This window comes from Triticum urartu, chromosome 7A (genome assembly GCF_056163025.1).
Source record: "Triticum urartu cultivar PI428250 chromosome 7A, HENAU_Tu73, whole genome shotgun sequence".
Lineage (NCBI taxonomy): Eukaryota > Viridiplantae > Streptophyta > Magnoliopsida > Poales > Poaceae > Triticum > Triticum urartu.
Genome location: NC_141879.1, coordinates 622140740 through 622212535, shown reverse-complemented (window position 1 = coordinate 622212535; position 71796 = coordinate 622140740). Strand labels below are relative to the sequence as shown.

Below are 71796 nucleotides of genomic sequence, written 5' to 3'. Positions count from 1 at the left end.
GGACTCACTTATCTTTCAAGTCTTCCGCTGTTATCGTTATTAGATGGCCTTAAGCCATATTTATTGTAATAAGTTTTCTTTTGAGACATTCGATGTAATAAGTATGTGATTGCTACTCTATTATAAATCCTTTAAGTACTGTGCGTGTCAGCATTACTGATCCAGGGATGATACTGAAGCACAGAGATCAGACTGTTTGAGATTGGTCGCTACACTTATTTTTTAAAATTCGTGTTTTTTTTCAAATCAGTGTACCTTTTCCAAAGCCATGTACTTTCTTCAAGTTTGCGTATTTTTTTAGATTCACATACTATTTCCAAATCTGCATAGTACTTTTGTAAAGAATTATGAATTTAAATAAGTACCCGAAATAGAATAAAAGTACCCGTATTTGAAAAAAATATGCGAACTTTAAAAATGTACACGGTTTTGTATAAAAGTATGTGAATTTTAAAAAAGTATGCGAACTAGAATAAAAGTACGTGAATTTGAAAAAAATATGCGAACTAGACAAATGTACGCGGTTTTGTAGAAAAATACGTGAATTTCCAAAAAGTACGTAAACATGAAACGATTACACGAATATTGAAAAATACGTAAACTTGGAAAAGGTACATGGTTTTTTAGAAGTACATGCATTTTTAAAAAGTTCATGGATTTGAAACAACACAAGGATTTTAAAATTTATGCGCACTTGAAACAATCTCACAAACTAAAAAAGTAAACAAATTTCAAACAGGTTTACAGATTTTAAAAGGCGATTTTGAATAAAGCACATGGATTTGGAAGAGTAAACAGATGTGAAAAATGTGCGCAAATTTCAAAAATAAAGTTCACGATAAAAAACTACGTGAATTTGAGACAGCACCGATCAAAACCGGGGTGAGTCAGCACCAAAACCGGTCAAAACCAAGACCAGGGACGAATCTTGTCCGGTTTCAATAGTTTAGGGACCAAATTTAGACTCGGCTAAGAGTTAAGGGACGAAAAATATAATTTTCTCTAGTAGAAATGGGGTTTTCTGCCTTACGAAGGAGCACACCCATTTGGTAAGCTCATGCTAAATGCTTCATTAGGCTAAGCGCGTTGGGAATGCTAATCCAAACATCCTATTTTTTATTAGCATGAAGTAGATCGGTCCTAACTCATGTAATCGTGTTGGACAAACAGTATGTATGTCGGTTAAATTACTTCATGCCGCCTAAGTTCTCTTGAGCAAATTAGATTTTGTAGCAACTCGAGTAAACTAGTTGAGATGCACATCTCGGTGTGTGTGCACCTGCGTTGCTTTTTTTCTATCAATTTTTTTAGGGGAGCTTGTTTTTCCTATCAAGTTCAGCTGAAGTGAGAAAATCATTACAATTTACATGGGCCTTTATAGGCCTTGTGGTGCCACCTACGCCGTCCCCCACACAGAGAGAGAGAGAGGCCAAATCCTATTCGGCGCCTTAAGCGCCGAGGCGCATACCCCCCTTGTACGCTTTGGTTTCATAACGGGCCGGCCTATCCCACGTCCGCCTGTTTTTTTTTCTGTTTCTATAGACTGCAAAAAGAACGTGCACAATGCAGGATTTGAACCCGAGACGTCCGTCTTAAAGTACGACGTCATGACCAGCCGACTAATCGATCTTGCGTGTTATCATAGAGGGTTGTTTTCCTTTTCTCCTTCTTCTTCTTTCTTCGTATTTTTCTCTCTTTTCCTTTTTTTCTTTCTTTTTCCAAATCCGTGAAAATAATTGCGAAAGAAATTCGTAAACTTTTTTTTCTTGAAAGTTGATGAACTTTTTTCAAATTCGTGAACTTTTTTCTTGAAAGTTGATGAATTTTTTTCAAAATTGATGAACTTTTTTCAAATTCATGAACTTTTTTCTTGAAAGTTGATGAATTTTTTTCAAAATCGATGAACTTTTTTCAAATTCGTGAACTTTTTTCTTCAAAGTTGATGAACTTTTTTCAAAATCGATGAACTTTTTCAAATTCGTGAACTTTTTTCTTCAAAGTTGATGAACTTTTTTCAAAATCGATGAACTTTTTCAAATCCGTTAATTTTTTTCTTGAAAGTAGATGAACTTTTTTCAAATCAATGAACTTTTTTCCAAAATCGCTAAACTTTATTCAAAATTTATGAACTGTTTTCAAATTCAATTAATTTTTTACAAATTTTTGTGAATTTTTGTCAAAACCGATGAACATTTTTTTAATTCGTGAACTTTTTTTAAAGTTTGATGCTTTTTTTGAAAATCAGTGAACTTTTTAGAATCCGTGAGCATTTTATTTTTAAATTATGTTTTCTGAGATTCCGAATTTATTTCTTGAAATTTAACCACGAAATGATCGAGCTTTTTTCGCTTTAGCAAACAGAATGATCGAGAAGGGGAAGCGCGCATCGTTCGCGAGCGTCAGCACGTTCTTGGGTCGGCCGACATAGCCAGGGCGCGCGGGCACTGGTTTCCTCGACTGGCGCATAAGGCGCCAGCGAGGAGCTCTCGAGAGAGAGAGAATTAGATGGAAACTCAAACAATGGGCTGGAAACTCACAGGTTGTACTAGGCTGGACTTTTAGCCCATGATTTGCTGGCATGTACGGAAATAACCCCATGCTCCGAGGGCTTTCCAAGGACCGTCTCCATACATAGTGAAGGTATGTTAGTTAAAGATGAAAGATAAGGAGGTTGTATGTTCGTGGAAATACAGCTCTTAGAGTGTTTCTCTACATAGTGTAATTAATACTTTGATGTGATGTGGTGTGGCTTATTCTCCATACATAGTGAAAGTACGTTAATTAATGCTTTGTTTCTCTTTGAAGTTGTATGTTTGTGGAAATACATCTCTTAAAGTATGTTTCTCTCATTCTCTTTTCTCTACAACTTGGCCACAATATCAGGATGTGCATGTGATCCTTGAATTAATTTAACACAACACCACTTGAAAACAACACCTAAGAAAAAAATTCATCGGGATGCTTGACTCTAAAACATTATCACCACCTAGGATGACGAGTTAAGAGCCAATGCACTGGCCTAACGCAGACCACCAACTACCATTTAAGAATAGTGTAAAAACTTAAAGGTAGTAAAGATAAGAAAAATGCTGCAAGTAAATGGGCAATCAAAGCGTCCAATATATATACCACTGCCCCATCTCCACTTGAGAAGGAAACAAAATCCATCATCTCATTCATTCATATGGCCAACACAAACATTTAATTTTAGTGTTTTGGTACATCAAATATGTAGATGGAAGTCTAAGTAAGTTTAGCATAGAATGATTGAAAACACAAAGTTATGTTGAGAAGGCGTATAGATTAGAGGCATCGGGACGGAAATGACATCTTTATTAAGCATATAATTTTTGCACAATACAATCCCTCATACCATCTTCACCAACTCATGTGCCATCTAAAATTTGATGGCTCAGAAAGAGTCATTTGTAGTAGGGTTCATCAATGCACCTTGCACGATGTGGTCGACATGTAGGAACCTTATCCCCTCTGCATGGCACCCATCTAGACATCCTAGAACTAGCATGTGTAGCTAGTCTTCTGCATGGCACCATATAAGAAATGATATTGAAGGACAATTGCTCATCAGATACGTGAAGCCGTACAAAATTGAAGTACATATGCAAGAAATGGGTGACACCATAGCAAAAATGAGCTCTTCCACTTGACGATCCCAACCATCTAGGAAGCCCGTGCTAATTAAGGTGCTTCATTATGCTGAGCGTGTCTATCAGGGGATGGACTTCGTTCTGCTTATGGTCATCTTGTGGCTGAAATTAAGGAGTTGATGAGAGAGAGGGTGTTTATTTCCCAAAAGTTAACTAGAGAGGGGGTGTCTATTAGAATGTACCATAGTTGTGTGGATCCACCTTGGACCACCATGTATTGAGGATCTTTTGCCTCTCAACTGTAACTCTAAATATGGAATAAAACTCTTTTTCCCTCGTAAAAAAGAGCGTGTCGGAGAATACTGATCCAAAGATCCTATTCATCTGCTAGCAGTAAGCAGATCACTCTTGACTCATGTGAAAGTGCATTATATCGACTAGAGGGGGTGAATAGGCAGTTTTTATGAAATTCTTCACTGAGGAATTTGTCGATGAGGAAATTCCTTTGCGAAGAACTACTAGCAGCGGAATAAGTACTCAAAGGTAAACATAACAGAATACAAGCAGAGTCATCATGATGAAATGAAGACAGGCACAGAGTACAGGAAGCATAATCACAGGATAACACAGGATGAAGACAAACAGACTGAAGAAATTGAACTGGGGAAATTGAGAAAGTCTTTGGTCAAAGTTCAAACATAGATATGAACAAACACACAGCACAATTATGAGGAAGTGGAAGAGTTGAGGAAATAAAACCAGTAAGCTCGGTGAAGACAATGATTTGGTAGACCAGTTCCAACTGCTGTCTCAGTTGTACGTCTGGTTGGAGCGGCTGAGTATTTAAACTCGAGGACACACAGTCCCGGACACCCAGTCAAGGAGACTTAGTCCAAGACACCCAGTCCTCATCGTATTATCCTTGAACTAAGGTCACACAGACCTTGTCTAATCACTCGTGGTAAGTCTTCAGGCGACTTCCAAACCTTCACAAACTTGGTCACTCGGCCATCCACTATTCCTCTTGGATGCTCCAGACCATGACGCCTAACCGTCTGGAAGAAGCACAGTCTTCAAAGGTAACAAGCATCGGATCCACTCAGGATCAATTCTTTAGAGATGCTCAATCACTTGGGGTTTGTAGGTGTTTGGGTTTTTGGTTTTTAGTTTTTCCTCACTTGATGATTTTCGCTCAAAGTCCTCGGAGGATGGGTTGCTCTCAAATGACAAGTGTCAGTTTCTCTTGGAGCAGCCAACCAGCTAGTGGTTGTAGGGGGCGGCTATTTATAGCCTAGGGAACAGCCCGACATGATAAGAATAAATGCCCTTCAATGATATGACCGTTAGGTGGATAGATATTTTGGGACAACTGGCGCATAGCACAGCAACGGTCGGAATTTTGAGTAGCAAAATCCTCAGGGCTATCATGTTCCTCACTGTGTAGGCAATCCGCATTGGCGAATTCCTAACTCCTCAGTCAGGACAAATTCCTCAGAGACCAGAAGAACTTCGTCTCTATCATTGAAGAAATTGACTGAACTGTATGAGATTTCCAATGGCTTCACTCGAAGGGATTGGTAGGTGTAGGATTTGAGTTGAGCATCACATGGAAATTTTTCCTTAGTATTTTCTCGACCCCCTTTAATAGTACGGTGTTTCCTATGACTCAAGAAAAAGAAAAAGAAAAATATGAAAAGAAAAGTCTTCAAGATTCACATTTCTCGCATGAATATCAAGTCTTCACGGACACACCAATTTCTTCGCTTTCAAAGTCTTCATGAAAGTCTTCAGAAATACCAAAATCTTCAGTCAAAGATATTCATTTTTAGGGGTCGACTTTTCCTGTAAATATCAAACTCCTCATAGACTTATAGACCTGTGTACACTCACACACGCATTAGTCCCTTAACCTATAAGTCTTCAATACACCAAAATCACTAAGAGGCACTAGATGCACTTACAATCTCCCCCTTTTTGGTGATTGATGACAATATAGGTTAAGTTTTCAACGGGGATAAACATATGAAGTGTAAATACTGATATTGAGGAATTTGATTGCAAGATATAGAAGAACTCCCCCTGAAGATGTGCATAGTGAGGAATTTGCTTTTGAAGCAATGCACACTTGAAGAGTTGAATCATGGAGATCTCCCCCTATATCTTGTAATTCATACACGCATTTAACATATAATATGAAGAATTTGAAATGCATGATGAAATATGGTGCCTGATGAAATTCAGCATGTGTGCAATAATATTAACAAGGAATAAGCATGCAGAATAGTGCATCAAGAGTATCAGAGCACAGTGCATCAAAAGTATCAGAGCACCATCAGGTTTAAGATTACAACTCGATCTAATAAAGTTTCAGAAGAACGAGAGTTGTAACTTAGCAAAAAAATGCCCATATAGTAGACCCGCTTGAAGACTAACTCATATTTCTCCCCCTTTGTCATCGAATGACCAAAAGGATCGAAAATGAGGACTAATGCCCCTGAAGATAATCATGTTGATGAAGGAGCGCCAGCGTTGTTGGGGTCGTTTGTTGATGTAGGGCCTGCCGCAGTGTCGTCCAAATCTTCATGTTCATCAGTGTCGCGCGATGAAGAATATGAGCTCGCTGATGAAGCTATGTACCTAGGGTAGGGGCACGGACCTGTCCAAAGAGCCCTACCCAAGGACATCCCTAGAAGAAGTCACCTTTCAATCGACTTGAAGGTATCCCACTCGACGGGTTCAAGACACTCGACCAAGAAGCTATCACTCGACCATGAAGCCAACCACTCGACTGCCAGGAGACCTAAAGTCACTCCGCAGGCAAACGGTCGGCTATTAAGTAGTCTTTATGGTCATTATAGCACTTTATTAGGGGCGTTACCAGTAACGCCCAACCTTAAATGTACCTTAAACCCTGCATCACTGAGGGCAGGAGAGGGCCGGCGAACTCTATATAAGCCACCCCCTCCTCAGTATGAAGGGTTCGCACCCCTGTTACTCATACACACATAATCCAATCGACCGCCTCCGGGCACCGAGACGTAGGGCTGTTACTTCCTCCGAGAAGGGCCTGAACTCATAATTCTCGCGTGTTTACAACTTCCTAATAGCTGAGATCTAGCCTCTCCATACACACCCCCTACATCACTGTCAGAGTTAGAACCACGACAGTTGGCGCCCATCGTGGGGCAGGAATCTTAGCGCCTGATTGGAGAAGTTGCGATTTTTCCGATCCCTTTGATCATGGTTTCGTGCGGAGTTTTGGTGGAGGGCCGCGAGATCCGCCTCGGCACGCTCACGTTCATCGCCGACGACTCCGCCTGGCTTCAGGAGGCACCACTCGACATCGACGCGCTCCCCGTCCGCGGTGCGACGCATTTCCGCGCATGCGTTCATGGCGTCCTCCTGCGGCAGCCGTCGACCCAGTATCGGTCGGCCCCCGTGTCGTCTCCCCGCTCTGTCTCCCACCGGCGCAAGCGCTCCGGTCGGTCGAGACTTCAGAGGTGGGTGAGGCATGTCGTGGCTCGCCAGTCGGCCGCCCCACAAGTCGCGGCAATCGAGCCCGACGAATCCCTCTACGGCCTGTTCGACCTGTCGACTGGCTCCGCGGAGACCGCATCCGAGTGCGACAGCAGCGACCCAGCGGCTGAGGTTCTGGCGGTCGATGGAACGCACAGTCCTCCCGGTTTCCCTCGCGCTGATGGAGGCGCGGGTGGGGGCGACCCGTCGCATCCCCACGATGAGTATCTCCCCGAACCTCTCACGTCATTACAGCGAGAGGAGCTTCGCCGCCGGAACATGGACGCACTCCACACTCCTATCGTCGGAGAGACCCCCGAGGCCCGAGCCTTGGAGGACGCGCGCTTGGCTAACTTGGCCGAGCGCACTCGACTGGAGAATCTCCAGCGAGCACTCGACGAGCAAGCGCGTCAGCGGGCTCCCGAGTCTAGTCGACGTCAGCTCTTCCCGCCAACGCAGGTATACCGAACCCCAGTTCAGAATTTGGCCGCCGCGGCCCGTATAGCAGAATCGATTCAGCCCTCCCAGTCGGAGGCTGGCAGGGGCTTGTTGCAGATCAGAGCATTGCTCCGGGCGGCGGGAAACCAGAATTCCGCTGTTTCTCAGTCACGGAATAGGATCCACAGTCGATCTGTTGCAACAGATACAGTCCAGTCAGCTCACAGCCCGAGATCGCCCCCGAGGCGTGAGGGACGTGGTGACCGGCATGATCAGTACAGAAGGAATGAGCAGTATGATCACCGATCCGATCATGATGATTGACGTCGAGTGCCAACCCCTCCCCCGAGGAGTGGGTCATATGCGCCTCGACATCGAGATGACAGGCGCCCTCATAGTGTTGGGCAGAGGATTCCAGTCGACCCCAGGGACCCAGGCTTTGACGCGAGATCTATCCTCGTTCAAGGTTTGGTTGACAGGAACAGAGCTCATCGGGAAGGCCACAACAGAGATGTGCCTGCCAGCAGCAGAGAACGTGTTTCGGGGCCAGAGTGTTTCAGTCGAGCCATCAGGGCCGCAGTGATTCCTCCCAACTTTCGGTTGGCGACCGGAGTCAGCAAGTTCACCGGCGAGTCTAAGCCTGACACTTGGCTCGAAGACTACCAAGTGGCTGTCCAGATTGGTGGCGGCAATGATGAGGTGGCTATGAAGCATTTGCCTCTCCTGTTAGAGGGCTCGACCAGAGCGTGGCTGAATCAGTTAGCACCCAGTAGCATCTACACTTAGGAGGATCTCTCTCGAGTGTTTGTCACGACCTTTGAAGGAACATGCAAGCGACTAGCAGGCCTTACAGAATTGCGGTCTTGCATGCAGAAACCGAGTGAAACTCTGAGGGATTACATCCAGAGGTGGATCACTTTGCATCACACAGTTGAGAACGTACCGGATCACCAAGCAGTTTGTGCCTTTAAAGAAGGCATCAAGAACAGAGAGTTGAACCTGAAGTTCGGTCGGACCGGAGAAATGTCCCTAAATCGGATGATGGAAATTGCCACCAAATACGCTAACGAAGAAGATGAAGATCAACTCTGGAGTGGCAAGCAGAAAGCAGTCGCCCAGGAAACCGGAGGCAATTCCAGTCGGAAGCAGAAGCGGAAGGCCGAGCCAGCCGCCCCTGGGGAGGCCCTGGCCGTAACCCAGGGAAATTTCAAGGGAAAACCCAAAGGCCCCTGGAAGCCCAAGAAAGTCAAGGATCAAGATGGAAATGATGTTTTGGATCTGCCATGTCACATCCACACCAAGAAAGATGAAGAGGGTAATTTTATTTACCCAAAGCATACCACTCGACAGTGTCGGCTCCTGATCCAGCAGTTTCAGGGCAAACAGCCCAAAGATAAGGAAAAAGAGTCGGACAGAGTTGAGGACAAGGAAGATAGCGACGATGGATACCCCCAAATCAATTCCACCCTGATGATTTTTGCTGATGTCGAAAGCAAAAGTCGACTGAAAGTCGTTAACCGTGAGGTGAATATGGTTGCTCCGGCGACACCCAGTTATCTGAAGTGGTCTCAGACTGCCATCACATTCGACCAGTCCAATCACCCTACGCACATTGCCACCCCTGGGAGGCAAGCTTTGGTGGTCGACCCAGTTGTCGAAGGCACTCGACTGACCAAAGTCCTGATGGATGGTGGCAGTGGCCTGAACATATTGTATGCTGAAACATTGAAAGGGATGGGCATTCCGATGTCCAGGCTCAGCGCCAGCAACATGAGCTTCCATGGAGTCATTCCTGGAAAGAAAGCCGAGTCACTCGGCCAGATTGCTCTCGACGTGGTTTTCGGTGATTCAAAGAATTACCGCAAGGAAAAGTTGACATTCGAGGTTGTGGATTTCCAAAGTGCTTATCATGCCATTTTGGGCAAGCCAGCTTACGCATGCTTCATGGCTCGACCATGTTATGTGTACCTCAAATTGAAGATGCCTGGTCCCAAAGGTGTGATCACTGTTACAGGCAATCGAAAGAAGGCAGAAGAGTGTTTTCAGAAAGGCTCAAAGATTGCTGACGCTCAGATGGCAGTTGTTGAGCTGCAAGAGTACCAGAAGACTGCTGATCCGAGTGAATTGCTACGAGCCAAGAAGCCTGCTTCAGAATCTGCTTTTCAGTCGTCCGGTGAAACAAAGCCAGCCCACATTCACCCGACCGACCCCGATGCTGCCCCGACTCACATCTCAACGACGCTCGACTCCAAATAGGAAGAAGCGCTCATCCAGTTCCTCCGTGAGAACTGGGACATCTTCGCATGGAAGCCTTCTGACATGCCTGGAGTTCCCAGGGGGCTGGCTGAGCACCGTCTACGAGTCGACCCGAAGTTCAAGCCTGTGAAAGAACATCTTCGACGGTCCACCGTCCAGAAGAGGAAAGCTATTGGCGAGGAGGTGGCTCGGCTCTTAGCAGCGGAGTTCATCCGAGAGATTTACCACTCCGAGTGGCTCGCCAATGTTGTCATGGTCCCCAAGAAGGACAAGTCACTTCGCATGTGCATTGACTTTAAACATATCAATCGGGCCTGCCCGAAAGATCATTTCCCCCTCCCCCGCATCGACTAGGTAGTCGACTCGACCGCGGGGTGTGAGCGTTTGTATTTTCTAGATGCTTATTCAGGGTACCATCAGATCCGTCTGTATGGACCCAACGAGATCAAAACGGCTTTCATCACCCCATTCGGGTGCTTCTGTTACATCACCATGCCCTTCGGCCTCAAGAATGCTGGAGCCATGTTCATGAGGATGATTCAGAAGTGTTTGCTCACTCAGATCAGTCGGAACGTAGAAGCATACATGGATGATATTGTGGTTAAGTCACGGAAAGGTTCCGACCTACTGACTGACCTCGCCGAAACCTTTGCTAACCTCAGGAGATATGATATCAAACTCAATCCATCAAAGTGCACATTCGGAGTTCTAGGTGGAAAGTTACTCGGTTTCCTCGTTTCCGAACGAGGAATCGACGCCAATCCCGAGAAAGTTGGCACCATACTCCGGATGAAGCGCCCTGTGCGTGTACACGATGTCCAGAAGCTTACAGGTTGCTTGGCCGCTCTAAGTCGATTCATTTCTCGTCTCGGTGAAAAGGCGTTGCCTCTTTACCGACTGATGAAGAAGTCTGACAAGTTCGAGTGGACTCCAGAAGCTGATGCAGCATTCGCAGAGCTCAAAGCTCTGCTCTCCACCCAGCTGGTGCTTGCTGCCCCAATCAGTAAAGAGCCTCTGCTGCTTTACATTGCGGCCACGGGACAAGTTGTCAGTACAGTACTTACGGTCGAGCGGGAAGAAGAAGGAAAGGCCTTCAGAGTTCAGCGCCCAGTATATTACGTGTCTGAAGTTTTGACTCCTTCGAAGCAAAGATATCCCCATTACCAGAAGCTTGTATATGGGATTTTCATGACCACGAAGAAGGTTGCACACTACTTCTCTGACCATTCCATTACAGTCGTCAGCGACGCTCCACTGTCAGAGATTTTGTGCAACAGAGATGCAACTGGTCGAGTGGCGAAGTGGGCGATTGAAATCCTTCCCCTAGATATCAAGTTTGAAGCAAAGAAGGCTATCAAGTCCCAAGCAATTGCAGATTTCGTCGCCGAGTGGATTGAACAGCAGCTTCGACCCAAGTTCACTCGGAGCACTGGACCATGTTCTTCGATGGATCTAAGATGCTGAATGGTTCTGGTGCTGGGGTAGTGTTGGTCTCCCCCTGAGGAGATAAGCTCAGATATGTTCTCTAGATTCACTTCGATTCCTCCAATAATGAAGCAGAATATGAAGCACTCTTGTATGGATTGCGCATGGCCATTTCACTCGGCGTCCGGCGCCTCATGGTCTACGGCGACTCAGATTTGGTGGTTAATCAGGTGATGAAGGAGTGGGACGTCAGAAGCCCAGCTATGACTGGCTACTGCAACGCAGTAAGAAAGCTAGAAAAGAAATTCGAGGGGTTAGAGCTTCATCACATCCCCCGACTGAAAAATCAAGCAGCTGATGATCTGGCAAAGATAGGCTCCAAGAGAGAAGCCATTCCCAGCAATGTGTTTTTGGAGCACATCCGCTCGCCGTCAGTCCAGGAGGATCCTTTCACAGAAGAAGCCCCGCAACCGAAAAGTGCCACAGATCTGACTGAAGTCGAAATTCCTGCTGTGGTCGACCTAGTCATGGAGGTCTTGGCTATCACTCCCGACTGGACGATACCATACATCACGTATATCTTGAGGAAAGAACTTCCAGAGGACGAAGAAGAGGCTCGACAGATCGTCCGTCGATCTAAAGCTTTCACAGTCATAAAAGGACAGTTGTATAGAGAAAGCGCGACTAGAATCGGTCAGAAGTGCATAACGCCAGAAGAAGGTCAGATGATCCTTGATGATATCCACTCGGGGACCTGTGGTCACCATGCGTCCTCTCGGACCATTGTGGCCAAAGCATACCGAGCGGGTTTTTTCTGGCCCAGGGCAAACGAAATGGCGAAAGAGATAGTCGACAAGTGTGAAGGCTGCCAGTTCTACTCCAACATGTCGCACAAGCCGGCATCAGCTCTGAGGACCATTCCACTCGTCTGGCCCTTCGCTGTTTGGGGACTGGACATGGTTGGTCCACTGAGAACAGGCAGGAGCGGATTCACACATGTGCTTGTGGCAGTCGACAAGTTTACCAAATGGATTGAAGCCAAGCCTATCAAAAATCTTGATGCTAGCACTTCTATCAGTTTCGTCAGAGAGTTGATATTTAGATACGGGGTCCCGCATAGCATCATCACGGACAATGGGTCAAACTTCGATTCAGACAAGTTCAGAGCTTTTTGCGCCTCTCAAGGCACACGAGTCGACTATACGTCGGTCGCGCATCCCCAGTCGAACGGACAAGCTGAAAGAGCAAATGGTCTAATTCTCAAAGGGCTGAAGCCTCGACTGATGCGTGATCTCAAGCACGCAGCAGGCGGTTGGGTCGACGAGCTTCCGTCAGTTCTGTGGGGACTGAGGACCACCCCGAACCGGTCGACTGGAAGAACGCCATTCTTTCTGGTTTACGGAGCCAAGGCCGTCCTGCCGAGCGATCTACTTCACAACGCCCCCAGAGTCGAGCTTTATAACAAAGACGAAGCAGAGCAAGCCCGGCAAGACGCAGTTGACCTCCTAGAGGAGGAGAGGGAAATGGCTATGATCAGATCGACCATCTATTAGCAAGACTTGCGTCGATTCCATGCCAGAAATGTGAAGAGCCGGGCCTTCCAAGAAGGAGATTTGGTCCTCCGAGTGGATCAGCAGAAACCACACAAACTTGCTCCTACTTGGGAAGGCCCCTTCATCGTCACCAGAGTCCTCCACAATGGAGCATATCATATCTACAACGTCGGTCGCCGGATCGACGAGCCACGAGCTTGGAATGCGGAACTGCTCCGCCCATTTTACACTTGAACGAGATGTAACAAGGAAAAATTTCCTGCAGTACATTTTTATCAAAGACAAGAGTGTTCCAATAACTGTTGTCACTTTTGTTTGCATACGAAATCCCCCAGTGGGTGACTTAGCTGCGAATCCATTTCGCCTAAGTGTTTAAAAATCCTACCGAGTGGCGAGCAAACCTCCCACTCGGGGGCTTAGCTGCAGCCCAGTGCTCGCCTAAGTTTGAAAAAATCCTACCGAGTGGAGAGCAATCCTCCCACTCGGGGGCTTAGCTGCAGTCCAGTACTCGCCTAAGTTCTCCCACCTAGAGACTTAGCTGCAGTTAGGCACTCGCCTAAGTTTGAAAAAATCCTACCAAGTGGAGAGCAATCCTCCCACTCGGGGGCTTAGCTGCAGTCCAGTACTCGCCTAAGTTCTCCCACCTAGAGACTTAGCTGCAGTCAGGCACTCGCCTAAGTTTGAAAAAATCCTACTGAGTGGAGAGCAATCCTCCCACTCGGGGGCTTAGCTGCAGTCCAGTACTCGCCTAAGTTCTCCCACCTAGAGACTTAGCTGCAGTCAAGCACTCGCCTAAGTTTGAAAAAATCCTACCGAGTGAAAGCAAACCTCCCACTCGGGGGCTTAGCTGCAGCCTAGTGCTCGCCTAAGTTTGAAAAATCCTACCGAGTGAGAGCAAACCTCCCACTCGGGGGCTTAGCTGCAGTCCAGCACTCGCCTAAGTGTTTGAAAATCCTACCGAGTGAGAGCAAACCTCCCACTCGGGGGCTTAGCTGCAGTCCAGTACTCGCCTAAGTTCTCCCACTTAGAGACTTAGCTGCAGTCAGGCACTCGCCTAAGTTTGAAAAAATCCTACCGAGTGGAGAGCAATTCTCCCACTCGGGGGCTTAGCTGCAGTCCAGTACTCGCCTAAGTTCTCCCACCTAGAGACTTAGCTGCAGTCAGGCACTCGCCTAACTTTGAAAAAATCCTACCGAGTGAGAGCAAACCTCCCACTCGGGGGCTTAGCTGCAGCCCAGTGCTCACCTAAGTTTGAAAAATCCTACCGAGTGAGAGCAAACCTCCCACTCGGAGGCTTAGCTGCAGCCCAGCGCTCGCCTAAGTGTTTAAAAATCCTACCGAGTGGGAGCAAACCTCCCAATCGGGGGCTTAGCTGCAGCCCAGCGCTCGCCTAAATGTTTAAAAACCCTATCGAGTGAGAGCAAACCTCCCACTCGGGGACTTAGCTGTGGCCCAGTGCTCGCCTAAGTACAGGACACAACCCAATCCGCAAGGACGATGAGGCGCAAGTCGACTGCTACCTTCTCCTTCGGAGTTGCGCCGCAAATACAAGGTTATTCCGAGTGAAGATCGAATTCCACTCGACGGATCAAACCGTGAAGATATTCAAAGAGAAATCAAGTTCAGATAAAGCTTAAAAGGTCCCAGACCTCAGACCAAAGTACTCGAGCCCTCGGCTCGACGGAGTTTAATGGTTACAAATCCACTCGGCATTCCGAGGCAAATTTAAAGTGAAGCATAAAAGTTTTTTCATTCCTCAGGAGGAGGACTGGAAGGGGCGACGAACTCGTCCAAGTCGATCCCGTCTGCAATACGAGTGGCGGCAGCAAGGAAAGTCTCCATGAAGTCTTGAAAGTTGTGCTTCCTGGTATTGGCAACTTGGATGGCGGCCAGCTTTTCTTCTCGCGCTTCCTTGCAATGGACGCAGACCAGAGACAGAGCGACATCAGCACCACATCTAGCAGAAGATTTCTTCCATTCCGCCACTCGACCTGGGACTTCATTAAGTCGAGCCATCAGGGACTCGAGGTCGTTCTGAAGCGTCGTCCCAGGCCAGAGTGATGTGTCGATCCACGACATCGCAACCTTCAGTCGAGCAAGATAGTCAACCACGCTAGCAATACGAGACTCCAGACGGAGCACGTTCATTGCAGCCTCGTCCTTCACAAGGGAGTTAGCAGGGTCCAAGCCTGGCTCCACTCGACTGGTCTCCTCTTCAAAGTTCTGACAGAATTCTGCAAACACGATTCAAGAATAAGACAATGACCCTACACAGACTTGGTAACTGCAAGACAGTCGGGGCAGAGTAATTACCTTCGAGCACGACGAACAGCTTCTTGGCAAGTCCACCGAGATAAGCCTCCAGATCGTTCCTCTTCCCCGCCAGCTCACCTGCCTTGTCGTGCAGAGCCACGTTGTCGTTCTTCAGTCGGCTGACCTCTTGATTGGCTACCTCTAGAGCAGCTTTCAGTCTGGAGTTCTCCTGCTCAAGAGCTCCGACCGAGGCCATTCTCTCTTCAGCAAGCCTCGTTTTGTCCAAGACCTCCTTCTGTGCCTCTGCAAGATCTTGATCCTTCTTCTTCAGAGCTTCCTCCAGTTTATCTGCGGCACGTCGAGTGAAATCAACATCAAGAATGGACAAGAAAGAAAAGCCACTCGTCAAGAATGGAGAACCTCACCAGCCATACCTTTTGCTTCTTCTTGCGCCTTCTTCAAATTCTCCTGAGCAAGCTTCAAGTTAAGGTTGAGCTGGAGCTGCTGATTCTCCAACTCAGTATAGCGAGCTACAAGTTTGCAGGATTTCTGTAAAAAGAAAAATCAGTCGACAGACGTCCAAAATAAGTTGCTTCCGAGTAACTAAGAGACAATGATGACGTTTCTAAGACTACAGCCGAATCAAGAACATTCGACAGTAGTCTCGGGGACTACACCCAGTGGGTGCACTCAGCGTGCCCCCACTGTAAAAAACAAAAAGTCGAATGCCCGCAGTCGACCGGATACAGTCCCATTCGACATGGCCTGACCAGACCGAGTGAAGAAATATAGCTACAGCAACACAATATAAAGACTACAGTCGACTGCCAGCAGTCCATCGTAGTCTCGGGGACTACACCCAGTGGGTGCACTTAGCGTGCCCCCACTCGTCCAAGAATTGGCAGACACACCCAGTGGGTGTACAGATACAAAGATCTTCGGAAAAGAGATTCTTCAAACAGCATATCATAACAGATCAAGTGTTGGGTCGACTGACCTGGACGTTGCTCTGAAGAGCCGAGCTCGCGTCATAAGCTGCTTGGCCGGCCTCCCGAGCCACCTTCACTTGCTCCATCATGATCCTCGCCTGGCGTATAGCCTCTTTTGCGGCAGCCGCTTGGTCCTCAGGGATAGGGTACGCGGCAAAAAGCGAAGGCGGATCCGCAGTCGACGTCGAAGGCCACACACTTGTCAGAGGAATGGCGAAAGTCACAGAAGCCCGAGCGGTATCACCACCATCCCGAGCTACGGCCTCAGACGCTGGAGCAGATTGGGGGGTCTTGTCAGCCGACGCCCTCTTGTTCCTCCTCACTCTCAGCGGTTCATTGTCGTCGTCATCCGGGAGGTCGATAACATGAGGAGGGGCTACAAGGAAAACATTCAATTGACCAGAGTTGCAATAAATGTTTAGTCGACTCAAAGCGGAACGTCAGTGATCGTACCAGGGTTGGAGGTAACATCATCCTCCATCTCTTGGTCGTCGTCCTTGGCGGAGATCTCAGAAGTAGCAGCACTGCAAGTCTCGAAAGTCAGTCAGTTGGCTCAATGAATCGACCAAGGATCTGTCCACGGTCGACAAAGGAAAACAAGTTTTATTATTACCCAGAAATGGTGGGGACGGCCATCTTCATCTTGGGCAGAGCCTTGGGCGGTTTGGACGGCATCGCGCGTGGGTGCTTGGGAGCCTTTCCAGTCGGCGTAGGAGAAGAGGTCCGAGGGCGTTTCGACGACTGCCCAACAGGAGCAGTCGCCCTACCACGCTCCCGCGCTGGGTCGTGTGTGAGCTTGGATCGCCCCTCCGGGCGGGGGGGTTCAACCTCCTCCTCCTCCTCTTCGCTGGAGTCGACGTCGTCGCCTCCCTCTCCTTCACCGTCGGACTCCCACTCGCCTTGATCGTCTCCGCTCTCACCTCCGCTCGCCTCCCCTTCCTCAGTTGGCCCCTGTGCCCCGTTGGGCGTCGAGTACATCTCGGTAGTCGCCTGGAAAACAGCAGACAAGACGAAAGTCAATCGACCTACTCAAAGGAGACCAATGAAGAAAACAAGATCTCAGTCAGGAGCATAAAGACATACCTGGTCCATGTCATACGAGTTGTCGAGTGGAATTACCCTCCTGGCTCCTCGGGGGTTGTCTTTGTTCCCCGTGATGCTCGACAGCCACCCCTCCAGCATCTCGTCAGTAACCTCCTCCGGGTGGACCCGAGTGGTGTCGTCGAGACCCGAGTACAGCCACATCGGGTGGTCACGAGCCTGGAGCGGTTGGATGCGCCTCCGGAGGAAGACCTCCAGCAAGTCCATACCAGTCACGCCCTCACGGACAAGCTCAACCACTCGACCAGCCAGTACTTTGACTTGGGCCTTTTCCTCCGGCGTCACTTTCTGAGAAGCAGGTTTTTCAGCTCGGTCGATAGAGAAAGGGGGAAGTCCGGTCGACTGCTCTGGGGTCGTCTGGTCTTGACAGTAAAACCAGGTCGCCTGCCAACCGCGGACCGACTCTGGGAAAATGATAGATGGAAAACAACTCTTTCCCCTCGTCTGGATCGCCAGGCCCCCGCACAGCTGAATCACCTGCGTCCTTTCGTCACTCGACTTGGCCTTCTTGACCGATTGAGAACGGCAGGTAAAGATGTGCTTGAAGAGTCCCCAATGGGGGCGGCAACCCAAGAAACCCTCACACATGGAAATGAAAGCAGCAAGATATACGATGGAGTTGGGAGTGAAGTGGTGGAGCTGCGCTCCGAAGAAGTTCAGAAAGCTCCGGAAAAAAGGATGGGGCGGCAGAGAAAACCCTCGGTCGATATGGGTGGCTAGGAGCACACACTCACCGTCGCGAGGCTGAGGTTCGATCTCTCTCCCCGGGAGACGCGCAGCTTCGTGGGGAATGACTCCCCCCTCGACGATGTCGTCGAGGTCTTCTTGCCAGATCACCGACGGCATCCAGTCGCCCTGGATCCAGCCGCGGGGTAGAGCAGACCTTGAGGAAGATCCGCCCCGAGCAGATCTCTTCCCTTTCCCCTGCGCCGCCGCCTTCTTCGCGCGCTCCAGAGCGGATGTCTTGTCTTTCGCCATCGTCGCCGGCAAATCTCGCACGGGTCTGCGGCGCTAGGGTGAGAGCGGAGGTGGCGGAGGAGCTTGCAAAGAGAGAGAGGAAGAAGAGAGCACACTGTTTGGAAACCCCGAGCCGGCTACTTATAAGAGGCCGCTCCCGAGTGGCTGACTGGTAGGCCCAGGCAATCCAGTCAAATCCCGTAGCGGACACGCGCGCAGTACGTGGCGAAAAAGGTGGCACAGAAATCGAGGAGCTTCCGCTTTATCGCTTCCGATTACTGCGGCCGCTCCCATCCCGCGCGCTTCCCGAAATCCGAATCCCACGGCATCCGCGGGCTGCAAAACAACTTGTCAAAACAGAAGACCCCGCTCGCGCCGACACTCGGTATGTCACAAGTAAAGAATTCACTCGACGAAAGGTCTGGAATGGATCAAGGCGACTGGAAGAGGTTGATGACATCATCCGTGACGATTGACCCAAGACGAGGCACTCATGTAGCCCAAAGAACCAGTCGGAAGGATCTCCAACTCTTTCCCCACTCGAACCTCGATCCATTCGGGGGCTAATGATGAAGCTATGTACCTAGGGTAGGGGCACGGACCTGTCCAAAGAGCCCTACCCAAGGACATCCCTAGAAGAAGTCACCTTTCAATCGACTTGAAGGTATCCCACTCGACGGGTTCAAGACACTCGACCAAGAAGCTATCACTCGACCATGAAGCCAACCACTCGACTGCCAGGAGACCTAAAGTCACTCCGCAGGCAAACTGTCGGCTATTAAGTAGTCTTTATGGTCATTATAGCACTTTATTAGGGGCATTATCAGTAACGCCCAACCTTAAATGTACCTTAAACCCTGCATCACTGAGGGCAGGAGAGGGCCGGCGAACTCTATATAAGCCACCCCCTCCTCAGTATGAAGGGTTCGCACCCCTGTTACTCATACACACATAATCCAATCGACCGCCTCCGGGCACCGAGACGTAGGGCTGTTACTTCCTCCGAGAAGGACCTGAACTCGTAATCCTCACGTGTTTACAACTTCCCAATAGCTGAGCTCTAGCCTCTCCATACACACACCCCTACATCACTGTCAGAGTTAGAACCACGACACTCGCCACCAGAGAAGGAACCTTGACCTTCTTGAATTTCTTCGATGGAGGTGCAGACCAGTCAAAATCTTCATTAAGACCCATGTTCTTCAGATCTTCTTCACCATACAGATGTGACGGGATTGCCCAGGTGCGACCGAAGACTTGATGGAGGTAGTAGTGGTTTTTATTCACTGCATTGTGTGTGGCAGTCATGTTGTGAAGAAGTGAACCAAACTGACTCTTAAACCATTTGTGATTTCGATCCACCTTCTGGTGAAGACTAAGCAGAAGTTCACGGTTAGTCATTACACGCGGTGCAGTGGCTTGAGGAGTGGACTTAGTTGCATTGGCAGAGTCATGTGTGGCAGAGTCATCATTGGTGGAATAAGATGCAGCTTTGCGAAACTGACCATCCAATGGACGAATGCCTTCATCAATTACAGCTGGTGCCTTACCCTTTCCATCAACTGAGGAATATGTCTGCTTGAGGACTTCAACTGGGGGCAAGTAGCTGAGATGATTCTGGAAATCAGCTTTGTAGTTGAGTGAAGACCTTGTCCTGAGGAATCTCATGATCCAAGGTGCATAAGGCTCCAGCTCAAACGGAGACAGTGCAACATTGGCCATAGTCCTCATGAAGAAATCATGATAATTGACAGGAATGCCATGAACGATGTTGAATACCAGATTCTTCATGATGCCAACAATTTTTTCATCAGATGAGTCGTGGCCTTTGATAGGACTGATTGTCCTCGTAAGAATACGATAGACAGTTCAGGGCACGTACATCAATTCCTTCACGAGGAATTTGGTTCTTGGTGCTTGACCTGGCTTCAAAGGTTTCATCAGCACCTGCATGTAATGATGTGTGAGCTCAGGTTCACTGTAGATGCAGCGAGCTTCTTCAAGGGGAGGACTGAGTGGTAGAGCACGAAGCAATTCAGAGGCTGGTGCAGTGTAGTGAGTGTTTTCAGACATCCAGTCCAGCACCCATGAATTCACATCTTCAGCATCTCCGGTGATGTGCAGCGTTGCATAGAATTGAAGAATCAGTTCCTCATTCCAATCACAGATGTTAGAGCAAAAGTTGAGCAGCCCAGCATCGTGAAGAACACCGAGGACTGGTGCGAAGCACGACAGAGATTCCATATCCACGTGAGGAATATGCTCATGGTAGAAAATCTTCTCCTTGTTGAACAGCACTGAGGAATAAAAATTTGCTTGACTGGCAGTCCAGAAACGCCTCTTCCTAATGCGAGCAGAGTCATATGGGTTGTAATCTTCGAAGAATATGTGCTCGCCGAAGAAATCATCAGCCTTGAACTTTTGCTTGCGTGAGAATGGATCCTTTGGCTTCGGCAGAGGAGTGTCAGTGAGTTGCATCACGACTTCAGGAATCTCAATCGCAGGTTCTTCAGGCTGAGGAATTTTTGGTTCCTCCTCAGTGGCAGTCTGTGTAGTTGGTTGTGCAGCAGCAGCAGTTTCATCAGCGCTAGTGGCTGGAATTTTCTCATGGACAGATGCAGTGGGATGAGTTTCTTCAGAGCCCATGTGAACAGTTTGTGTGGGGGACTGAGGAATTTGCTGTAGAGGAGTGAACATTGGAGAGTTTGGATGCTGACTTTTCCAGAATTCATCACTGATGACGGGTGTGGAGCAGCCAATGTCCACATCATCATCTTGCATTTCTTCAACGCCAGCCTCTTCAGCTGTGAACTGAGGCATAGGCGAGGAGATGATAGGTGTTGAAGGGATATCATCCACTTCAATTTCTTCATCGATTGGTTCATACGAAGCAGCAGAAGGAGTTTCTTCATCAGATCCGTTGGGGATCACATATTCTTCATCAAAAGAAACAAGGTCCTTTGATGGCCTGGTTGAGATGGGAACAGCATCAATCGGATGTGCAAATGAACTTGTCATAGGCTTCATTTTCTTCGGAGCTGAAGAATCTGAAGCAGCTGATGCTTTCCTTTTCTTCACTGCAGCACGCTCTATAGCCTTGGTCTTCTTCACATCCGATGCAGATGGAAGGATTGGAGTTGAAGTTGGTGCAGGAGCAGCTGAGGAATCTGGTTGATTTTCTTTAGGCACAACTGATGCAGTTGCCCTGAGTTCTTCAGTTTCTTCAGGCACACCACTAGTGGGTGCCCTGGCAATTTCTTCAGCGGCTGGAATGCAGTCATCAGCCCTGGAACTCACATTATCTTCAGCAGCCTGATTGTCATTAGCGGTGCTGGCATTTTCTTCAGTAGGCTGAGCAAATGCTTCAGCCTGAGGAATTTCCTGTTGCGTTGGGGCTGCAACATTGGAAGTGAAGTTATCCGCAAGTTTCACAAAACGAACCTTGGCTCCAAGCCAATCAGCACGATATGCTTCAAAGTCATCACCGAGTTTCTTAATCTCAGTCTGAGTAGTGACAAGTTCTTCAGTTATCATAGAGACAACATTTTTCTTTAGATAGCGCTCTTTCTTCTACTGCGCTTTCTTGATCTGCCTGGCCTTCTCAAATTTCCACTTTTCTTCTTGAATGAAGTGGGTCAGCATGTGACTTTGGCCAGGAGTCAGCTTGAAGTCAGGCAAGGGAGTGTTGGGGTCCTTATGCCAATCATCAATGTAGTCGAGGATCAACTTGGGATCCAAAAGCAGTGGCACCTCTGATCCTTTGGCTCTAGCGGCCCTGACTTGCCTGTCTCTGATGATTTCTGCCAGTTCATCATCATCAGCTTCGTCTTCATCAGACGGCACTTGAAAAGCGACTTGCTTCTTTTGAGGACTTGGGCGTGGACCTCGTCTAGCAGTGGTCTTTGTCTTCAGTAGTCAGGGGCCAACTGAGGAACTTGGTGCGGCTGAGGAACTAGCTGAGACACCTGAGGCAATGGAGATGCCGGCAGTCCTTTGGCACGAAGCGAGATGTACAGGTGCTGAGGATTTGGTCGGAACAGCTGAAGACTTTGGCGGAGGAGCTGAGGACTTTGGAGGAATAGGAGCAGCATGAGGAATTGGCCGTGAGGGCTTTGATGATTCTGGCCGTGAGGGCATTGCTGAGGAAGCACTTGGCTTGCGCGCAGGCTTCTTTGACATAGCCTTCTTTGGCTTGACAGCAAAGGCCTCAGCAGAGGCAGCAGCAGTGGCAGAGTCTTCATTAAATTTCCTCACTGCTTCTTTGGCTTGCTTAGCGAACTTGCCTTGGCGCTTGGCCCATTCATCAAGATAGTCCTCACCACGCTTGAGGCTGGTGGGATCTGCTATTTGGCCAGGTGCCAGTGGTGCTCTTGGGCATGGAGGATTGAGTACGAATTTCTCCATATACTTAGGAGTGACATATCTGTACTCCCTCCATTCTCTTGCCCATCTCCTCTCTATTTTCTGAATGCGCACTTTGCGCTCATTCTAGATTTCCTCGGTAGGTGTGTAGTACCCAGCATATATGTCATCAGGGATCTCAAACACTGTATTTACCTCAGGCCTCTTTCCTCCCTTCGTGGCCTTTTACCATCAGCCATTTTCTTCAGTTGAGGAATTTGAACAATCGAATTCTCTGAAGAAGTATGCAACTTTTCTTCGAGGAACGCTGCAAATGAGTTAAGTTGATGAGAACCTAGTGATTCAGCAGCTGACATGTGTACCTGTGAACAGAGTATAGTTGTGAGGAATTTGGAGAGGTCATATGCGTTCTTAGAAGGTTTTTCAAAATGAGCAGGTTTGAGGAATTTGACCAGATGAGTCTTGAAGATTTTCACTAAGTGTTCTTTGTCTTAGGTTCCAGAGTTGTATAGATCGAAGATCCACACAATTGAGGAATCTTGAAGAAAAATGATGCTTAGAGAAACGAATCAAGAACAGATGACTTGTGAGGTGTTTAGTGTGTGAAGATATGAAGAAAAACACCTTTGAAGATTTTGTAGATAATCATTCGAATCAACGAGGGCAGTAAAAGTAACTTTTATTTACCCTGAATGAAGAACACGACGAACTGGAGTGAGGAGATGTGAAGTTCGTCTGTGCAGATCTTCCACGCCCTAACTTGGCGGAGGAAGACGGCTACGGCGGCGGCGGAGTGAAGATGTCCGCGGTCGGCGCGAGTACGTCGGCGACGAGGTCGAGGCAGTGAAGCTCTTCCTCACCGGCGGCGATGAAGTAGCGGCGACGCTAGGGTTTGAGAAGCTCGAGCTGGAGAGAGAGGTCGAGCGGAGTAAAAGAAGTGAGGAAGGGAAGGAGGGGTATTTATAGCCACGGTGAAAAACTGCTTGCCCGAAGAAATTGGACGAACGTGCCCCTGACCCTTCTCATTCGCATGACATGTGTCACCCACGTAGTGAGAGGTGGAGATCGTGTTAGATCGTGGGTGAGTGGATAAGTGTATCGAGGGATGCGGAACGGTTTGAGCGGCAAAACCGAAAATTTCGATAAGATAGGTTTTAAAGTTCCGTTCGCAATTTCTTCAGCTGACAAGGACACAGTGAAGATTTTGAACGAGTTTCAAATAGAACGCACATGAAGAATTTGTGAACAGATTGGGTTGAGTATAGCATAGAGGGGAAGGGTCCGATCACATTCACTTAGCAGAAAACCAACTTGAAGAAATAGCAATAAGTGAATGCTGTAGAGGACATAAACTCATATATATATATATATATATATATATATATATATATATATATATATATATATAGGTAAAACTGTGTCTACCATAACTTGCCACAGAACTAGTTAAGTGTCCCTAAACTTTTAACGGTTCAAAAGTTATCAAAAAAATATGAAATAAATATGGGAGCATCTCTCTAATGTAATAAGATGATCCAACGGAGGGATTGTCAAAATATGCATCTATGTGTCCTCGGCAAAAATAATAAGCATTTCAGCTCACTGCGACATAAATATATACTGAACTATTTGTTTTTTTGTCCAGGACACATACAGTCGTATTTTTTAATCCCTCCATTGGATCATGTTATATTATAGGTGTGTTGGTTCAGTATTTTTTTCAGAATTTTTGAGAACTTTTGCACCGTTGAAACCCTTAACTAGTTCTATGACAAGCACTTGTAGAAAATCCTATTCCTATATATATATATATATCCAATGAAGAAAAACGACGTAACCAGTGAAGACTATGCAAAGTTGAAGAATATGAATAATTTGAGAATTTCAACTTTTGGTGGTGGTATGACCCACCGTATAAGAATGATGATTTCAGACACCGCGTACAATTATCGTAGGGTTCTGAGAATCAAATTCTTCGTTAATTTCTTCACACTAAGAGTGTTATTCTTCATTGATTGAAGAAAAACGTTTCTTCATGTGTTGCACATCTAAGTCATCAATTTTACATAAGTGTTAGGATGAGTGTCATTTTCAAAGAACATTCGAAGATTCTAGGATATTTAGCTCACACCGCAACTTGCTAAATCTCTTCTCATCCAAGGGCATTGTGAAGATATCGGCTAGCTGTTCTTCAGTCTTCACATGCTCAATAGAAATGTCGCCCTTCAACACATAATCACGAAGAAAATGATGACGAATCTGAATGTGCTTTGTCTTCGAGTGCTGAACTGGGTTGTGTGCAATCTTGATGGCAATCTTGACGCCGTAGTCCTTGAGAGTTTGCTTCATCCATAGCAATTGGGCACAGCAAGAACCAACGGCAATGTACTCAGCTTCAGCAGTAGATAGTGATACGCAGTTCTGTTTCTTCGAGGACCAACAGACCAAAGATCGTCCGAGGAAATGACATGTACCAGATGTTGACTTGCGATCCACACGATCACCAGCATAGTCAGAGTCAGAATATCCAACAAGATCAAAAGTCGAGCCCTTGGGGTACCATAATCCAAGTGTTGGTGTGTGAGCTAGATATCGAAGAATATGCTTCACAGCCTTATGGTGTGATTCCTTCGGTGCAGCTTGAAATTGGGCACACATGCAAACACTAAGCATTATATCTGACCTAGATGCACATAAGTATAATAAGGAACCTATCATGGAGCGGTGTACCTTATGATCGAAGTCAATACTATTTTCATCAGTGCACAGATGGCCATTTGTGGGCATAGGAATTTTGACGCCTTTGCAATCTTGCATGCCGAATTTCCTCAATACATCCTTGAGGTATTTCTCCTGAGATATGAATATGCCATTGTGTTGTTGACGAATTTGAAGACCTAAGAAGAATTTCAACTCTCCCATCCTAGACATTTGATATTCTTCACTCATCATATAGACAAATTCATCACTATAACGTTGGTCAGTACAGCCAAAGATAATATCATCAACATATACTTGGCACGCAAACAATTCACCATCATAAGATTTAGTGAAAAGAGTAGGGTCGAGTGAACCGGGTTTGAAGCCTTTCTTCATGAAGAGTTCCTTCAAAGTATCATACCAAGCCCGTGGGGCCTGCTTGAGGCCATAGAGGGCCTTGTTGAGTCTGAAGACTTTGTCAGGATTCTTTGGATCTTCAAAACCTGGGGGTTGAGCAACATACACTTCTTCCTCAAGCTTACCATCGAGGAATGCACTTTTCACATCCATTTGATATAGAGTGATATCATGATGGTTAGCATAAGCAAGTAATATGCGAATAGCCTCAAGTCTAGCAACAGGTGCAAAAGTTTGATCAAAATCAATTCCTTCAACCTGTGTGTAGCCTTGAGCTACAAGTCGTGCCTTATTTCTCACCACAAGGCCATTTTCATCTTGCTTGTTGCGGTAGATCCACTTTGTGCCGATGATATTGTACTTGCGAGGATCTGGATGTTTGACCAGTTCCCAGACATTGTTAAGCTCGAGCTGATGTAATTCTTCTTGCATGGCCTGAATCCACTCAGGCTCCAGAAATGCTTCATCTACCTTAGTGGGCTCTGTAATAGAGACAAAAGCATACTGCCCACAAAAGTTAGACAAATGTGAAGCTTTTGAGCGTGTGAGAGGACCTGACGCTTTGATGTCATTGATGATCTTTTCAACTTGCACTTCTTTTGCAATGCGAGGATGAGCTGGTTGTCGTTGAAGAATTTGATCAGTGTTTTCTTCGGCACCATTTTCTTTAGCATTTTCTTCAGGTGCATTAGCTCGACGTTCTTCATGTTCTAGAATGAATTCTTCAGCAGATTCTTCAGTAGGAATGACATCCTCAGTAGCCTTGAACTTGATAGTTTCCTCAGGTGCTGGTTCGTCTATCATAGTAGGTAGGTGCTCTCTTTGCGAGCCATTAGTTTCATCGAACCGCACATCTACAGTTTCAACAACTTTGTGAAGAACGTTGTTGAAGACACTGTAGGTGTGCGAGTCCTTTTCGTAACCAAGCATAAAACCTTCATGTGCTTTCGGTGCAAATTTTGAGTTGTGATGAGGATCTCTAATCCAACATTTAGCACCGAAGACTTTGAAATAACTTACATTGGGTTTCTTATCAGTGAGGAGTTCATAGGCAGTCTTTTTGAAGAATTTGTGAAGATATACTCTGTTGATGATGTGGCATGCAGTATCAATTGCCTCAGTCCAGAAATGACGAGGCGTTTTGTATTCATCAAGCATAGTGCGAGCCATCTCAGCAAGAGTCCTGTTCTTGCGCTCCACGACGCCATTCTGCTGAGGAGTGTAAGGAGCAGATAACTCATGAGTGATACCAAGTTCATCAAGATAGTCATCGAGACCAAAATTCTTGAACTCAGTGCCATTGTCACTTCTGATGTGCTTGATCTTCACACCAAAGTTGGTTGAAGCCCTCGAGGAAAATTGTTTGAAGACTTCCTGCACTTCATGTTTGTAAGTAACAAGGTGTACCCATGTGTAACGAGAATAATCATCAACAATAACGAAGCCATATTGAGATGCTTCATTTAAGATAGCAGAATAATGATTAGGACCAAAGAGATCCATGTGAAGCAATTCAAATGGGCGAGTGGTGGTCATGATAGTCTTCGCTGGATGCTTGGCCTTGGTCATCTTCCCAGCTTCACAGGCTCCGCATAGGTGATCCTTGAGGAATTTGACATTCTCGATGCCAATGACATGCTTCTTCTTCGCAAGCGTGTGCAAATTCCTCATGCCTGCATGACCAAGTCGTCGATGCCAGAGCCAACCTTCTGAAGTTTTTGCAAGTAAGCACATGGCTGGTTGTGGTCTTGTAGAGAAATCAACAATATATAGGTCTCCTCTTCTAAAGCCTTCGAAGACTTTGAAATTGTCAGCTTCCATAACCACAACACAACAGTACTTGCCAAAGACAACAACCATATCAAGATCACAAAGCATTGAGACAGACATAAGGTTGTATCCTAAGGACTCAACAAGCATGACTTTGTCCATGTGTCGATCCTTTGTAATCGCAACCTTACCTAGACCCAATACCTGACTTTTGCCTTTGTCAGCAAAGATTATATGCTTCAGATGCGACGGAGATAATGGAGCATCCATCAATAGATTATTGTCACCAGTCATGTGGTTTGTACATCCACTATCAAGGACCCACTCAGTGGCTTTGGGTTGATCATCCTGCAGATGAATTAGTGCAGCTTACAAACTCATATACTTCATCAGTGAAGAATATGACATCAATTCATCAGATCAATTTCATCAAGTAAAAGAACTGATAAAGCAATATGAGGACATGAGAAAAGAAAGTTCATTTCTTCATGATTAGCCTGCGTCCTATCAGGCATGCTCAGGTCTCCAGCAAATTCTTCAGACGATTACGTGCGTCTGGAGACCTGACCCTGCAGAAGAGATTAGTTCTTTTTCTTCACCACCCACATCTGAAGGGGTGGCAAAGAGTTCATCATTCTGCGAGCTCCATACGAGAAGGATGGCATGGAAGCCAATCCATTTCGTTTCACATAAGATGGGTTAGAGTAAGCATATGAGTAAGCAGAGAAATTCTTCAAGGACTTATGGACATAATGATTTGAAGAATAATGCACATATCCATAATCCTTAGATCTTCCCTGCGAAACAGACAGGTTAGCATGATGATGTTCATATGAGGACTTTGATCCATATGAGGAATTTGATCTGGGGTTCCTATTCTTCACAGGTGGCGTCATGATGACATTCACCTGAAGATTTTCAAGGCATCTTTTGGGAACCCAGATTTTCTGCATAGGGGAGCCGTTCCTGCAGTTAGTGCCAACATATCTAGCAAATACTTCACCATTCTGATTTTTGAATAGCTTATAGTTGGAGTCAATTGACTCATCATCAGAATGAGGAGATTCACATGCAAATCCAGATAAGTTAGATGGATCAACTGGAGGTCCCTTTGCAGCAACCCATGTAGTTTTGGGGTACTGCTCAGGCTTCCAATATGTACCATCAGCATTGAGTTTCCTCTCAAAGGCGATACCCTCTTTCCTAGGGTTCCTGTTGAGGATCTACTTTTTAAGCACATCACAAAGAGCCTGATGCCCTTTGAGGCTTTTGTACATGTCTGTCGTGTACAATTCCTTCAGCCCTGCATTGTCAGTGATACTAGCAATGTCCTCATATGAGGAATTAGTGATGGCAGAGGCATGTGAAGAATTTGAAACATTAGCAGCATTTGAACATTCAGATAAAGAATTAGCAGATTCACGTTCAATGCACTTCAAGCATGGAGGAACAAATTCTTCCTGAGATGCGCTGATTTGTTGAGCAAGTAATGAATCGCGCTCCTTCTGAAGAAATTCATAAGAAATCTTCTCATGATCCGATAAGAGAGTGTTATGATGACTTTGAAGTTTGTCAAGCTTGGACTGAAGTCTTTGAAGATTTTCAGTCAAAGTTTCAGTGCGATTCATTTCTTCACCCAACATATCATCACTTTTATTTAGCATGTTTTGAACCTTTTCTAAAGCCCTTTGTTGTTTTATAGCAATCTTAGCAAGTTTAGAATAGCTGGGCTTAAGGTTTTCATCAGATTCATTCTCACTTGATTCAGAGGAGGTATATTTGAGTACCTTGGCACCCTTTGCCATGAAGCAATAGGTGGGAGCATAGTCATCATCGCCTTCATCAGCCTTGTTGGTGAGGTCATTTTCTTCAGTGTTGAAGATAGACTTGTTGACGAATGCAGTAGCCAGAGCTAGGCTCGCCACTCCGGATTCAGACTCCTCAGATGACTCCTCTTCCTCATTTTCTTCAGATTCAGCCTCAAAGTCCATTTCCTTGCCAATGAATGCCCTGGCATTCTTGGAGTTGCTCTTCTTGTGATATGAAGGCTTTGAGGATTTTGTGGATTTTTTCTTTTTCTTTGCATCATCAGAACTGTAATCCTTGTATTTCTTCTTTTTTGATTCCTTTTCCCACTTAGGACAATCTTGAATGAAATGTCCAGGTTTTTTGCACTTGTGATAGAGCCTCTTCTTGTAGTCACTGGATGAGGAATCATTGCTCCTTGAGGATCTTCCAAGGCGACCACGTCTTGAGAACTTTTGGAACTTCTTCACGAGCAGAGCCAGATCATGGCTCAGTTCTTCAGGATCACCAAGGCTGCTACCAGAGTCTTTATCTTCGGACTCAGATACTGCCTTGGCCTTCAGTGCACGTGTTCTGCCATAGCTTGAACCATAGAGATCTCTCTTTTCAGCAAGTTGGAACTCATGAGTATTTAGCCTCTCGAGAATATCAGCGGGATCAAGTGACTTGTAATCAACACGTTCTTGTATCATCAATGCCAGAGTGTCAAATGAGGAATCAAGTGATCTCAGCAATTTCTTCACCACCTCATGGTCGGTGATGTCAGTGGCACCAAGTGCTTGAAGCTCATTTGAGATGTCAGTGAGGCGATCGAAGGTTTGTTGAACATTTTCATTGTCGAGTCTTTTGAAGTGGTTGAAGAGATTGCGAAGAACATCAACTCGAGAGTCACACTGAGTTGAGACTCCTTCATTCACTTTGGACAACATGTCCCAGATAAGCTTCACTGTTTCCAAAGCACTCACTCTTCCATACTGTCCTTTGCTCAGATGGCCATATACGATATTCTTCGCTTGAGAGTCGAGTTGCTTGAATCTCTTCACATCGGCAGCATTCAGAGAAGGTGTGACTGAGGAACACCATTTTCCACAACATACCAGAGATCGTTATCAATTGCTTCAAGATGCATTCGCATCTTATTCTTTCAGTAGGGGTATTCCGTCCCATCGAAGGTAGGACACCCAGCAGAGACCTTGATCATACCTGCGATCGACATAACTAAAACTCCAGGCGGTTAAACCAAAATCACACAGAACAAGGGAGTACCTTGCTCTAATACCAATTGAAAGTGCGTTATATCGACTAGAGGGGGGGGTGAATAGGCGATTTTTATGAAATTCTTCACTGAGGAATTTGCCGGTGAGGAAATTCCTTAGAGAAGAACTACTAGCAGCGGAATAAGTACTCAGAGGTAAACATAACAGAATAAAAGCATAGTCATCATGATGAAGTGAAGACAGGCACAGAGTACAGGAAGCGTAATCACAGGATAACACAGGATGAAGACAAACAGACTGAAAAAATTGAACTGAGGAAATTGAGAAAGTCTTCAGTCAAAGTCTTCAAACACAGATATGAACAAACCCACAGCACAATTATGAGGAAGTGGAAGAGTTGAGGAAATAAAACCAGTAAACTCGGTGAAGACAATGATTTGGTAGACCAGTTCCAACTGCTGTCTCAGTTGTACATTTGGTTGGAGCGGCTGAGTATTTAAACTCGAGGACACACAGTCCCGGACACCCAGTCAAGGACACTTAGTCCAAGACACCCAGTCCTCACCGTATCCTCCTTGAACTAAGGTCACACAGACCTCGTCCAATCACTCGTGGTAAGTCTTTAAGCGACTTGCAAACCTTCACAAACTTGGTCACTCGGCGATCCTTCCTCTTGGATGCTCTAGACCATGACGCCTAACCGTCTGGAAGAAGCACAGTCTTCAAAGGTAACAAGCGTCGGATCCACTCAGGATCAATCTCTTCAGTGATGCTCAATCACTTGGGGTTTGTAGGTGTTTGGGTTTTGTTTTTTTTTGGTTTTTCCTCACTTGATGATTTTCGCTCAAAGTCCTCGAAGGATGGGTTGCTCTCAAATGACAAGTGGCAGTTTCTCTCGGAGCAGCCAACCAGCTAGTGGTTGTAGGGGGCGGCTATTTATAGCCTAGGGAGCAGCCCGACATGATAAGACATAAATGCCCTTCAATGATATGACCGTTAGGTGGATAGATATTTTGGGACAGCTGGCGCATAGCATAGCAACGGTCAGAATTTTGAGTAGCAAAATCCTCAGGGCTATCATGTTCCTCACTGTGTAGGCAATCCGCACTAGCGAATTCCTAACTCCTCAGTCAGGACAAATTCCTCAAAGACCAGAAGAACTTCGTCTCTGTCACTGAAGAAATTGACTGAACTGTATGAGATTTCCAAGGCTTCACTCGAAGGGATTGGTAGGTGTAGGATTTGAGTTGAGCATCACATGGAAAATTTTCCTTAGTATTTCCTCGACCCCCTTTAACAGTACGGTGTTTCCTATGACTCAAGAAAGAGAAAAACAAAACTATGAAAACGAAAGTCTTCGAGTTTCATATTTCTCGCATGAATATCAAGTCTTCACGGACACACCAATTTCTTCACTTTCAAAGTCTTTATGAAAGTCTTCAGAAATACCAAAATCTTCAGTCAAAAATATTCATTTTTAGGGGTCGACTTTTCCTGTAAATATCAAACTCCTCATAGACTTATAGACCTGTGTACACTCACACACGCATTAGTCCCTTAACCTATAAGTCTTCAATACACCAAAATCACTAAGGGGCACTAGATGCACTTACATCATGTAATCTAGCTGGACGAACTAAATGTCTGTTCGTTAAATTCCATCGCATAGCCCAGGTTTGCTCTCTAGAAATTAGTGGAGAGGCCGCTGCGACGAGAAGAAATCAATGGCTTGATGTGCATATGCTTGCGGTACATGGGATAGGTCAATAATAGCCTCCTCTCCCTCCCTCTCGGCCCCCGCGTCGCCTGACCGGGTGACTCGGGCGGCGGCTAGGGTTCCCGAGCGCCGCCTCCCCCACCCCTCATCTTCCTCCTTGTCGCCACCTGAGGTGGTCGTCGGGCAAGCCCGCGCGGCCGCCAGTGACGGTGGCGGCGAGGCCCTCGTCGCTCCTGCAGCGGAGGATTTGGATCCCAGGGGCGGCGGCCCCTGCCAGCGTGGCATCGCCGTTCTTGCCCTGAACGGCGCTCGCGGAGGGCTCTAGCCGGCGTCTTCGACTGTAGGGACGGTGGGGCGTCGGCGGCTAGTGGTTACAGCGTGGAGGCCTCCTCTTCCTCGCCAGATCTGGAGGTTTGCCGCCCCCAATTCGCTCCCTCCCCCTTTGCGCTTGTTTTCCCGCGGCTGGTCGCTGGATCCGGTGGAGTTTGGGGCTGGTGTTGCAGATCGGGACCGGGGGAAACCCCTGGCCGGCTGGTTCGGCCCAGCATCGACGTCGGCCTTGGGCGACGTTTCCTTCTTGGAGGCGATGTCGTGGTCTCCTTCTGCCCACCTCCGTTCCCTCTCCCGGGTGAAAACCCAAAATCCGGCAGGATTGGGCAGCGGCGGCGCCATGTGTGCCGTTCCCTCCATGGAGGCGTTGCCTGGGGAGTGTGGATTCGGGCGTAGGGTTGCTGAAGGTGGGGTTTTTGGCCGGCAGCAGGTGCAGTGCCTCTCGTTGTCCCGCTGTCCGCCTCTCTGTTGTTGCTCGGCGGCTTTCCTGCAGCCTTCAGACGTTCTTGGCGCGTGATGGTGTGGCCGGCTTGGTGTGTCCCAACAGCATTCCTCCTGTGTCTTTGGCGCCTGAGGGTTGCGGTCATCGGTTTATGCTAGTAGTGCCCTTTCTTAGTATCTCTTGTAACTAGCTCTCCGATGTGTTGTAAGTTCAGAGTGACCCCTTATATCTTTTGGGCTTTTCTTGTTGTTCGTTTTTGTGTCGTTTGTATGCTTGGAGATGTCCTAGCGTAGGTGGTGGTCGTCATTTAGCGTCATGGTGGCGTTGATGGCGGAGGAGGCTGCCAAGGTTGGCACCTCAATCTGCTTGGAGATGAACCAGTGAAAGATGATGGAGACGACACCTGTGAGTGCGTCAGACCGGTTTATGCCCCAGACCCGGTATGTGGCTAGGCTGGGGATTCCGGCTTTCGATGTTAAGATTAGGTGAGTGGTCTGGGTAGTGGCTCAGCTATCACCCCTTCATCATATGGATAGGAGTATCAGCATATGTTGCCTAGATGGTGGATTCAGGCTTATTGTTGTAACACTTTGTAAGGTTCTCGAGAATAATCAATAAAATGGCCGTATGCATCTCCCAGATGCAGAGGCCGGGGGTCATCCTCCTTTTCTAAAAAAAACATATACTTGCGTTTTTTTCTTCTCATTTTTTTTCGAGAAATGTCTTACGAGGGCCTTCCTGGGCCTTCTGGTGCCACCCACGCCAGCTCACGGGCCGTACCGGGCTGGATTCCTAGGCCATGATGAGATGGCATGTATGGAAATAACCCCAACTTCCGAGGGCTTTCACGGGACCGTCTCCCTATAAGTAGCTCGTCACCTCCTAGGTTTCCTTCCATCTATCACCGCAGCGCCGCCTGCTGGCCGCCCTCGTCAGTGTATCTTCTTGGTAGCTCATTCAATCCAAGAGACTTCGAAGCTAGATCTTGCTCGAGTTCTCGTTTAGTTCACTCCTGTTCAGTTCTTCTCATCGTTCGCTGGCTGTTTTCTTCTTCGTTCTGGACTTTTTGCACTTTGCATTTCTTTCACAGCAATGGGGATCCGTCCCCGGCGCCGGCGGTGAGGATAAACAAGGTTCGCTCGTCTTAACGGCTGGCTCACGCCTGCCTTGAAGACCTTTAAAAGTAGTCTGAGCCGAAACAGATCTCAAGATCTACCAGTCTTTTGGGTTTTAGTTCTTTGCTGTTTGTGTCGTCTCTTGTCCGACGAGTGCTTAATTTATCGAAGGGGATCAACGGCGATGAGGAAAAACAAGGTTCGCTCGTCTTAACGGCGGGTTCTAATCCGCCTTGAAGACCTTAAAAGTAGTCTGAGCCGATTCATTCATGCCCTTTCAGATTCACTGCTCTTGATCTTTTGTAGATATTTTCAGCACTCTTCTTTTATCCCTTTGGTTTTATTGTTTCCATCAATATCGTTGCGATGATGAGATCTATCAGTGTTGAAAGCAGATCCCTGCTTTATGAGTCTGGGAAATACCATTTCCTCCTGAGCGGTTACCTGAGCAACTCTCCTCATCCCCACCGCAGATTTATTTTTTCGGTGTTACTTGCATTGTCTATTGACGGTATTCTTTCTGGATTTAGCATTCTGGTGAGCAAACAAATCTTTATTTCAGTATTTCAGCTGTAGATGCACAAATGGAATTTGAAGATTAAAACTTGCAAATCAAAACAGATGAAAACATGACACAACAGGAATGCCCTGTGAACCTATTTTACGGGGAAGAGTAGGATGTGATGTCATTAGCAGCCATAAGAGTACTTCATGTTTCGGCCATAACCATTTGGTAGTCAGTGGTGGATAAAAATGTCAAAAATAGAGATTGATGCCCATTAACAGCCTGATAATCCTTCTGATTACTGTCATGCTGTAATTGTCAGTATTGTTCATAGGCCTCTTTAGACAGGCAGGTGAAAACAACCTTCCAGATCTTTGGCATTTAGGATGTGCCTAGCAGATATTAGATTGTTGATTCCAAAAGGGCGCAGATGGGGCCATTGGTCTTGGAGAACTGCATAATCCGTCCACTTATCAGATCAGAAGAAGATTGTATCACCCTGACCCAAACATGGAGTGGCAATTTCTTTATCCTGTTTATTAATGAATTTGCGATCTTTCTTTGGAAGGAGCTATTATGGATTTCCAAATTCAAGATCCCCAACCTTCATCTTTGGGTCTACAAACAAGGGCATAGGCGCTCATGTCTTCACCTGAAAGACAGTGCCTTGTATATTTATCAAGCTTTTTTGTTACTCCGTTTTTTTAAGTTTGATGCAACTCATAAAAAAGGTGGTCAGAGAAGATAATACACCATAGCAGATTGCAGTCTTTCAGTAGTTCCAAGAAAATGAGCAGTCCCGTTTAATCTTCTTTGAACCGTTTGAATAATATGCATGAAATATTCCTCAAATACCTGAATGGCATTGTACCCTTTTTACAAGCATGAGCAGTCCCGTTGACTCTTTGTTCAGAGGCCAAGGCAAATCATCCACCAACGATTTCAGGTGATCCAACTCCTCAACCTGAGCTCATAAAAATCAGGGTATCATAGCACTAGAGGGAAATCACAGTTAGAAGACAGAGCAAGTGGTCTGGTCAGGTGCCCTGTGAACCTACAGACTTCTAACAGAAACCTGTGCAGTTCCCCCTTGCGATTTTTTTATTATATAATTTTTTTGCGTTAACATGTTTAGATGATTTTTTGGTTAGCTTCCTTTTCATGTTTTCATTTCTATTGATGGTTTTCTTGGCTGAATTAGCATCGTGCTGTGCAAACAGAGATGCACATTTGCAGAAATTGAAATTTGAAATGGAATCAGCTGAGAACATATACAGACATTGGTAAACTGGAGTGAAGCAAATAAACACGTATGCAAAGGGCTACGTCATCAGACGCACTGCTTGCACAACACACTCAGTTCAGTTGAACATTTCCCCGGCACGACAGTGGTTGGGGATCCGTTGGTGGTCGCCGGGGGGCTGCTGGTCCAGGAAACGGACGTTAGACGACGGCGCAGGTGATTTTGTCGCGAGCCGTGAGAAGTGTACTACGTGTGCGTGCGTGCGTGCATGAGCGATGAGTTCCTTACGTGGAAGCTGTACGTTACCTCCTGGGCGTTGTTGATGAAGCTGAACGTGAAGTCGGAGTAGGTGCCGGTGAACTGGACGCCGTCCCAGGGGCCGGAGCGCCAGACCAGGTCGTCGCCGTTCCAGATGAACACCTGGGGGTCGCCGGACGTGACCATCGCCATGACCACGGCCCCGCCGGGGGGTCCGACGGGCTCTTCCACGCCGTCAGCGTCCGGCGCCTCCGCGTCCTCGTTCTCGTCCTCCGACGCCATGATCCGCTGGTCCGCCGCCGTCCTCTTCGTTGCATCTTGGCCGCCTCCTGCGAGTCCATGGTTGGCTTCGCCATGGCCCCGGCTTCTTGGTAAACAGGGCGTTTATCTCAGAATTCTGCATCTTTGCTAGCTGTGAGGTTAGTCCAGCAGTTGCAAGGATGAATACAGTTTGTTTACCTCGTTGGTCACGGCGTCCCACAACCTGTCGCTCGCTAGGATGAGAAACTCCAGAGAGCTGTCGACCACCTCCTGTTGCAGACGGCAGATGTTTCAAATCTCAGAGTAGTACCGTATCAACTAACAATGTTGTTGTCCTCGTGATATGGTTGAAGGGGCCACAAGCCATTAGTCTGAAGACGAATAGGATCATTGTCACGGACCTTGATCTCTTGATCGGTAACCACATATTGCTTCAGGAGTTCCTAATCCGTATGGGTGAAAGTTTCAGCCGTAGGAGGACATTTCAGGGATTCGAAACTCAGTGCCCAATTAAGCAAAATATGTTCTGCATTGTGTTTTGTTCAAGGTTATATTTCATATTAAGGGAGGTATATAATGCCTATAGCAGACCTGGTATATAATGCCTGTAGCGCTGCTACATAACGCATTGTGCTGGTAACTTTGAGCCTAAAATGCTTATTCGTAGAAACATGATTAGTGACGTTTTAGTACCGGTGATTGTTATAACTCATAATAGATTCATTTATTGCATTCAAATTTGTTGTCTATACATTGTCAAATGTCCTAGTTTTGATCTTTGTCATATACCTGTGCCATTTCAATGGGGTTTATGTTAGTGATATGATGCTTGAGTTGTATGTGATGTGATACGATGCTTGAGTTGTATGTGATGTTGTATGAGTATTGGCTGCCAAATTTATTTGTAGAATGGTGGCTGCAACAGCTAATTTGAACAAATGATCTGATTAGTATTGTAGGCGGTTCTAAGAGACAAACAGCCTCCACATCGTAGAGTATTGCAGGCGGTTGTCAAGAACAAACTGCATGTGTGAAAAAGAAAATCATTGGAGGCGGTTTCTCCACGGAGGAACCGCATGTGCTATGAGAAAGGAACAAGTGGTTTTGGAAACTGCTTGTGCTCCGGCGAGTATTAGTGACATAGACTTTTAATACGAAATGAGGAACCGTCGGTGGCCCATGTACGACAACCACCGCCAAAGGCTATTTTTGTACTAGTAATATTTCTCTTCCACAAAAAGTGTTGGAGCCTGTGTGTAAATCTATAACCCACTTTTCTTCTTTCTCCTCCAACTAATTACATATCCGATGTGACATCTCTTATAGCCCGTCTATGTCATCATATTATACTTGCTCTAGCATAGACCACCAACTAACATTTAAGAATTGTGTAAAGACTTAAAAGGTGGTATAAATAAGGAAACCGGTACAAGTAAATGGGCCATATACTACTGTACGATCTTCACTTGAGGAATAAACAAAATCCATCATCTCATTCATCCACATTGGTAACACAACTCTTTATTTTAGTGTTTTGATTTGATCTATCAAATATGTAGATGGAAGTCTACTTAAGTTTAGCATGGACTGATCGAAAAACCAAAGTGTTGTTGAGAAGATGTAGAGATAAGAGGCATCGGGACCGAAATGACTTCTTAGTTAAGCATAGGATTTCCCGACAACGCCATGGTTAGAACTACCTTGTTTGATTTTCGTGTCATCCAAAATTTGATGGCTCGGAAAGATCCATTTGTCGTGGAGTTTGTAGGTGTACCTTCCGCGTGATAGTAGCCGTGTAGGAACCTTGTTCCCTCTGTACGGCGCCTGTTTGTACTTTTTGGTGCTAACAACTCTTTATGGTCTCCTGTGACATGGATTACCTTCTCTGTGATCCCATATGGTACTCATTCCAAAAGCCTGTTACCGACCTCCATATAGGGAGGCTGCTTTTGTCACGTGGATATCAATTATGATTCTTTCTAATATCTAACTATCAATGCAAATGCTCTTGATGAGGGAAATCTATTAAGACGAGGATTATGTACATGTTCCTCCTTGTATACCTATGTATCTTTCCATTTGATTTTTGTCCTATACCTACATCTCACCTTTGTGAATAGCAAAGGCATTGAAAAAATGTTGCATGCATAAATATCTCAAAATGACAATGTGGGGACGGCAGACTCGGCTGGGGGTGTGCCAAATCTATGGCGCAAGGTCCCTGGAGTGAAGGCTCTGGACATGGAGGCGGTGGCATCCCCTCGATGTGACACGAGGAGGCTTCATGTGGTGGTGCATGGGGCGGCGGATCAAGGGATCCCGTACCCGGGTTCTTGGAGTATCGCCGTTGAAGCTTTCTCCGATGTATATGGTAGTTGATGCAGGAGATCCACAGCCCTCTGGAGTTTTGCAGATTGAAAGACGACTGTGGGTTCAGGGAGGTGCGGCTGTGGTGAAAACCATGCCAACTTCGCTCATGGCGGACGATGGCGGCAGTGGCGGGGCATGAACCAAATATTAGGGAGGGGGCAGATGAGTTTATTATGACATAGAAAAGGCTACGGTGATCAGAGAGCCGATGGATTTAGAGTGATTAGCAGATAAATAAGCATATTTGACAAAATTTCCTCCAGGAAGGGGGGACTAAGGCCCGGAATTGTCCCGCCGACCATTTGATGACGACATTTTGTGTCGTTTCTTTGTTAGCATTGTTGCTGCAGCCGTCGTCTTCCCGCCCAGGCCGCTCTGGGAAAACCTAGATCCGGGTCTTCGGGATCAGACGATGATGGTGCAAGGTGCCGTTTACTCTCATTGGTGCATCTTTTTCTGGAGCATGTGCATGCTGGAGGGGTCCTGAGGTGGAGTGCGTGGTCTTACGAGTGGAAGACGACGAGTCTTGACGGTGTGGTGTAGCCGGGTCTCGGCGGCGGACTCTTGATGATGAACGAGCACAGGGCAATGGCTATGTTCAGTTCTTCCCATTGTTTGATGTTTTCTTCTTCGTGGTCGACTTTTGCTCTTTCCATTTTTTGACAACAATGGGGATCCGTCCTCGGCGCCGGCGGTGAGGAAAAACAAGGTTCGCTTGTCTTAACGGCTGGCTCACGCCTGCGTCGCAAACCTTAGAAGTAGTCTGAGCCAAAGCAGATCTCAAGGATCTACGAGTTTTTTTTTGAAACAAGTCTATGAGTCTTTTTGGTGTTTACTTCTCTCCTGTTTGCGCTGTCTTTTCTCCGACTAGTGTTAATCGGAAGGGATGAATGGCGATGAGGAAAAACAAGGTTCGTGTTGACACACGAACACGTCACGTGTACCCTTAACGCCGGGGGTGATGCACCGCAGCTCACGTCGAAGGAGACCCGACCGACAGCGCGATACGCAAGACAGTCAGCAGGCGCTTTTGAAGACCCGAAACCTCACACGCCCGGGAGGGACCCCGCCAGGGAGTGCGGCGGCTATGGGCTGCCCTAGGTCGATTCGCTCGCCCCTAGAGCCTCGTGGATCGCTGCCCTCCAATGCGAAGAACGAATGAATAACGAGAAAGAAAAATACAAGGATAGGGGATAAAGATAGATGAACACAAAAGTGTAATAGATTGATTGGTTCGATTGGTGTTGTTTCAATCGGCCGTCACCCCCAACATATATAAGAGGCGGCTGGACTTCCCGTACAAGCAAAGGATTTATCTAGGCTTTCCTTACAAGAAAATTACATCAATTCACGTTCAAAACCCTAGTCAAATTCGAACTGATTTTGTCCGAACTTTCCAAAACTGTTCGGTTTAAACTGGCTGCACTTTGCTGGTCCTTTTTGTGGTGGTAAATGATCTCGGATGGAAACGAGCCCAAAAGCAATCTTGACCGTTTCGACGAGACGAACAACTTTCATGTTGAACGTTTTTCGATTTGAGGCCTTCTTCTGGGCCAAAATGGTCACGCAGAACACCTGTTCGCTCGCGCTACCCATCAGACCTATGTCTCGTGGGGCGCGCCACATCTCGCCTCGTGACAAGGCTGCACTCCGATAACTCTAACTTTTGCATACAAACTCGGATTGGGACGATTTTTATATCAAAATCAACCGCTTCGACGAGACGCACAACTTCCGTGTAGAACATTTTTCCATCCGAGATTATCTGAATAATCTTTTGAACCCATCTTTAACTTCTCGTCTGATTGACTATCACAGCCTCTAACCCGGCAAGTTTTCCATCCGAGTAAGCTTTCCATACCGGCAATGTTTCTACCCGGCAAGCTTTCACACCGGCAAGGTTTCACTCCGGCAAGGTTTGTACTCCGGCAAGGGTTCCTCCCTGACAAGGTTTCTCCCCCGGCAAGATTTCACACCGGCAAGCTTCCACACCGGCGATCTTTCTGTGCCGGCAAGCTTTCCACGCCGGCAAGCCTTCACACCGGCAAGACTTCACACCGGCAAGCTTTCACACCGGCAAGATTTTACCCCGGCAATGTTTTCGCCCCGGCATGCTGCTTTATGATTGTGCCACTTTTGAGCGTCAACACATGCCCCCCTGTTTTTCGGTAAAGCTAGCGTGCCGAAAAATACCTGTACCAAGTTTGTTCTAAGGACGATGTCAACACTCCATCGGCCATTTATATGTTCTTAGGACGATAAGCATATATCGGCCATGTCTTGTGTGAACTTTCTGATGCAAACTTGGGTCAAACCTTCTCAGCTTCATTAACAATCCGGTGATAAAGTTCCATAGATATGTATCTCAATGTCATCCTCCGAACCATATTGTTCACCCTTTTGCTAGGATTTTGTAGACAATCAATAATAAACTTTCTCCAATCCTTACTTTCGCCTGTATAAAAATTTCATTAGTGGCCAAAGCTGTGGACTTCGGTTCGGCCTTACCTATGTTGACGAGACTAAGCATCGGCTATTGAGAGAAATGCAATATAACATGATGGACATGGTAGCCGGATGCTTGCTATGCCAACTCTCTCCAATTGTCATGTCTAAATATATGAACAATTTTAATGCAACCCAAGGTAAATTCTTCATCTAGACATACCCCAAGATAAACTATAAGTGATTCGTCAAAACACATTGATAACCCTTGGATATTTGTTGCACTACTCATAACGAATCACCAAAAGCCTCAATATGTATAGCACCTATAGCAAGTAAAAGAGTCAATCCGAATAACAATGCATATTCGGCCTTGATTAATCGTGCATAAAAATATTCTAAGCGGCACGAGGCTTCAAAAAATAGTACCATAAAGAAATATATAAACAACACCAACACTTTGGCCATTGCTATGAATTGAACCATCAATACATAATCTCCATAGTACTAGAGAGACAAGGCTAATATTAATATTATGCATGACATTAATCCGATATTCAGTAACAAAATCAACTATGATTTGGCCTCTTATAGATCTCAAAGATGCATAAGCCAAATCATATCCAAACAAAGTATAAGCCCACCAACCAATTCTGCAGCTATGGATTGGTCTATGTAGCATATATTCAATGACATCGGTCATGATGTCTCAACTCTATTCAATCATAATATAGGTATACATATAAATTTTCATGAGCACGTACCTTGTCTCGCTCTCCAATCAAACTAAGGACAATGTTAGAATACTACACCGGCCATGCATTGACATACTCTTAGGACGATAGATAAATATCGTCCATTACCATGTAAACTTCATTCAAAGCACATATAGCCGAAATAAACAAATGAAATGACAAATCAAGTATTTCGGCCCTTTGGATCAGCAACAAACTTGCAGCTAATCAAATGTATAGTGACTTGGTAATACCCTCTCATGGCGTAAGAAATTATATTGCATCCATGGATTAAAATAAACCCATTGAGGGTTACCAATCATACCTGATGACGAATTTCATGGCATAGGCGTTAATGGCATAGTTGAAGAATATGGATAATGTGTAGACCAAAGATGTTGAAACCTTCGGCTTGGTCCTTCATAGTTTTTACTCTTTTCCTTCTTCACTTTTGCCGCACTTCTTGTAATGGAGGCTTGCACATAATTCTTATTTTGAGCACTTCCTTTGGGAACCCATGCCATGTTCCTTTCTTCAAGTTCTTGTGCACTAAGTTTGTGTAATTCCCTCTTTTTCCAATACGATAAGCCGAGTGGGCATCTCGGCTGTGATTCTGTTTTGACCAATGGCAGTTCCTTTTTAGCCTTATGCACTCTCAACTTCTTTTCTTCAGATTTGGCACTTTGACTCTCAATAATTGGTTGCTTTGTCTCATTGCCTTTAGTAGCCAATGTTAACACTTTAATTGGCTCTTTTATATTTGAGATCAAATCTGAAGTTGCACTCTTACGACCATCTCTTTTAACACGATAAACTTGCTTGACCACCTCTTTCTTCATCCTTGAGCTCTAGACCGATTCCTTATGATTGAAACGGTCTTTAACATGTGATTGTTCAGATATTGATCTTCTCGGAGCTGCATAATATTGGTGAGATGGTCTAAAATAAGATGGAGAATGTGCCCTTTTTTCATACCTATCCCATGATGGATATGGATCTATATGAGCATAGGGAGGCATCCACGGCATTGGCATTGGCGGCCCAAAATAAGGATATGAATATGTTGCATTAACATTCTCACTTTGCCAATACCGATCCTCATATTTGCGCCTTGGGGGTGATCTTGGTTTCTTTGCATGATTGGGCCGATAAGCATTCTTCTCTTCACTCTTCTTTTGATATTTATCCAATAGTTCAGCGAAGGTGATTTTTGATCTCTTACACTTGCGCTTATTTCGGCCTTTGTTTCCTTTTGGTTTGCTTTCATCGATCATTGGATTTGCTTGCTGCCCCCCAGTCCTTGGCGTCTCCATTGTAGCTTCGATGGAATTCTTGCCCTCAAGATTATGTTCATTATGCTCTTCGACAACTTCTTTACTTGAAAGCTTGATCCCATCACCTGCAGTTTTTACCTTCTCTTCAAATGGATCGGCTTGAAGCAGCCGATGCAAAAACTTTCTACCATCGGGAACAATCGGAATAGACTGGTCATCTCTTGGTGTCTCAACAAATTTCAATCGTTCTTTATCAATGGCCGATTTAACTATTTGACGAAACATGTTACAATCCTCAAAATTATGCTTGGACGAATCATGCAACTTACAATACATTCGTCCCTGTACAGATGGCTCAACATGGTGATCAGGAATTCTAATATAATCATTCCTCAACAACAAATCAAAGATTTTATTACACATGTTTGAATTAAAGGCAAACCTTTTATTTTCTAGCCGATCTTGATGTGAGAACGGCTTTGGAATTAAGCAAACGAATGGTTCAGATTTTTGCACCACACCATTTGGCTATGCATTGTGTTTTGCACTCTATTTCCGATGTCTTTGGGTAAGATATTATACTAGCATCGGTTTTCTCAACAGAATTTAACCTTGGCTTTAAATTTCTAAAACGAAAATAGTTAGAACATACATGTCTCAATTGATACCAAGTGCAAGCCAAGTATGAAATAAGCAAAGCTACCCAAATAGATATGAACTTTAGATAAAGCAACGGGGAAAGCTTTGGCTGTAATAATAAGTCACTATCGGTCTTTATAAATGGCGTAATGGGTTGACCGATATGCTCAATAACAACTTTATTGCTAACAAGTAAATTACCCTTCTTCATTGGTCTTTCAAAATTACTTATGAGGATTTTTCTAATAGATGCATCAACAATAAAGTCCCTGACCAAATCTGAAAATAGGTAAATTACTTGCTAAACATACCTCTTCAAATATTTTGGGAGAGCACGATGGTGGTGTGACTTGAACAATATCTTGCTCCGCCTTTGGATGGCTCCCCAATGCCTCTTCATCATCTTTTTCTTGATTCCGTGCATCATTACACTAAAATTTTTTGTCGGCCGAACTTTGTTCGGCTACTTGTTCTTGTCCTTGAAGTTCATCGATTTCTCTGGCACGAAACTCATAGGGCAGGAAGTAGGTTCCATTAACTTTGGAAAAATCAAATATGGCCGCTTTGCTATGCTTTCCATGCCCTTTCTCAATAATGTTTGCCTCTTTGGAATTGATGGATTCGGAATATATATAACTTGATTCGGCCTTTTCAACCGAAGCACTTTTAGTTTTCGAATCATCATTCTTTTCACCGGTTATATCAATTGGCAAGGCTTCTTTTCTTTGAGCTAATTCCCTATCAATTCTCTCTTGGTGAAGTACTTGCACCCTATCGCGCAAAGCTTTAACTCCCCTCTCAATTTCAGCCCGCTCTAGTGTAGTTTGCCCCCCAATGCTTTTAGGATATTTCGGCAATGAACTGTTAGTGTTGCCGAAATTTTGCAACTGTGTAGGGGGTGTATAATATGCTATGGTACTAGGTGGAGGTGTATGCACTTCTGTATAACGATATGCTCTCTCGCCAATTCTATCGATTGATGAAGTTTCATCTTCTTGCAAAACTCTAGCCTTTATTGCAGCATAATCAGGAAACAACCCCTTTTCATATTGTTCAAGGCAAAGAACACTAATTCTCTTGTTTTGTGCCAAGCTTTTTTTTAATGCAGCCACAACCGCTTCTGGAAGGGATTGCTCCGCAATACTTTCAGATTCTTTCGGCAATAATTTGTGAGTGTTGCCGAAATTCTTGAATTGCCTAGAGTATGCATTATATGCTACAATATTTGATGACCGCACATGTGTTCCTGTAAAAATTTTATTTATTCGGCTATGACCATTAAGATGCATGGCCGAATTACGAACATCTACAGTTGCATACGGTGCTGAAAAATTACTAACATGAGGTGTAGCATATGATGGTTGAGAGTAACTGGCCGGATAGCTAGTAGTAGCATGGCCAATTCTCCCATTCATCGGCAAGGTTGGATTCACATATTGCAAATTAGTTGCCGATGAATAAAAAGGTGAAACACTTTCTGGTATGCTATTGGAAATTTTAACATGAGGTGTTTCAAATTGATTAACCAAACCCATCATGTTGTTCGTCGGCATATGTATTTGTGGGGTTGCCGATGCATGAGAGTTTGGATACATATGTTGTATGTTGCTAAAATCATAAGAATTTGAAGCATGAAGATTGCTTTGCATCGGGCCTTGCGCATAATTAGATGCATGATTGATAAAACTAGGGCTAGCCGATACATTATGCTCATTAGGTGATCCAGCAACAACATATGAATTATTTGCATCTACAAAGGGGAATTGGGAATTCATATTACCTTTGTAGATTGCAGCAACTTGATGACGATCTCTTCGTAGCAATAATGGACTGGAGACCGTTCAAAGCTTCTTCCCCAGCGGAGTCGCCAAAAAGTGTGTTGACACACAAACACGTCACGTGTACCCTCGACGCCGGGGGTGATGCACCGCAGCTCACATTGAAGGAGACCTGACCGACAACGCGATACGCAAGACAGTCAGCGGGCGCTTTTGAAGACCCGAAACCCCACACGCCCGGGAGGGACCCCGCCAGGGAGTGCGGCAGCTATGGGCTGCCCTAGGTCGATTCACTCGCCCCTAGAGCCTCGTGGATCGCTGCCCTCCAATGCGAAGAACGAACGAATAACGAGAAGGAAAGATACAAGGATAGGGGATAAAGATAGATGAACACAAAAGTGTAATAGATTGATTGGTTCGATTGGTGTTGTTTCAATCGGCCGTCACCCCCAACATATATAAGAGGCGGCTGGACTTCCCATACAAGCAAAGGATTTATCTAGGCTTTCCTTACAAGAAAATTACATCAATTCACGTTCAAAACCCTAGTCAAATTCGGACTGATTTTGTCCGAACTTTCCAAAACTGTTCGGTTTAAACTGGCTGCACCTTGCTGGTCCTTTTTGTGGTGGTAAACGATCTCGGATGGAAACGAGCCCAAAAGCAATCTTGACCGTTTCGACGAGATGAACAACTTTCATGTTGAACATTTTTCGATTTGAGGCCTTCTTCTGGGCCAAAACGGTCACGCAGAACACCTGTTCGCTCGCGCTACCCATCAGACCTATGTCTGGTGGGGCGCGCCACATCTCGCCTAGTGACAGGGCTGCACTCCGATAGCTATAACTTTTGCATACGAACTCGGATTGGAACGATTTTTATACCAAAATCAACCGTTTCGACGAGATGCACAACTTCCGTGTAGAACATTTTTCCATTCGAGATTATCTGAATAACCTTTTGAGCCCATCTTCAACTTCTCGTCCGATTGACTATCACAGCCTCCAACCCGGCAAGTTTTCCATCCGAGTAAGCTTTCCATACTGGCAATGTTTCTACCCGGCAAGCTTTCACACCGGCAAGGTTTCACTTCAGCAAGGTTTGTACTCCGGCAAGGGTTCCTCCCTGACAAGGTTTCTCCCCCGGCAAGATTTCACACCGGCAAGCTTCCACACCGGCGATCTTTCTGTGCCGGCAAGCTTTCCACGCCGGCAAGCCTTCACACCGGCAAGCTTTCACACCGGCAAGATTTTACCCCGGCAAGATTTTCGCCCCGGCATGCTGCTTTATGATCGTGCCACTTTTGAGCGTCAACAGTTCGCTCGTCTTAACGACGGGTTTTCATCCGCCTTGAAGACCTTAAACGTAGTCTGAGCCGATACATCATGCCCTTCAGATTCATCCATATTATGTTACTGTTCTGTATTTTCAGTTCAGTTCTGTATCAGTGTTAATGGGTGGTGGATTTTTTTTGCGGTGATGAGATCTTTCAGAGTTGAAAGCAGATCCCTGCTTGATGAGTCTGGGAAATACCATTTCCATCTGAGCGGTTACCCGAGCAACTCCACATCCCCATTGCAGTTTTTTTTGTGTTACTAGAATACCTGTTGACGTTTTTTTGTGGATTTAGCATTGTGCAAATAAATCTTCCCGTTTAATTCAGTATACCAACACAAATAGAATTTGAAGATTAAAACATGCCAATTGAAACAGACGAGAACATGATATATTGATTTTCAAATGAATGTACAATTTAAAGAGGAAAAGAACATGGAGTAGTACATAAGAGAGCGAAAGAAAGGATAATGTACAGCTAGGAGAGAAGGACCCAGAGACCCTAATGAAAGCCACCAAGGCTTCAAATTGATGGCGTCTCTTTCTTTGGAAGAAAGGTGCATTCAAAAGGTCTCTGAAATGAACAATGACATTGTGAAACTGACCAACTCCAACAGGAGGATTCGATCAGGGGCAGATGTATTTCCAACAAATGGTAGCATAATCATAGGACACCTAAGTACCTAACACATATGATACATGTGCTCAATGAAGAAATTCTTTCTTTGAAGGAATTCCCTAGTATTTAGTCTGTTATTCAAAGCAGCCAGAAGAACACTTTTATGTTTAGGCTGACAGCATGAGGACCATTTCTTTGGAAAAGGCTGACAGCATAAAGACCATAACCATTTGGTATTCAGCGGTGGAGAAAAATGTTCAATTGATGCCCAATAATCCTTCCGACTACTGTCATGCCAATTCACCCTCTTTTCTTGTAACTGCTGTTACTGTTCATAGGCCTCTTCAGACAGATCAATCTTTCAGACCTTTGGTAATTAGGATATATATGTCTAGCAGATATTAGATTGTTGAGTGCAAACGAGTGCAGATGAGGCCATTCTTCTTGGAGAACTGAATAATCCGTCCACTTACCAAACCAGAAGAAATTTCTACCACATTTAAGGAAAAAGAATTTCACATTCTTCCTGAAAGGAAGGGAGGATTAGTAAAGTCCTATCGGTTGCTGCTTTCTCCAGACCGCCGGAAGAAGCATGAAAAAAAAGCTCGAACGGTACTATCCCTCCATCACCCCAGAATGAAAGGGGTGAGTGACAATATCTTTGTAGGTGTTTAATAATTTCAAGCAGTACCTCCATCAAAAGGAACAGTTGTTGTTTCGAGCAGAGGGAGGGCCATTCTGATAGTAGACCTCCCAAACTAAATTAACCCAGGGGATATTCCTGTTTATTAATGAATTTGTGAATGTTCTTCAGAAAATCAGAAGTAAGGAGTTATTATGGATTTTCAAATTCAAGATCCCCAAACCTCCTTCATCTTTGGGTCTATAAACGAGGTCCCAGCCGCAAAGGGATTTAGTGCATTTGCTCATGCCCTTCTCAACCCAAAAGACAGTGCCTTCTATATTTGTCAAACTCTTTGATTCCTTTTTGAAGTTTGATGGGACTTATAAAGAAAGGTGGGCAGAGAAGATAATACTCCATCCGTCCCAAAATAAGTGTCTCGATCTTGTTCGAGACACTTATTTTGGGATGGAGGGAGTACAACATAACAAATTGCAGTCTTCCAGTAGTTCCATGAAAATGAGCAGTCCCGTTTAATCAAACTTTGGGCAAGGCAGAGAGGAATCCCCAGATACCTGAATGGCATTGTACCCTTTTCCAAGCATGAGCAGAGCAAGGTAGAATACAGAGCAAGCGGTCTGGTCAAGTGTCCTGTGAACCTTCTAACAGAAACCTGAGCAGTTCTTTCATCCCCACTGTGATATTTTTTCTTCTCATATCATCTTTTTTGGGGTTAACATGTTTATATGATTTTTTTGGCTTTAGCATCTTGTCCACATTTTCATTTCTATCGACGGTTTTCTCGTCAGAATTAGCATTGTGCTGTGCAAACACACCGCCTGGTCGGAGCCGCACATTTAAAGAACTTGAAATTTGAAATGAGAACAGCTGAGAACATACATGATCAGTACAGGCATCGGTAGACTGGAGTGAAGCAAATAAACACGCATGCGAAGGGCTACATCATCAGACACACTGCTTGCACACCACATTGCCCTGCGAACACCTACGCGCTTCGAGGAGGAATGTTCACTTGCCCGGTGCGACAGGGGCTGGGGATCTGTTGGTGGCCGCCGCCGGGGGCTGCTGGTCCAGGAAACGGACGACGACGCAGGTGATGTTGTCGGCGCTTCCCCTCCGCGTCGCCTCCACGAGGAGCTTCTTGGCCGCCTCCTGTGAGTCCACGATCGGCTTCACCATGGCCACGGCTTCCTGGTAAACAGGGCAAGTCATCTCAGAACTCTGCTTCTTGCTAGCTGTGATGTCAGTTCAGCCTGTAAAGGGATTAGTGATGCGTTTACCTCGTTGGTCACGACGTCCCACAGCCCGTCGCTCGCCAGGATGAGGAACTCCAGGGAGCTGTCGACCACCTCCTCCTGTTGTGTTTCAAAATCTCATGTCAGGGAACAATGTTTCTGTCTTGGTGACATGGTTGGAGAACTCTGAAAATAGATACGAACCTTGATCTCTGGATCGGCAACCACGTACTGCTTCAACAGTTTGTCACCAAATGCCCGAGAAACAGCAAGCACGCCGCCCACACGCCATGTACCTGCAGATTACATTGCCACTGAACAATGAGCCCAAGATTCAGCGCCGAACAGGCAACCAGTAGTCTAAGACACTGACCTGCCCACATCACGAAACCTCCGGCGTCCTCTATCCTCTGCCTTTCATCTGTCTGGTCAGGCTTATGGTCCCTTGACACGGCTATAGCTGAACAATTGAAAAGAACGAGGGTCATGATTCAGGCAAACAACAGAGATATGCACAACTGGAACCGGAGGGAGCTGGGAAATGTGATCCCAAAATGATGTCGCTGGGAGCTTACCATCACCGCCTCTACAAATGACCGCCCTAGAGTCCCCAACGTTTGCCACCACCAGGCGATCGCCAACGAGAATGGCCGTGGAGGCCGTCGACCCTGCATCTCGGTTGTGGGTGGTATCGGCCTTCAGGAGCTCTGAATCCGTATGGGTGAAAGTTTCAGCTGCAGAGGAACGAATATTTCAGTGACTGAAACATCAGTGCCCAATTAACTAATTATATGTTCTGCAATGTGTTCTGATCAAGAGAATGCTAATGTCTAATTCAGGGAAATATATAGCAGTACCAATAGCGGACTTGGTATCGGTGAAGAACTTTGGGTGCTTGATTAAGTTGCTGAAAAGGTTCTGCTTGACGAACTCCGCGGCTCGAGCTCCACCATGGCCTGCGGTGACAGATCAGTTATTAGCCATCGATGCTGCATAAGGCAGTTTGCTGATAACTCTGAACCCAAAATGCTTATTTGCACAATACGATTAGTTTCTTCTGAACCGGGCCGCATATTATCTTACCGTCGAAAACACCGAACAATCCGACGGTCTCTCCATCGACGCCATCGATTCTCGTCTCGTGGAAGTCCTCCATGGAAGATCTTTTCCCTAGACTGCTCGCATAACCATAGCTAAACTTGCCATTCTCACTGCCACGATGGAAAACAAATTAACACCAATCACACAGAACAATGATCCGAGCTAAAATCCTTTAGATACATTTCACAATTAATCACCATCGTCACTAGAATGTTATAACATGCCATAACATCAGCAAGAACAAAATTTCTAGACATGCTAAGACTTCTTCGCCATTTCCAGCATGCATGATCATCAGAAGTTGAAAACTGAACGGCGCGCAGAGACGGCCACGGCGATTGGCGGCGGCGTCCACCACGTCAACCACATCCACGGTTCACCAAGAAAAGAATCGCAGGAGCGCGCACGACGTACCTGAACCCGCCGCCACTGACAGGCTTGGTGTCCCCGCGGTGCCCCATAGAATCGAGGAGGACGACGGCCGGCCGGATTCCTCTTCAACGCGCAAGCGCAACACGGCCGGCGATGGCAGGCAGCGACGAGGGAAGAAGAAGAACCAATGGTCCCAGGAGGCCCTGGCGCTCGTAAATAAGGAACGAAGAGGAGAAATCGGAGGCAGAAACTCAAGGAGCTCGTGCGGCTAAAAGGGTGGCGGGCCGCGTGCGGTGGCGGGGAGAGGAAGTCGATGGGCGGTGCCGTGCGGGGGCACGTGGCGGCGCGCGAAAGGGAAAGGGGGCGGGGTCAATGCCGTGGACGCGTCGGGAGAGCCCGTGCTTGCAGTCGACGGCTTTTCTTGGATCTCTCGCCCCCATCCCATCATCATGGACACCGTCGTCTCTCCCCGCGCCTCTTCGTGTTGGTTTTGGTTTCGTGACTCGGCTCGACCGGCCGGCCGTCGGCGAATCGAATCGGGGCGGTGGCGCTCGCGGATTAGGTCGTGGACACGAGGCGCTCGCATGCACGTGGCATGGCGAGAGGAAAGCGTGCGTCTCTGGATGGGCGACACGTGTGCGCTTGCGGTGCGGTACACGTTAGAGCGCCCAATAATGGTACCAGGAGTACTGCCCTGACCTGACCGGTCCGTGCACACGTCGGTGTTTCTTTGCTTGGTGCCGTGACGAACTTCTCGCGGCATTGTTGATTCGTGGCTAGCCTTTTACCATTCCCAAATCCTAAAAAGTGGTCGGATGCTCGTTTGCTCGCTCGAGCACGCACCCTGAGAACCGTTCGATCGCAACACACACGCGGGATCGTGACCCAGGGTTTTTTTTTGTCGGAGAAGATTCGTCGGCTCGGCGTCCCTCTTACGACAACCATCAACTTGGGGAGGGCCCACCACTACACCCACTCCTCGGTGCTGTTCCCCTAATCCCTTCTTCCCCGCACATCTCGCTCGGCCGTCGTGGATTGCATCGCCGCCGCAGAAATTGGAGCGCCAGCCGGTTGCCGCATAGGTCGCGGGTGGTGGTTGAGCGCGCGCGCGGGGCGGAGGCGCGAGAGGCTGCGGTGGTGCGCGCGGGGACTGCAGAAGAGAGGTGGAGCGGGTGAAGGTTGCCGCGGTGCTCTGTCTCCAATCCGCCAAGGGGTGCGGGGTGAAGGTCGCCGGCGACGCTGCATTTCCGGCGAGGGGACTTGCCACGGAATTTCTGAGGTAAGAATCACGTTGTTCCCCGCCCTTTTTTCACGGTTCCATTTCTGCTCGGGGATAGTGGTGGCCCTAGTTCGTTGATGCGTTTAGGATTCATGGGCACAGGGAGGGGGAGAGGTGATCATGCGCGCAGAGAAGGGAGGCCCTAGTTCATTGTTGTCCCTTCCCAAACATTTTTCCGAGCCCAGTGGGCGGATCCGTTGTGTGCATCTCATGTTAATTCAGTCGAATTGAGTATGTGATTTGCCTGAGATTTGTGTAGGAGTTGCCTGACTCATGTCTATTTTTCATGTTAATTTAGTTGCTTGGAGATTTTGGGATTTTGCCTGAGATTTGTGTAAGAGTTTCCTGACTCATGTTAATTTGAGTTGCTACGGGATTGTGTAGATTTTTTGTTGTTGGTGGGATTGATGAGTTGCTTCAAGTTTGTTAGGGGTTGCCTAACTAACGTTAATTGAGTTGCCGAATCTAGAGAGGCTGGGGAGTCTTCGGACAAGAGTGCCCATGTTAATTTGAGTTGCCAATATGATGTGGATTTTTGGCAGGTTAATTTATGTTGTGTGAGGTTATTTTTTTGGTGTAGAAATTTGCCATAAGTCAATATATGAGTTGCCTTGACTTTGCGATCCATAATTCATGGTAATTCATATTGTGTTTGCTAAAGTGTTGAGTACCAGGGGGTGGGGTGTGGGTGTTTGGTCTGTTTTGTCACTTTTTTATTTGTTGCTTAAGTCATTTTTAGATTTTGGGATTGAGGTAGGATGGCACATCAGCAAGCTCTAGCAAGTTTTTGAGCCATGAAACAGGCAAATATAGTGCTATAAGCAGACAAGTTTTCATCAAGCAGAAGAAATTGTATATGTGGCTAATAATTTTTATATTTTTTTTCATTTCCCTGATATCCTTTTGTGTTTTTGCAGCATCAACAATGTCTGAGACAAGCAAAAAAAAGTGACGGTCAGGTCGCACAAGCAACCCAACAGGGTGTACATGAAATAGAGGTAACCGCTTTTTCTCGGGCTGAAATAAAACAGGTGGCAGGGGTGGCACAGGGGCGGTGTTGTTCCTTTTTTACTAGTGTTTTTTCAAGATGAATATGGGGGTGGGACGGGGCGGTGGTGTTATCATGTTCGAGTTATGCGACTATTTTTTACTAAACAAACAAGCATCATTTTTTTCAGCGTAGGTACGCCCACCACAGCAACAAAACATGCCGGTAATTGTCTATAAGTGTATGCGCACTAAAGAGATCATCTATCGCGGGAAGCGCCCATCATACATAGATAGTAATACCAGTGCACCAGATGCTGATTTAGAAGGCAAGGATATCATGTAAGAGGAGGAATCGAAGCCAAAACGGCGGAGGACAGGCAAAAACGAGGTAAATATGCGTAAACTTAGTAGTTTCCACCGCCCCTTTTTTTTGCTAAGGCTGGATGATCATGAGTTTTCCAAGGTATGTATCATGTGATGTGAATGCGTGGCAACTTAGTAAAAAAATCTCGAAAGCATCATGCGTAAGCAAGTTCAGTATTGGAGGCCTCGGATGAGTGCTGTTTTTGTTATTTTTTGGTGCGCATTGGAAGGCTATTTGCCTGGTTTTTTGGTTTTACTTGCTTGGAATTGGTATGTGAGTTGGCGGTATCCGAGAGACGATATCCAGAAAGTCATCTGAATGCACTCTTTTTCGTTTTGTGTAGTAGGAACTAATGGATGGATCAAGCAAAAAGGGCATTCAAGAAGATCATCATGCAGTTAATCGTGATGCTAATCCCTCGCATGCGATTGAATATCATCAAGAGGTGTGTCAGAAAAAAGATTCAATAAACTTGTTGTGTGTTCTTTTAACTTGTTGCGTGTTCTTTTTGCAGGGCTAGAGAAGCACACCCTTTATTGGGTACCAGCATCGGGGAAGAGAGAAGATTGCTGCCCGTGGCAAATGTCCGCTAGACATCAACAACAATCCGAGTGTTTCCACAGATGGTGATGGAAATGTTGAGAAAGACACTGCTGTGGAACAACCATCAAAAGCAAAACGTCAAAAGACCGGATCTAACGAGGTAATACACAGTCGCTTCACTTTTGATCAACACTTGCCCAAGTTCTGCTGTCAAGTTGCCTAACTGTCCAGGAAATACACATGTTTCATCTGTTGTTGTATTTTTCTTCTAGGATAAGAGAAACAAGGCATCGTCTGCAAGGCTTTTCAAGCTGAATAAACTTCTTGTACATGTTCAACAAGGCCAAGCTCAAGTCACTTTCAGTCAATTTCTGACACAGGTACCATAAATCCATCTCTATATGAAAACATTTGTTGCATAGTAGTAATCCTTTCTTGCCTAACATTATTTTTCTTCAACCGGCTTTTTTTTACATTCATTTCTTTCTTGCTTAATCATGACATGTAAGTTGCCTAAACATATCACCAAAGTTGCCGAAAACACCTGAAATTTTGCTTCAGAAGAATACCCATGCCAGTTTCATGTTTGATTCACAATACTACTGAATTTGCATGAAACAAGCCCTAAAACTTTGGCTACCATTGTTTTCTTGCAACCAGTTTTTTTACACATCATTTTCGTCCTTTGCTTAAACATAACATGTAAGTTGCCTAAAACATAGCACTTATCTGGCTAAAAACTTCTGGAGTTTTGCTTCATAATAACCATACCGGTATTTCTTGCTTCACATTTGTCCTAATTTTGCCCAAACAAACCCTCAAACTTGCCTACCATTATTTTCCTTCAACCAGCCTTTTTTTACATTGACTCCCCACCCTTTTTGCTCAACCTTAACATGTAAGTTGCCTAACCATAACACTTAACTTGCTTAAAACAACCAGTCTTTGCACAACACTCCTGGATTTGTCCAAATAGGGCTTGAAGCTTGCCGAAACATCTACACACACACCTTGCTTACGATCTACAGTTGCTCAAAACAGGCCAAGCAAGTTGCTTTACCAGTAAACATACTTGTGTTTCTACCAACTTATTAAGTAGAACAACAAACCCATCAAATCAATTAGGCAGAAAATCTAACATTTGCAGCAATTAACAGCACCTGTGCAACTTTGTATTTCTGTTTTTTCATCCAGTACATGCTCTTACACATTTTTTTCAAACTGCAGCCTTATACAGATCATGGGGAAAGAGAAAGGGAGGCTTGTGTTCTTCAGTAAGCCAGGGGATAGGGATGAAAGAAGCACACAACCATGGGGGAAAGTGAAAGTTAAATCTGACCTTTTTTTGTGCTTCTTCTACCCTTAGTCAATATGAATTGCCCGGAGAACAAATCCTAAACCAGCCACCATTGGAGGATTGTGGAGAGTTTTCTGGATCTGGGAGTTGTCCCTTTGTGGCTTGGGAGAGAGAAGAAGATGGGGCTGGGCGATTTGGTGGGGAGAAAAGGAGACGCCCGCGCGGGGGGGGGGGGGGGGGGGGGTTGGAGGAGGGAAACACATGGGGGAGGGAGGATCAGGTGAGTTCCGCGGCTCGATGGTTGGGTGCAAGGAATCAGGAGCGGGGGCCAGGTACTTTCCTATTCTGGATAGGAGGGACAGAAAATTACTATTTTGGGAGGGCTGCCAGGGAACGCTAGGGAGCAGCCGACTGCTCCCTCTAGTTCTCAACAGAAATGCACAAGGGTCAAAGCGAAAACCGCACGCCCGGAAAAATTGGATCGCTCGAGGAGATCAAGGAGGCGACTAGGGGTCCCTTGCGCGCCGCCGGTGACGCCGCCAGTTCCCTCTCTCTCCGATGGCGGAAGGGAGGGGGAACCTCAGGTCTGTTCACTAGGTTGATGTGTGGTAGGGTTAGGGTTGAGGGAGACGCCGCCGAGGCCGTTGCGGTGGTGTCGCGTCGGAATAAGTTTCTCTAGGCTCCGTTCGTGGTCAGGCAAGGCTTTTGTCTTCGTTTAGGAGCCAGTGGTGTTGGGGATCCCCGAATCTCGTCGAGGTCGCGGGCTATGGTGGTTGGAGGTCCATCGGCACTGTCCGTTTGAATCCTGAGATGGGCGATGGAGGTAGGGAGACGAAGACCTTTCTTCTTCCTTGTTGGTACGATTTGCCGCTGCTGTTCTTCTCCTTCCTCTGCGCTGATGCTGGTGGGAGATCTTGCTTTGCCCGGGCGGATGGCCCGGCCGCGGTGCTGGACCGATCGTACGACTCGAGTTCTCTTCCTTTCGGAAGGGACACTTTTCGCGGTACTCAAAGCCAAAGATGACGACGGCTGTTGCAGGTGTGTTGGATTGATGTCCATGCACTTTCATCGCTGGTGTCAAAAAAGAAGGAAGCAGCATGGCGGCAATTGTACCGTGGTCGAAGATGATGACCTGTTTGCGACTGGTTGCATATCCTTCTGCTGCAGGCGTCTTCTCTCAAGATTCAGGGATGATGACACAGGGCTCCGGAGATCTTCTTGTGTTATGGTTGTCTTAGGGTACTCTAGGTGTTCATGGTCCTTTGTTTTTGCGTTTCAGTGTGCTTGTCAGAGTCACCTATTCTGTACTGATTCGTGATTTGAATGAACAATTTCTAAAAAAAAACAGAAATGCACAAGAAAAAACATGTCTTGTGCAATAACATAGTAGTACTACATGCTTTGTTTGTTTGCAGGAAAAAAAGAATGACTAGGAACATCTTCGATCGGACTGGGCTAATTTTATCTTTTTTGCCCACAAACACGACCAATCCATTTCAAATCCCAAATTATGCACGCAACTGTTCTCTCAAATTGTCATATGATTGGGGAGATGAAGAAAGAGAGAAATGAAAAAAAACAAGAAAACAATGGTATAGGATGGGTTGGGTCCAATGTGGTTGGCTTTCCGGACATCCCATTTCCTTCTCACATATGAGCTGGATTTGAGGGTTTTTGAACATCCGGACAAATTGATGGATTTGTTGGCTTTGGCTGAAGAGTCTCTCTCTCTCTCTCTCTCTCTCTCTCTCTCTCATGTTCGGCAACATTTAGACTGTCTATCCAGATATATGAAGATGATTTGAGGTCTCGATTGGAGCAGCTCTAAGGTAGAGCAATAGTAAACATCATCACTTCTCGAGTGGGGCAGGACTTGAGAAAAATGCCCACCCGAAGTATTTTGGAGAGGGCTGAAACCACTTTAGGGTAGCCATGTATTGTTTGGGAGATCGTGCTTCGTACCCCCAGTCATAACATGATAATATTTGAAATCAGATAAAAGTTGCACGTGAATTGGACAAACATACATCTAAAATCATCTGAAGTACAACCATACCACATAGTTAATTCCTTGATTAAACACCATTCAGAAGCATATGGAAAACAAACATCATCCACTGTCAACATGAGCACATGCAAAGATAACATCCTGTGGTCACTTCCTCCCCCAAAATCCATACTTCTTGGGGCAAGGCGCTCCGCATGTTCACAAAATCCCACATGCACCGGTTGTAAGATTCATGAATCACACACTATTGGTGTGTGGGTGGCTTGAGTATCCAGTTGGAGGGTTTCTTCACATTGTGATAGTTGTGCTCCCTGATGCACTTCTAGTAGTTGCTACGACTAATCATTGCCATCGCATCAAATGTTTCACTTTCCTGTGCCATCGCTGAGGCAACAACCTCATCTACGGCGTAATGGGCTGACCTTTTCTCCCTCTTCCTACCGATACTGCCAAACACCCCCATGACATCTTCTGCATCATCATTTGGCATTGAGAAGTTGATGTCCTCTATCCACACACAATCGCTCATCGCTATCATGCTCATGAAATAATCGACACACAGGGGAAGAAGAGGTACTTTCCCTTTGTCAACGTTGAGAGTCGCTCATGAGCGCCACTTATGCGCCGACCCGATTCCAGATCCTCTTCGCCTATGAGGCTCGTCAGAGTAGGGACGGGGGAGGTGTCTGTTGTAACCATGTACATATTAGCTTTAGGGTAGGTTTTTCCTCTAGGGAGTTCGGCATGATAACAGGGTCTGGTGAGATACCGTTGGGTAACGTGCTGCTGGCGCCTTCTAGCAATGCCTAGTGGCTAGCAGCGTCGATCTTTCTTCTAGTGGCAACGTGGTGCCTACCGTTGGTGGATGGATCTTCATTGGCATTTCCCCCAATAAGCTCCAGTACAACCCTGATCTGGTGAAGGCCTCATTCTCTTCTCTTTGAGCTCGAGGCCAGCGTATAGGTGGATGGAGAGATGGTGAAGGGAGGAACTATGGATCTTGCATATGGGTTTGAAGATCATGATCACCAGCCACTGTCTTGGAGGGGCTATGGCGCCATCAGGTTGCGGTCTTCATAGCTACGTTGTTTCCTTTTCTGATCGAAGGACGTCCACCTCGTTCCTCTTGGCCTATAAGGGGCAATTACATCTTCTTTTTGGAGTTCACAGTGAGTTCTCATTGCTACATAGGCCTCGGCGTTCCAAGTGATTCTTCCTGGATGATGGCGAGGCTTGATCTGGATAGGAGTTGTTTTGGACCTAGTTGTAATTTTAATTTCTAGTCTCGCGTCCTTCTTGTTGAAGTCAGGTACTAGGTGGCATTTTCTTTTTCTTAGAGTCCTTGGATGTGCATTGTGTTGTAATCGCTGAGTTTTAATGAAGTTTTCATGGTCATCATGACCCTTCTGTTCAAAAAATAAATAAATATTGACACACACCATGCTTTGATCATTCACATTGTACAATAACAAAGAATCAATTCCTCCCTCCGTTTCAATGAATAAGGAATATTTCATTTCGTTAAGACAATACTTTGACCAATTATTACTCTTTTAATATTTGGTTTATGTGATACAAAATGACTATCATAAAAAATACTTGTAAACACAAATCTAGTGACACAAATTTCATGTGGTATTGATAACCCACAAGTATAGGGGATTGCAACAGCTTTCGAGGGTAGAGTATTCAACCCAAATTTATTGATTTGACACAAGGGGAGCCAAAGAATATTCTCAAGTATTAGCAGCTGAGTTGTCAATTCAACCACACCTAGAAACTTAGTATCTGCAGCAAAGTGTTTAGTAGCAAAGTAATATGACAGTGGTGGTAGCGGCAACAAAAGTAAAGACAGCAAAAGTAATGTTTTTGGTATTTTGTAGTGATTGTAACAGTAGCAGTGGGAAAGTAAATAAGCGAGAACCAGTATATGGAAAAATCGTAGGCACCGGATCAGTGATGGATAATTATGCCGGATGCGGTTCATCATGTAACAGTCATAACATAGGGTGACACAGAACTAACTCCAATTCATCAATGTAATGTATGCATGTATTCCGTATATAGTCATACGTGCTTATGGAAAAGAACTTGCATGACATCTTTTGTCCTACCCTCCCGTGGCAGCGGGGTCCTATTGGAAACTAAGGGATATTAAGGCCTCCTTTTAATAGAGAACCGAAACAAAGCATTAGCACATAGTAAATACATGAACTCCTCAAACTATGGTCATCACCGGGAGTGGTCCCGATTATTGTCACTTCATGATTGCCGGATCATAACACATAGTAGGTGACTATAGACTTGCAAGATAGGATCAAGAAATCACATATATTCATGAAAACATAATAGGTTCAGATCTGAAATCATGGCACTCGGGCCCTAGTGACAAGCATTAAGCATAGCAAAGTCATAGCAACATCAATCTCAGAACATAATGGATACTAGGGATCAAACCCTAACAAAACTAACTCGATTACATGATAAATCTCATCCAACCCATCACCGTCCAGCAAGCCTACGATGGAATTACTCACGCACGGCGGTGAGCATCATGAAATTGGTGATGGAGGATGGTTGATGATGACAACGGCGACGAATCCCCCTCTCCGGAGCCCCAAACGGACTCCAGATCAGCCCTCCCGAGAGGTTTTAGGGCTTGGTGGCGGCTCCGTATCGTAAAACGTGATGATTTCTTCTCTCTGATTTTTTTCTCTGCGAAAGCAAATATATAGAGTTGGAGTTGGCGTCGGAGGGCATCCAGGGGCCCACGAGGTAGGGGGGGTGCGCCCTAGAGGGGGGGGCACCCTCGTGGACAGGGTGTGGGCCCCCTGGTCTTCATCTTTGGCGAGGATTTTTTATTATTTTTTCTAAGATGTTCCGTGGAGTTTCAGGTCATTCCGAGAATATTTGTTTTCTGCACATAAAACAACACCATGGCAATTATACTGAAAACAGCGTTAGTCTGGGTTAGTTCCATTCAAATCATACAAGTTAGAGTCCAAAACAAGGGCAAAAGTGTTTGGAAAAGTAGATACGACGAAGACGTATCAACTCCCCCAATCTTAAACCCTTACTTGTCCTCAAGCAATTCAGTTGACAAACTGAAAGAAAGAAAAACTTTTACAAACTCTGTTTGCTCTTGTTGTTGTAACTATGTCAAGCCAGCATTCAAGTTTTCAGCATAGATCATAACTAACCACATTTGCAATAATTCTCAGGTCTCATAATTGCTCATATCAATAGCATAATCAACTAGCAAGTCATAATAATAAATCTCGGATGACAAAACTTTCTCAAAACAATCATAATATGATATAACAAGATGGTATCTCGCTAGCCCTTTCCGAGACCGCAAAACATAAATGTAGAGCACCTTTAAAGATCAAGGACTGACTAGACATTGTAATTCATGGTAAAAGAGATCCAATCATAGTCACACCCAATATAAATTAATAGTAATGAATGCAAATGACAGCTGTGCTCTCCAGCTAGTACTTTTTAATAAGAGGGTGATGACTTAACATAAAAGTAAATGGATAGGCCCTTCGCAGAGGGAAGCAGGGATTTGTAGAGGTGCCAGAGCTCGGTTTTGAAATAGAGATAAATTGCATTTTGAGCGATATACTTTCATTGTCAACGTAACAACTAAGAGATGGCGATATCTTCCATGCTAAACACATTATAAGCGGTTCCCAAACAGAATGGTAAAGTTTATACCCCCCTCCACCAACAAGCATCAATCCATGACTTGCTCGAAACAACGAGTGTCTCCAACATACATCAGGTCCCAGGGGGAGTTTTGTTTGCAATTAATTTTGATTTGGTTTGCATAAAGCATGGGACTGGGCATCCCGGTGACCAGCCATTTTCTCGTGAGTGAGGAGCGGAGTCCACTCCTCTTGAGAATAACCCGCCTAACACGGAAGATAAGGACAACCTTGGTTGATACATGAGCTATTCGAGCATACAAAACAGAATGTTTATTTGAAGGTTTAGAGTTTGGCACATACAAATTTACTTGGAACGGCAGGTAGATACTGCATATAGGAAGGTATGGTGGACTCATCCGAAATAACTTTGGGGTTTAAGGGATTGGATGCAGAAGCAGTATTCCCGCTTAGTACAAGTGAAGGCTAGCAAAAGACTGGGAAGCGACCAACTAGAGAGCGACAACAGCCATGTACATGCATTAAAATTAATAAACATTGGATGCAAGCATGAGTAGGATATAATCCACCATGAACATAAATATCGTGAAGGCTATGTTGATTTATTTCAACTACATGCGTGAACACGTGCCAAGTCACGTCACTTAAATCATTCAAAGGAGGATACCACCCATCATACCACATCATAACCATCTCAATAGCATGTTGGCACGCAAGGTAAACCATTATAACTCATAGCTAATCAAGCATGGCACAAGCAACTATGATCTCTAATTGTCATTGCAAACATGTTTATTCATAATAAGCTGAATCAAGAACGAGGGGCTCATCATTTTTACAAAAACAAAAGTGGTCGAGTTCATACCAGCTTTTCTCATCTCAGTCAGCCCATCATATATCATCATAATTGCCTTTCACTTGCACGACCGAACGATGTGAATAATAGTAAGAGTGCACGTGCATTGGACTAAGCTGAAATCTGCGAGCATTCAATAAACAGGAGAAGACAAGGCAATATGGGCTCTGGGTTAATTCAACAATAATGCATATAAGAGCCACTTCAATAATTTAATCACGGTCTTCTCCTACTGACCCCCAAAGGAAAGAGAAAAAAAATAAAAACTATTTACATGGGAAAGCTCCCAACAAGCAAAATAAGAACGGGACATATTTTTGGGTTTTCCTTTTTTTATTACTACTACTACAGCAGAAAAATAAACTACTACTAATTTTTTTGGTTTTTCTTAAGGTTTAACAAACACACAAGAAGAAGCAGGAAAAGGAAAATAAACTAGCATGGATATTACAGTGAAAGAGTATGAGCACCGACATCTAGCAATGAGTGTGTGTGAACATAAATGTAATGTCGGTGAGAAATACATACTCCCCCAAGCTTAGGCTTTTGGCCTAAGTTGGTCTATTGCCAGGGATAGCTTGGCGGATACCCGTAGGTGTAGCTGGGATCGTACTGCGACGAAGAATAGTTGGGATCATACTGTGATGAAGAAGAAGACTCTGACTGCCACTGGCTGACAGTCATCTCTGGATCCCAAGAATAAACAGATTGTCGTGGAGGCTCATCTTGTGGTTCCTGTTCTGGGGCTGGTGCAGGATTCTTGTAAGCTTGGACGGCAGCCCACGTAACGAGGTAGGGTCCTATAAAATTAAACAAAGAAGGAGCAGGCAATGTAATAGTTTCAGGATAATGTTTATCAAAGTATAACTTATATTTGAGCTCTCCATTCCTGTCCTTAACAAGAAAATCATGAGCTATCATGCTCTTATAGTCTAGATAAGCATTAGGTAGCATTTTTTCTTCTTTCTCATAATGCCTAATAGCTATGTTAAAGTGTGCAGCAAGGCGAGAAGCATAAATGCCTCCAAAGATGGGGCCTTTAGTACGGTTCAGACTCAACCGCCTAGCAATAATTCCGCCTATACCGACAGTGTTGTTGCGGTATAAACCATGGAACAGAATAATAATATCAGGAACACTAAGGTTCCCACAGTTCCCACGACCAATCAAGCATCGACTAGCAAATAAAGCAAAATAGCGTAACACAGGAAAATGTATGCTAGTAATTCTTGCATCAGAAACCTTCCTGGTTTCTCCCATAGAGATAAGGTTAATAAATGGTTCTAACTCTTTACGAGGTGGTTCCTCTAAGATACCATCAGGAGGTATGTTGCAGACTACGCAAAATTCAGACAATGGCATTTTCTTCACAACGTCATATAAATGAAACTCTACTGAAGGAGGTGACTCTTTAGGGAAAAAGTAGAAGTTTTGCACAAAAGTATTGTGAGTAAGAGATACTGTGGACGTTGGTCACGGACGAAGTCGGTGAGGCCAGCATTCTTAATCAATGAATAGAAATCCTCATAAATCCCGGCCTCTCTCAAGAAATTATCAGAAGGCCATTCACACGGCCGGATCTCCGCAGTACGAGGCAAATTATATTTGAGCCTCTGAGCTTCTTCATTTTGTTTATCCTTTGAGCTTCAGCTCGATGAACCCCTCAAAAGTCTCCTCATTATTTTTCTGAAATAATCTGAAATTTTAGTAACTTCAAACAAAAGTGAACCAACTTCAATAAAACTGATAGCAACTACTCCTACAAGTGCCTAGAGCCTAAATCAAGCATTTGAACTACTTGGAACCATATAAATTTGACATGCAAGCTCAAGAACATGGTCACCTATGCAGCACAAATTTGCAAAGAATAAAGCACTAGAACAAAAACTAATTGGACCAATGGAGGAGTCACATACCAAGGAACAATCTCCCCAAGCAGTTTTGCGAGAGGTGCTTTGAGCAAGGAGATCGAAAATCACAGCAAAAGTGGCTGGAACTCGTGGTTGAGTTGGTTTTTCGGGTTTGTGTGAGACAGAGGAAGAAGATGGGTGCTGGGATAAGTGGAGGAGGGCCACCGTGGGCCCACGAGGCAGGCGGGCGCGCCCTAGAGGGGGGGGGGGCGCCCACCACCCTCGTGGCCAGGTGGCAGCTCCTCCCGCGGTAATTTTTGCACAGTAAATCCTCAAATATTCCCGAAAAAATCATATTAAATTGGCATGTCATTCCGAGGACTTTTATTTTCGGGATATTTTTATATTGCATGGATAAGTCAGGAAACAGACAGAAAACACTATTTTTACTTTATTTCTACTAATTAACAGAAAATATAGAGAGGGTACAGAAGGTTGTGCTTCTAGTTTCATCCATCTCATGCTCGTCAAAAAGAATCCACTAACAAGGTTGATCAAGTCTTGTTAACAAACTCATTCGGATAATCATGAAACCGGAGAAATTTCGAATAACACTAAGTTACCTCAACAGGGATATGCACATCCCCAATAATAAGTATATCATATTTCTTTTTGACAGTAGGAAGAGGAAATTCAAAACCTCCAATTATAATCGATGGAATTTTTCCAATGGAGTTGATACTATGAACTTGAGGTTGTTTCCTCGGAAAGTGCGGGGGTACTGATCCACGGGCACCTATGGGACCGGCGGACCGGGTCCCTTTCGGTTCGGCGGGGGCGGAGATCGTGCAAAGAGCAAATCGAGGCGATGCACGCGAGCGATTTACCCAGGTTACGGGCCGCACGGATGCGTAAAACCCTACTCCTGCTTTGTGGTTTGTATTGATTTCTTGCTCGGGAGCGCGGAGTGCTACAGTACACACCAGCAGCTAGCGAGACCGAGCGTGAGTGTTCGAACCTCCCCCTACGTTACACACGGGCCTCCTTTTATATGTTCAAGGGGTTACCGACAGGTGGCAACGGATGTAAAGGGCAAAAATGGAAAGGTGCTATGGTAGGCGCAGCTACCTGCTACAGTGTATCATACCTAACCCTGACGGCAGGGGACCAGGGCCTTAAATGCCCGTCTGTGTCGCCTAAACAGTGCGAAAAGGGACCGCCAGGGATGCCACCGTTCGCCATGATGGCGATCTTGTCAGCGCCGCTTGCCACCGCACGCCCCTAGCTGCACAGCCTTCCGCCACGTGCGCCTGGAAGGGCCCCAGAGCGACACGTTGGTGGATGTGCTGGAGCGCGGGCACGGAGAGGTGGCTTGCCGCGGCAAGCAGCTTGCCGCGGTCGTTGTCTTGTCGCGTCCGGGAGTTTGTCGCTCACCGGGCCTTGCCGGGACGCGTGGTGCGCCGCGGCAAGTTCCTTGAAATGCCTTGGGTGGCCTTCCCGGCAAGCTCCTCTTGCCGGGGTCTTGGGATGCTTTTGACAGCCTTCCCGGCAAGCTCCTCTTGCCGGGGTCTTGTCTTCTTGGCTTGGACACTTTGTTCTTGAATGGCTCCAGAGGAACCATGGAGGATCTTGACGGTCACCCGGCAAGCCTTGCCGCGGGATCCTGCGACTGCCCGTGCACAAGTTCGGGATACTAGGGTACCCCTACTCTAGTACACCGACAGGAGCCCCTGGGCCTGGGCCATACACGGTGCCGAGCGCTGTTGGGCCAGGCCCAAAACAGGGCACGGGCACGCGCGGCCTAGGTTACGCCGTATCTTACTCCATATCCATCGCGCCCTCCCTGAATGACACGCGTTGAATGCGGCGTCGTGGGAGAGATCGTGGGGGTTTCTTTATTCGGAAATGCGGAACGTCCGCCCCCTCTCCCCTTATAAGCAGGGGAAACAGGGGCAGTTCACACATTCGCCCGTTGCCGTTTCCAATCTTAGAAATCTCCGCTGCCCCCTCGCCTCCCCAAAGCAGAGAGAGAGAGCAGCGCTCCGCTCCCCATCGCCACCACCGCCACCAACGCCGTCAACCTCCTCCACTGCTTCCGCCATGGCTCCAAAAGCCGACAAGGGGAAGGCCGTGAAGTCGACCGAGGCACAGCGGCTCGCGGCGCTGCGGAAGGAGCGATCCGTCTTCCCCCCCAAGCTTGGCGCTAAGGAGCTGAGGGAGAACTACTACTTGTTCTAGTCGGCGGAGACGCGTGCGCATCCGCGCACAAAGGTACTCCCCGCCGCCGCTTGGAAGAGAGCCCCAAACGGATATCCATTCTTTGCTCTGTTCTTCTACTGCGGGCTCTGCCCGCCTTTCTCTGATTTCTTCTGCGACATCATGAACACCTATGGATTCCACCTCCTTGACTTCACCCCCAACGCCGTCCTGACAATGGCAGTTTTCGCACATCTCTGCGAAAACTTTGTCGGAGTCCTTCCCAACATAGCCCTCTTCCGCCACTTCTTCATTCCCCGAGTAGAGAGAGGAGAGGCTCTATCCGGCGGAATCGCCTGGATCTCAAGGGCCGGCAAGAAGGAAATGTATCTGGAGGGAGAATTCCGCGGCAAGTGGGAGGAGTGGAGGGCTGATTGGTGCTGGATTGACGAGGAGAGCCCGCAGCCATTCACCACCCGGCGCCGAACCCCAGTAGCACGTGGCAGCGATTGGAGTGACGTGGCCCCGGAGGACGACAGGCTGAAGATTGCCGTCACCAGGATCCTGCGCCTCAGGCTTGCTGGGCTTACTGTTGGCGCAGTTGGCGCAGACTTCCTTCGCCGCCGCATCGCCCCCCTGCAGGAACGGGGGAGGCCAACTTGGGAGTTCAAGAACGCGGCAGACATCATGAGGCTGCGGCCAGGCCTCAATTACAACTTCATAGTCTTGGAGCTCAACGCGATGCTGCAGGAGCTGTTCAAGTATGACCCCCAGCATCCCGAGGTCTTCAGGTTGCCGGGGGGCGTCGTCCCGTTGTGCAACAACTCTGTGCTCGACCGCATCCGTGCAATGATGCCGGAGTGTGACTCGCACGGAATTGTGCCAACTTGGCAGGAGCCCGCAGACGACGTCGTGCAGCAGTTCTTCGATGACTTGGTGGAGGTGCCAATCCGCCCCGACGAGAAAGACGGCCTCACACGCGACACCACGGATGCGGAGATGGCACTCATCGCCACCAGGCTGGAGGAGGCAGCGGCAGCCGCAGCCACGGGCGAGTTTGGGTTTACTGTGGAGGAGGCCGATGCAGCGGAGGCGGCAAGCCGTGCCGAGCGAGGGGAGTCTGCCGGCAAGAAGGAGCTTGCCGGGCGTGACGCCGAGCCGAGCGAGCCCGCCAAGGACACGAGCGGCTCGTTGCAAATCGACTCTTCCTCCTCCTCTTCTTCGGGCAGCTCTCCGCAAGCAGAGCCTCCATCCCCACCAAGAAGGCGCCTCCGCAAGGTCGGCGACGCGACGGAGCGGCAAGCGGGTCAACAGTCGCCGCGCCACGTGACACGCTCCACCGCGACAAACACCGTTGCCGCGGGAGCGCCTCAAGCTGCGACGACAACTGGAGCGGAGTCTAGCCGGACCACCGCTTCAGTTCCTACCACTGCTCACGCCGCGCCGACAGCTGGAGCGGGGTCGTCTCAGACCACCATCGCCGCTCCCGCCAAGCGGCCAAGGGAGGCTACTCCTCCGCCTCCTCGCGCCGGGCGTGAGCCAGACTTCGACTTCTCCGTGTTCAGCTCCGACGAGGAGGAAGAAGAAGAGTAAGCTTCTCTTGCTATACTTGCATTTCTTCAATTCTTGTTGTTGGTCTTGCTTCTCACTTGCTTTTCTTATGAACTTGTTCCTTTTTAGGACTCTGGCCCAGAGAGCGGCAAAGAGAGCTAAGGTCCCGGTGATCGTCATCGAGGACGAGCCCACTGCGACAGCAGGTGACGCGCCCGAGACAACCTTGCCGGACCCGGCGACTTTCCTCCAGGGCAGCCCCCAGCGTAAGTGCATGATTTACTTTCTGCTGCGAGGCGCGTCTGGGTACTTGTCTTTGCTGATATCTGCTTGTTGACTTGTGTAGGAGCCGAGCAGCCCCTCCAGGAGCCAAGGGAGAATCCCCCGACAAGGGAGAAGTCTCCGGCAAGGGAGGGTTCTCCGGCGAGGGACAGCACCAGCGGCCCCCCAACGACGGAGACCACGACCGCAGAGCCTGGTGCAGGTACTCCCCTTGCTTCAAAACTTCTCTTGGATCCTTCTTCTTTTTGATCTTCTTTCTGTTGGATTTTTGCTGGATTTTGTTTGACTCTTCCCCCCTTTTCCGGCCGTCAGATCCATCCGCTGCGGAGCAGATGGAGACCGAGGTCGCCGTCGACGAACCAGCCGGTGCTGGAGACGCCGCCGGCGCAGAGGCCGCCAAGGCTGCCGCCGCAGCAACCGGCGAGGAGTCTGGCGGTCGTACTGACGGCCCAGAGGCCGCAGGAGCGCCAGGCGCTACGCCGACCGCCGACCCATCCGCCGAAGCCGCAACGCCAAGCTCCAAGGAGCCCCAGCCGGGCGTCTATTTGAAGGCCGGCGACGACGTCTTTATCAATCTTCCCTGGGCATCAAGCTCCAGAGCGCCGGTCGAGGGGGAGGTCTTCGACGGAGAAGTGCTTGCCTCCGCGGGGTTGAAGCTGGTCGACGCGCCAAGCAGCAGCAGCGACGAGCCCGAAGAAGAGCGGCTGCTGCGCAGGTTGATGTCGCTCTACCGCGCGCGGCAAGCCAAGCTGGAGTCCCGCGAGGCGCTCGTTGCGAAGGCGGGAACCGATATCGAGAAGCGCGCGGAGGAGCTCGGGGGTTTCCACCGGGAAGCCCTCCGATCCCTGGCGGAGGAGCGGGAGCAGCTCGCTGAAGCGCAGAAGGCCTTCCTCCTCGAGAAGGCCGAAGTCGAAGAGCGGCAACGACTTGCCGCTGTGAAGCTAGCCGCGGAGGAGGGCGAGCTGGCGCAGCGGAAGGCCAACCTCGACGCCCATGAGGAGGAGCTTGCCGCGCGCGAGGGAAAACTCGGCGAAGCCCTCAAACAAGCAGAAGACGCCATCGCCGCCGCCGAAGCCGCCAAGGAGGAATTGAAGACGAAGGTGGCGCAGCTAGAAGCTGATCTCGCCGAGAAGGGCAGAGAGCTCAGCGCCGCCAAGGTCTCCAACGTGGATCTTGAGTTGAAGCTAACCACTTCGACCAAGACTCTAGACAGCGCCAAGAAGCGGGAGGCGGCCTTGAAGGAGGAAATCAAGGCCGACAAGGCACTGCTGGAGAGTGCTGCCGCCGACCAGAACGCCTTCAGGGGGACTGTGACGCACTGGACGGAGAGTCTGGTGAATGCCGCCACAGACATCGACAAGGAGCTGGTGCAGCTAGGGATGGAAGATCTTGGGTATTCCTCCGACGACAATCTCCAACCCAGCGCCAAGCTCGTCCTGTTCTTCAAGGGCGTGGCGACAGCCCTCCAGCGACTCCGGGAGAGGATCCCCAAGCAGCTGGCCGACGAGTCGCGCAAGATCTGCGTAGGAGCCCTCCAGAAGGTGTTGATGAAGGTGGCCTTCCGCAATCCGGGCCTCCGCCTCACCAACATTCTCAGGACCTTGCCGCCGGAGGCTGATCTGGAGGAGCTCAAGGCCCTTGTCGCACCCATTCTGGACAAGGTGAGCGGGATCAAGCGGGTCGAAGGCGATCGCGTAGATTAGGCCGCCCATTTCTTCTTTCCTTGTCGCTGCTTATCATGTCATGAAAACAGTCTGTTAGAGCTGCGACAAGTTATCTTTGTAATATAACTTTGTTCTATGGAATGATTGCAATGTTATTCCCTTTACTTGATTCCTTCCTTTGTATGTCTTTTTACCCTACGCTTTTAGGGAACTTGCCGGCGCAGGCACCTGAGCCGCGAGCGCTGAGTGCGGGACGTCAGCAGCCTGCTGGTGGTGCTGCTACCGGCAAGAAACTTTGTCGTAACTAGTTGCAGCTCACTTAAGTTGTTGAGCGGACTCGAAACAAGGTAAGGGCGCTAGCGGCTCACTTAAGTTGTTGAGCGGACTCGAAACAAAGTAAGGGCGCTAGCAGCTCACTTAAGTTGTTGAGCGGACTCGAAACAAAGTAAGGGCGCAACTAGCTACGAGTTGGTTCCTCCGCGCACAGGTTTTCCATACAAAGTGCGGTCGTTCAAGGGAGATAACTTAAAATTTAAAAATTTGATTGCTCAAATTTTGGCAACTTAGCTTTTCTGTTGTTTGCTTCCCGGCAAGGCGAAACTTTCTTGAACGACGCCTGGCCCATACCATCGTCTTCTCCTTTCCCCCCGGCAAACTTGTGGGCGAGGGGAACCTTGCTTTCAAAAGGAAGAAGAGACAATACAGATATGGAGTTTTACGGCTCGTTATTGCTTACCGTGGAGTAGGTGCTGCATAAAGTGTCAGATCATATATGCCAAAAAAATAGAAAGCATAAAATCGACAAAATGTGCAGAGCACATGAGCTTTGCTCACGCACGGGGTCTGCGTCCGGCTTTGTACAAAGGATTACATGCAACAGCGGCAAGACTTGTACAAAAGGCGGTTGCGCGCCAAAGATGCCGGGGTACTGATCCACGGGCACCTATGGGACCGGTGGACCGGGTCCCTTTTGGTTCGGCGGGGGCGGAGATCGTGCAAAGAGCAAATCGAGGCGATGCACGCGAGCGATTTACCCAGGTTCGGGCCGCACGGATGCGTAAAACCCTACTCCTGCTTTGTGGTTTGTATTGATTTCTTGCTCGGGAGCGCGGAGTGCTACAGTACACACCAGCAGCTAGCGAGACCGAGCGTGAGTGTTCGAACCTCCCCCTACGTTACACACGGGCCTCCTTTTATATGTTCAAGGGGTTACCGACAGGTGGCAACGGATGTAAAGGGCAAAAATGGAAAGGTGCTGTGGTAGGCGCAGCTACCTGCTACAGTGTATCATACCTAACCCTGACGGCAGGGGACCAGGGCCTTAAATGCCCGTCTGTGTCGCCTAAACAGTGCGAAAAGGGACCGCCAGGGACGCCACCGTTCGCCACGATGGCGATCTTGTCAGCGCCGCTTGCCACCGCACGCCCCTAGCTGCACAGCCTTCCGCCATGTGCGCCTGGAAGGGCCCCAGAGCGACACGTTGGTGGATGTGCTGGAGCGCGGGCACGGAGAGGTGGCTTGCCGCGGCAAGGAGCTTGCCGCAGTCGTTGTCTTGTCATGTCCGGGAGTTTGTCGCTCACCGGGCCTTGCCGGGACGCGTGGTGCGCCGCGGCAAGTTCCTTGAAATGCCTTGGGTGGCCTTCCCGGCAAGCTCCTCTTGCCGGGGTCTTGGGATGCTTTTGACAGCCTTCCCGGCAAGCTCCTCTTGCCGGGGTCTTGTCTTCTTGGCTTGGACACTTTATTCTTGAATGGCTCCAGAGGAACCACGGAGGATCTTGACGGTCACCCGGCAAGCCTTGCCGCGGGATGCTGCGACTGCCCGTGCACAAGTTCAGGATACTAGGGTACCCCTACTCTAGTATACCGACAGAAAGTGTATAGTATACTCATTACCATTAACATGAAAAGTGACATTGCCTTTGTTGCAATCAATAACAGCCCCTGCAGTATTAAGAAAAGGTCTTCCAAGAATAATAGACATACTATCATCCTCGGGAATATCAAGAATAACAAAGTCCGTTAAAATAGTAACGTTTGCAACCACAACAGGCACATCCTCACAGATACCGACAGGTATAGCAGTTGATTTATCAGCCATTTGCAAAGATATTTCAGTAGGTGTCAACTTATTCAAGTCAAGTCTACGATATAAAGAGAGAGGCATAACACTAACACCGGCTCCAAGATCACATAAAGCAGTTTTAATATAATTTCTTTTAATGGAGCAAGGTATAGTAGGTACTCCGGGATCTCCAAGTTTCTTTGGTATTCCACCCTTAAAAGTATAATTAGCAAGCATGGTGGAAATCTCAGCTTTCGGTATCTTTCTTTTATTAGTAATGATATCCTTCATATATTTAGCATAAGGATTTGTTTTGAGCACATCAGTTAATCGCATACACAAAAAGATAGGCCTAATCATTTCAGCAAAGCGCTCAAAATCCTCATCATCCTTTTTCTT

General features: G+C 46.9%; 1 protein-coding gene, 1 long non-coding RNA gene and 2 other non-coding genes across 4 annotated transcripts; 3 read left to right on the top strand and 1 right to left on the bottom strand.

Moving 5' to 3' along the window:
• Nucleotides 1-34333: 34333 nt before the first annotated feature.
• On the top strand, nucleotides 34334-34424 carry LOC125526197 (small nucleolar RNA snoR128). The gene has a single exon (XR_007291613.1). It is a non-coding gene; the product is annotated as a small nucleolar RNA snoR128 (small nucleolar RNA).
• Nucleotides 34425-46950: 12526 nt separating this feature from the next.
• Nucleotides 46951-47041, top strand: LOC125526198 (small nucleolar RNA snoR128). The gene has a single exon (XR_007291614.1). It is a non-coding gene; the product is annotated as a small nucleolar RNA snoR128 (small nucleolar RNA).
• A 1870-nt stretch (nucleotides 47042-48911) lies between these two features.
• LOC125524485 (putative protein phosphatase 2C 59) lies at nucleotides 48912-51061 on the bottom strand. Its single transcript, XM_048689533.2, has 8 exons — nucleotides 50827-51061; nucleotides 50395-50522; nucleotides 50169-50267; nucleotides 49887-50045; nucleotides 49685-49771; nucleotides 49516-49607; nucleotides 49357-49431; nucleotides 48912-49267 (listed from the first exon to the last, which is right to left on the bottom strand). The coding sequence occupies exons 1-8, from the start codon at nucleotides 50871-50873 to the stop codon at nucleotides 49085-49087; spliced, it is 870 nt and encodes a 289-aa protein (XP_048545490.2). The 5' UTR covers nucleotides 50874-51061; the 3' UTR covers nucleotides 48912-49084.
• Nucleotides 51062-51211: 150 nt separating this feature from the next.
• Nucleotides 51212-55492, top strand: LOC125521431 (uncharacterized). Its single transcript, XR_007289271.2, has 7 exons — nucleotides 51212-52063; nucleotides 52981-53061; nucleotides 53242-53441; nucleotides 53761-53862; nucleotides 53932-54120; nucleotides 54233-54340; nucleotides 55188-55492. It is a non-coding gene; the product is annotated as an uncharacterized LOC125521431 (long non-coding RNA).
• The last annotated feature ends 16304 nt before the right edge of the window (nucleotides 55493-71796 follow it).

Coding starts and splice junctions, on each gene's coding strand:
- LOC125524485 (XM_048689533.2), bottom strand. CDS start 50,873: ATGGGGCACCGCGGGGACACCAAGCCTGTCAGTGGCGGCGGGTTCAG. Junction 49,608..49,684: donor AGGTTTCGTGATGTGGGCAG/GTCAGTGTCTTA, acceptor TGTAATCTGCAG/GTACATGGCGTGTGGGCGGC. Junction 49,268..49,356: donor GGGACGTCGTGACCAACGAG/GTAAACGCATCA, acceptor CCTGTTTACCAG/GAAGCCGTGGCCATGGTGAA.